Source organism: Amaranthus tricolor, chromosome 9, assembly GCF_026212465.1.
Source record: "Amaranthus tricolor cultivar Red isolate AtriRed21 chromosome 9, ASM2621246v1, whole genome shotgun sequence".
NCBI lineage: Eukaryota > Viridiplantae > Streptophyta > Magnoliopsida > Caryophyllales > Amaranthaceae > Amaranthus > Amaranthus tricolor.
This window is the reverse complement of record NC_080055.1, coordinates 17,750,726-17,822,814: the sequence shown is the minus strand read 5'-3', so window position 1 is coordinate 17,822,814 and position 72,089 is coordinate 17,750,726. Positions and strand designations below refer to the sequence as shown.

General features: G+C 33.8%; 3 protein-coding genes across 3 annotated transcripts; 1 reads left to right on the top strand and 2 right to left on the bottom strand.

The window, feature by feature from the left end:
• Window positions 1-2,721: 2,721 nt before the first annotated feature.
• Window positions 2,722-4,077, top strand: LOC130823324 (zinc finger BED domain-containing protein RICESLEEPER 2-like). Its single transcript, XM_057687942.1, has 4 exons — window positions 2,722-3,322; window positions 3,451-3,798; window positions 3,872-3,951; window positions 4,045-4,077. The coding sequence occupies exons 1-4, from the start codon at window positions 2,722-2,724 to the stop codon at window positions 4,075-4,077; spliced, it is 1,062 nt and encodes a 353-aa protein (XP_057543925.1).
• Window positions 4,078-29,060: 24,983 nt separating this feature from the next.
• LOC130824568 (FRIGIDA-like protein 4a) lies at window positions 29,061-35,891 on the bottom strand. The gene is made up of 3 exons (XM_057689625.1): window positions 34,874-35,891; window positions 30,395-30,570; window positions 29,061-30,042 (listed from the first exon to the last, which is right to left on the bottom strand). The coding sequence occupies exons 1-3, from the start codon at window positions 35,745-35,747 to the stop codon at window positions 29,410-29,412; spliced, it is 1,683 nt and encodes a 560-aa protein (XP_057545608.1). The 5' UTR covers window positions 35,748-35,891; the 3' UTR covers window positions 29,061-29,409.
• Window positions 35,892-68,361: 32,470 nt separating this feature from the next.
• Window positions 68,362-71,078, bottom strand: LOC130823323 (uncharacterized). Its single transcript, XM_057687941.1, has 5 exons — window positions 71,025-71,078; window positions 69,739-69,847; window positions 68,624-69,145; window positions 68,442-68,572; window positions 68,362-68,382 (listed from the first exon to the last, which is right to left on the bottom strand). The coding sequence occupies exons 1-5, from the start codon at window positions 71,076-71,078 to the stop codon at window positions 68,362-68,364; spliced, it is 837 nt and encodes a 278-aa protein (XP_057543924.1).
• Between the last annotated feature and the right edge of the window lie 1,011 nt (window positions 71,079-72,089).

Here is a 72,089-nt window from a genome sequence, read left to right as displayed (position 1 = left end):
TTATGTCAAAATTTGTCGCTTTATGTGTAAAATATGTCTTTAAAACGTGTTTCTCAACTTAATCTGTTACTTTATTTATAAAGTAACTTAAGAAATAAATTACTTTATGTCAAAATATATTACTTAGTATGTAAAATCTATTACTTTGTGGTGCAAATGTCAGCACATATCTTATACATATTTAGGCTATGTGGGACTTGAACCCACACCATGTACAATATTATACATTGCTCTACCATTTAAGCTAATAGCCTTAAAATCAAAATAGAACTTTACTAAACAAAAACCAGCAAATTGAACATTAACCACTATAATATGCTTATACTCTGATTATGTTACTTTTAAGTGTATATCTCTAAATGTGTTACTTTTAAATGTATAATTTGGTACTTTATGGCTAAAATATGTTATTTTGTGTAGATTTTTGTGTTATTTAGTTAATCAGTTCAAAAAAATAAAAAAAAGTGGTACTTTATGTCTAAAATTTGTTACTATATGTATAAAAAGTGTTACTCAGCTAACACATTTTGTTACTCAGCTCAGCTAATCAGTTCAACAAAAGAAATGAGTTACTTCATGTCAAAATCTGTTACTTTGTGCCTATAAGCAGTTACTTTATATATAAAAAATGTTACTCAGCTAATCAGTTCAAAAATGAGTTTTTTATGTCAAAATATGTCTCTTTATGTGTAAAATAGACCTTTATAAACAAAAGTAACACATTTAAGTCTAAAAGTAACCCTAATTTATGACTGAGCAACTTATTCTGGCTTTACATATAGCAAGACAAATACCAAAACTTTTAAGCAAAACATATTACTAAATGTGTTACTAAACATATTTTGAGCAGCATAACTTAGTAAACGTTTTAATTAGGGATGACAATGGGTATTGGACCCAACCCGAATCCGTGGATCCGTATCCATTTTCACGGATCTGGGTCCTAAAAATATAGACCCGTTGTATCCGGATCGGATCCGGATCCTTTTAAATTTCACAGGTCCGGATTCGGATCTGAGAAAAATACCCAGACTCGGACCCGCGGATCTGGAGGACCCATTTTATTTTTATTATTTTTTTTTTATATCAAAAATATATTAACATACTACATACCCAAATACCCACTTAGGCAGTAGCACATACCCTGATACCCAGAGTCCCAGTCTCCCAGACTCCCTCCCTCAGTACTGCGGCACGCCCTCACTCAGTCATCACCCTCGACAGTCGACAAAGCTGCCAGCGCCCAGCCCTACTAATCCTCACAGCCACCGGCCAACCGCTTACTCCTCCTCACAGCCACCGGCCCACCGCGACAGATCTTCTCCCATCTCCTCACAGGCGGCTGGAGTGGCGGATTTGAAGGTAATGAACCCTAATTTTGATTTTTTTTTTTCCTACAATACTTTTGATTTATGTTGAGTAGTAGATATATGTCTAATGTTGAGTTTAGTGGTGATTTATGTTGAGTTTAGTGGTAATTTTTGATTTATGTTGAGTAGTTTTTTATTTATTTGATGTTAGTGGTAGATTTATGTTGATTTATTTGAGTTTAGTGGTTGATTTATGTTGAGTTTAGTGGTAATTTTTTATTTATGTTGAGTAGTTTTTTATTTATTTGAGTTTAGTGGTTGATTTATGTTGAGTTCAATGGTAATTTTTGATTTATGTTGAGTTCAATGGTAATTGATGACTAGTAAATTTATCACAGTGTATTGTTGAGTAAATGGATAATCAAAATGATGGACTTGATGGTGCTTCTAGTCAACCTATTGAGCATCATATATTCATGAATCATATGGGAAATTTGAGGGTAATGTTGATGTTGAGAATGAATCTACTGAACAAAGTAGTGCTATAAGTAAGAAATTAACTTCAGAAGCATGGACTTATTTTGACCTTGTACATGTGAATGGTGTACAAATGGCAAAATGTAAGACTTGTAAGAAAATACTTTCCTACAAAGGGAGTAGTGGAACTTCACATCTTAAACATGCTAAAAAAACATGTTCAAGTAGACATTTAAACCTTGCATCTAATCAATCACAATTAAAAGTGAAAAGAGAAATCGATGGATCTACTTACTTAGCAGTTAATGAAAAGCAAACGAAAGTGGTTTTTGATCAAGAAGTATCAAGGAAAGAATTGAAGAAAATGGTGGTAATGCATGAGTATCCTTTATCAATGGTTGACCACATTGGTTTTAGAAACTTTTTGAGGAGTTTAAATGACAACTTTAAGATGATTTCGAGAAATACATTGAAAAATGATGTGATAAAAATGTACAACACCGAGAGGAGATCTCTTAAAGTCTTGCTGGAGCGTAATGAGGGTAGAATTGCACTAACAACTGACATGTGGACCGCCTCTACTCAAAAAAAGGGTATATGGCTGTGACGTCACATTTCATTGATGAAGAATGGGTTTTACATAATAGAACTCTAAGGTAATTTCTTTTCCTTTCATTTAAATTTCATTGCTATTGAATTTTAAATTAGTTATGTGAATTTTATTTAAACTTGAATCCATGTTGGTGTGTGAATTTTGTTTAGGTTTTGTTATGTTCCATACCCACATAACAAAGGGGTTCTTACCAAGATATTATTGGATTGTTTTTCTCAATTCACCTTGGAAAATAAAATCTCTTTTATTGTTGTTGATAATGCTACCACAAATAATGCAATGATGAATGTCTTGATGGATAAATTAGAAAGTAGTTCTTAAATGTTGGGTGGAGATTTTTTGCATATGAGGTGTAGTGCTTACATTCTTAACTTGATTGTGAGAGATGGTTTAGACATCATTGATTCTGCTATTTGCAAAGTTCGAGATTGTGTTGCATTTTGGATGTCTACTCCTAAAAGAATTGAAAAGTTTGAGGAAGCTTGTCGCCTTTTGAATGTGACTAAACCTAAAAGGGTGAGTCTTGATTGTAAAACTAGGTGGAACTTTGCATATGATTTGCTTGACACTTGTTTGCCTTTTAAAGAAGTTTTTAACAAGTTGAAACGTCTACATAGAAGGTTGAATTTTGATGTGCCTAGTGATCATGATTGGCAAATGGCTACTCTTGTTTGTCAAAAGCTGGAAATATTCTATAAGGCAACTAAGGTTTTTTTTGGTAGAAATCATCCAACTTCAAATTTGTATTTTCGTAATGTTTGTGAGATTAAACTTGCATTAACTAAGTGGAGGCAAAATGACAATATTGAGATTATTAGAAAAATGGCTGAGAAAATGGTAGAAAAGTTTGACAAATATTGGGATCATACTAATGAGCTTTTGGCCATTGCGGGCATTTTAGATCCGAGAAATAAGATGGATTGTGTGGTGCATTATTTTAAGAAATTCTATGGAGATGATGCCAATGCTAAAGTGGAAAGAGTAAGAAATACTCTTTATAATCTTTTCGATGAGTATAAAGTCAATGTAATGTGAATGAAAGTTTTCCAGTGGAGACACAATTTGAGGATCTTGGTGATGAGGATGATTTCGCTAAGACTAAAAGACAAAAAATTGATTATGTGCCTAGTAAAAGTGAAATTGATCAATACTTAGAGAGTCGTACTTTGCCGGAGAATAATGAATTTAATATACTTGCATGGTGGAAGATAGACCAAAGCTACCCAACTTTAAGAAAAATTGCCAAAGACATTCTTGCAATTCCTGTCTTATCGGTTGCTTCGGAAAGTGCATTTAGCACGGGTGGAAGAGTAGTTAGCGCTCACCGATCTAGGCTTCATTCTCAAACAGTGGAGGCTTTGATGTGCTTGCAAAATTGGATGGTCGATGATGCCAAAGGTAATTTTATACTAATTTGCACATTTAGTCTATATTTTACTAACTAATGTAATTATATTTTTCGTTATTGAAGTTAATTTTCAAGGAACTTATGCTTGTTCAACTATCAACGAAGATGGTGAGGATGTGGAAATAATGGACAATCTTGATATGGTATTTATTTTGCGTTATAAATTTATAATCTTATATTCTTATATTTAAATTTTTAAAAATTGCATCTATTAATGAGTTTTTTTTGGTTTGTAGGATATTGATGATGTTAGTGTTGAAGAATTTTGACAAATTGAGAACATTGGATGACTAAGAATATGAATAATTGACTTTTCTTAATTATATTAAGTTATTTTGAATGTGTTTGTTGGATTTTGAAGACAATTTTAAGTTGTATAATGTTTTTTTGGGTGATTCATATATATATTATTAACATTAGTCTATAAATATCGCTTTATTGCAATCTCAACACATTTAAAACTACAAAAAAAAAAGCAAAACTGGACCCGTTTTGGACCCGGATCCGGTACTGGATCCGCAGTATCCACGGATTCGGATCTGGGTCTTGCAAAACTAGACCTGCGGATCCGGGTCCGGATCTAGATCCTGTTTTTGAAAATGGATCTGGATCCGGGTCCACCTGGACCCGGTCCAGATCCGACCCGTTGCCATCCCTATCTTTGATAACAAATGTTAGAGGAAGAGTTGTAATTTCAAAGTGAGAGAAAAGTGAATTGGGGAAATGATATGCCTCTTTTTAGGTTTAGGGATTTAAGGGGTCAATTTTAGAATCCTAATCCTTAAATTTCACCACCCTTTTCATTTTATCGCCACCCCTGAGGAAATTACCTATTTGCCCCTGGATAATCAAAATATTACGATTTTTCAATTGAACTTAAAATTTTCTATATATACCACATTCTCACTAAAATTTTTTCTTACCACACTTAAAAACCAACTTACAAAAGCAAATTGTGGGAGAAAAATTAAGTTTAATCCGCAAACAATTAATCGAGGTAATTTTTTTTCGAGTGTAATTAATTTCAATTTACAAACAAAAAAAAATTAAAGTTGAACCGCCCAGATCTGGGCAAAATTTTTTTTTTTTCGTTTGTTTTTGTATAATTATTATAAATTTTAATATTATTATTATTATTATTATTATTATTATTATTGTTATTATTATTTTTATTACTGTTATTTTAATAATTTTATTATTATTATTATTATTATTGTTATTATTGCTGTGATTGTTATTATTTTTATTATTGAATATATTTTTATGTTTTGATTTTTAATTTATTAATGTAAATATGTTTGTTATAATAATTATTATTATATTTATTTTTAATAACTTTTTTATATCGTTTTTATTATTATTGTTATTGTTGTGATTTTTTTTATTTTTGGAATGTAAATTATTAAAATTTTTTTTTTAAAAAAATAAATCGCCTAAATATGGGCGATTGGACCCGGGTTCAATCGCCAAAAATGTGGCGATTGAACCGGGGTCCAATCGCTCAGATCTGGGCGATTCATGTAATTTTTTTTTGTTTTTTGATAATTATTATTGTTATTTTTAATTTTATTATTATTGTTGTTATTATTATTATTATTACTAATATTATTAATAATTTTTTTATTATTTTTGTGATTTTTATTATTTTTATTATTAAATAATTATTTTTCTTATAATTATTAATTTATTATTTTAAATATATTTATTATAATTAATATTATTATTATTAATAAACTTTGTATGTTGTGTTGAAAATTGTTTTTATTATTGGTGTTGTTTGGTTTTTTTAATTTTTTTTCCATTTTTTATTTTTTATTATTTTGTTTTTTATAATAATAATAATAATAATAATAATAATAATAATAATAATAATAATAATAATAATAATAATAATAATAATAATAATTATTATTATTATTATTATTATTATTATTATTATTATTATTATTATTATTATTATTATTATCATTATTACTGTTACTTATTATTTTTATTATTATATTATTATTATAGTGGTTGTTTTTATTATTATTGTTATTATATTATCCTTTAATTTTATTCATAATTATTTTTTTTTGTTAGTAGTGTTATGATTATTGTTATTATTTGTGTTATTATTGTTATGATTATTATTAATGTTATTACTTTTGTTAATGTTGTTATTATTTTTATGATTATTGTCAATTTAGAAAATTAATATTGTTTTTTGTTCATCTGGTTAATGTAACGTAATGTTTGATTATGTTTATTTTTTATTAATATTTAATAAAATTGTCAAAACTTGTAGTAAATGGCTGGTAATCAAGGAAAAGAAAAGGGTTTTTTTAGACAATTATTGAGAGGTAGTAGTTCTAGGCCTACCTTACTCTGAGGGGACCCGCATGAGAGGGGGGTAACGGGTTCTGCTAGGAGCGCTAGGCAGGAAGAGGCTGCCAAACATAGTATTGCCCAAAGGTCGAGTGCGCTAGACCTAGTCCGAACCCCTCTTGATGACCAGTCTAGCAGCATCCAGAGTAGTTGGGGGGTTTCTAGTGATGATGATAATGATGCTGATGATGTTCAATACGAAGCTCCTGATTCTCACCCATTGGACTGGACTGATGGTCGGGGGCCCGACGGGAGATTCGCACGTGGCGGCCCTAGTTCTTCTGCCGCATCTGAGTGCGCAGGACGTAGTTTCGTCGATAATGACCCTCCACGAGAGAGCAGGCCCTCACAGTCCGCTAACACGGACTGGTTAGTCACATCGCCCTAGCCCGGGGGGCCGACAGATACGCGACTGATCCCTAGCTATGGCGGGCACATAGCTAACTTATTTTCGACGGCTCCGAGCGTACGCCTCCGATTCTGGATTGCCGTATTAGGAAGAGGCCGGTGGAGTCCATCATCTGACTGAGGGATATGTCCGATGCGCTAAACGATGTTCTACCTGCCACTTCCCTCGGCCGACTACTGGACATTATGCACCAGCACATCGACTGTGCTTTGATATCGGCGTTCGTGGAGAGGTGGCAGCCGGATACGAACACCTTCCACATACCATGGGGGAAATGACGATTATGTTGCACGACGTGCAACGCATACTGGGCATTTCTATTGAAGGTTCTCTGTCAGCTAAGCCTTTTGAGGCAAAGTGCCACGTCGGTATCACCAATCTGTTCGAGGAGCCTATGTCTGAGCTTCGGCGTAGGGGTGCGTTCACCTGCGGCTGCGTGAACGTTGCTAAACTGATGCGGCTGTGTCATAGGTCGCAGGCCATGGATACCCAGACGACAGCGTACTACATGGCTATCGTCGGCTCTACCTTGCTGGCGGATAAGACCAGAATTGGCATGCGACCTCACTCAATATTAGCCGTGAACGTCGATTAGCAGGAGGTGGCCTGGGGTGCGGTGACCTTGGCCTACTTGTATAGGCAGCTCGGAATGGCATCTAGGGCTGGTTGCAAGACCATTGCGGGATGCCTGACATTTCTCCAGACATGGATCTATAAGTACTTTCCCGCTTTCCGCCCTCATCCTCGCTGAGAAGATGTGCCAAACATGACTAGGGCGGAGATGTGGTCAACGAAGAAACCATGTTGTGAGGTGGACAGGCTGAGGGACTGCCGCAGGGTTCTTGACTCAATGACGGAGAATCAGGTATTGTACTTAAAGTTAATTTTGTTATGCATGTGTTTTTAATTGTACATTATTCTTATTTGTTAACTTGGCCTGCATGCAGGTGGAATAGACTCCGTACAGTTCTGCTCCTAGTGCGTTGTTGAATGAGCACCCACGCACCACCATCATCGAGGGTATCACGTGCTTTGATATCGTCGAGGTGTATTTGTCGGAGCGGACTTTGCGACAGATCGGGTTCGTGCAGGCTATTCCCCCCGCTCCTATGAGGCCAGCCAAGGCTCTCCGACCGGCACACAGCACATACTCCGTGACCTTTGCTTCTTCTGCTGTTTATTTGGAGGCATGGAGTAGGTTCCTCTTTAGTGCCTGCGTTGTTGAGCAGGGCCTTCGCCGGGCATTTGTTCCATCAGAGGCGGAACCTAATTACGTTGACTGGTTCAGAGTGTGCTCGCACCTATACATAGCCCCCGACGAAGGCCCGACTACAGGTCCTGGTCCTCATGATCGCTTGCCAGATACTGAACGACCTTTTTGTTCCTAACCGACCACGTACTCATGATCGCTTGCCATCTCTGTTCAAATTTCCCGATTGTAGAACTTTCAACCAAGGGGTTCCATCTGCCCTGTCTGAATATTTGGCCTTGTTGATTTTTTATTTTCCGCCACACAACTTGTCCACCATGTTCTCAACGTTGTTGGCAATATGTCAGATGCATAACAAATGCCGCACATCTACATTAAACAAAACATTGAACGTAATTAAGACATATTCAATAGATAGAACGATAATACCTAATCAGCAAAACCTTTTTACCTGGGAAGACGTCACGAATAGCTGCAGATAAACCTTCGTCTCGATCGGTTACAATGACGCTGGGAGTCTAAGCACTGCCGAAAATATCTCTCAATCCCTGCAACACCCACGAATACGACACGGACGCCTCATCTCGCATCAAACAAAACGCAACCAAGAAGTTGTGATTGGTTGGCGTCATTCCGATCACTTCACATAGTGGCCACTCTTTTTGTTCGTTTTGTACGTTGTATCTATCAACACAATATACGGCCACGTATGTATCATTTGGATAGAGGTAGGATTTGCAATTAACAGTCTGCTCAATTGCCCTTCGCTATCCAAATATGTCCAGACCACGTAATTAAGTTCTGTGGCCATATGAAGAAAGTGTTGAAGGGGAGTCCTACCCTCCATCTCTTCTCTCCTTATTGATTGCCTAATATTATATATCTGATTCATACTAGCATAAAAACCAGGAAAATTATCTCTAATAGAATTCATAATAAAGGCCGGTTGCATTCCGGTTGCACTAAGTTGTCGTATGTGCTCCCAAATATCTACATTGATCCTATTCGCCCTTATATGACCATCTCTCACTAGTGGAAAAAACCTTGTATGCTGCGGTTTTTTGGCCATTTTTTGCTGCGGTTTTGGCCCCCAGCAATAGTGATAGCAGCAAATGTCCTACTTTAAATGCTGCAGTTAAAAACCGCAGCAAATAAGAGCATTATTTGCTGCGGTTAGAAGCAAAACCGCAGCAAATAAGGAGGGATATTTGCTGCGATCAGAGGCATAACCGCAGCAAATAAGTGGCATTATTTGCTGCGGTTATGCCCCTGACCGCAGCAAATATTTCTATTTTTTTTTCTTTTTCCGTTTTATCCTTATAATAATCCAATAATAATACAATGTAATAACAGTGATTATATATATATATATATATATATATATATATATATATATATATATATATATATACATATATATATATACATATATATATATATATATATATATATACATATATATATATATATATATATATATATATACATATATATATATATATATATATATATATATATATATATATATATACATATATATACATATATATACATATATATACATATATATATATATATATATATATATATATATATATATATATATATATATATATATATATATATATATATATATATATATATATATATATATATATATATATATATATATAATATACATTAAAAAGACCTGGGAAAATTTGATCCGACCCGAAAATGAACCCGGGACCCGACCCGACAAAACCCTAACCCGACCGACCCGTAAGCGACTTAATCCGAAACATGACCGACCCGATAATTACCCGACCGAAAATGACCCGACCGGAAACCGACCCGTTTTGACAGATTTAATATCAATTTTTAGAGTAATTTCAATGTTAGAATTCATTTCAACTAAAATTTTAGTTTTCAAAGTATCTCAACATATTGAGTATATCACTTGAACCCTAAAACTTATCAATAGATCTCAAAAAACACGTATTTAACGTCTTTTTAGCCATCTTAATTATTTTTCTTTAAATACAGGACGTTATAATCATCTTAATTGAATACATGTATCTTGTTAAATCAGTCAAATGAGTTTTTAATTGTTCTACATTTCAGTAAGCAAATCAATATAATTTATACGAACGTTTCGCACGTTTGAATGAGCTTTTCAAAAAACGAATGTCGCTACCCTAAATTATAAAACGTGTATCTTATAAGACGAAATAAGTACTTAGTTGTATATCTTTCCAACATGAAAATTGTGAAGATAATTTTAACGTCATTTTTATCTAACGTTACAATTATAATAAACAAAATAACTTTTATAAAGCGCGTATCTTACAAGTCTTTCAAAATAAGTATTAATTCCCCTATTTTTCTTGCACTTAAATGAACCTGACATACCAACTATTTTTTGAAAATCGTACATGTAAATTCTCTAATGATTTTTTTTAGATATTTTAATGATTTTTTTTATGTTGAATTAGTCGATTGGATATTCTAATGTTTTATGGTAACCCGTTGGGTCAATCCGAACCTACCCGAAACCCAGAGTGATCCGACCTGAAACTGACCTGATCCGAAACTGACCCGACCCGAAAATGACCCGACCGAAATTGATCCGACCCAAAACCCGACCGACCGACCGTTTTCCCAGGTCTAATTAAAAGTATAAAAAATAATCTATAATAATTACAATTTATCAAGGACAAATATTAGCAAGATACGCGGCAATCTTGTCTTTTAATTCGCGCATCTCGCCACTTCTCAAAGGGCGTGTTTCCCTCGGAATGTCATTTAAAACCTATAATATAATATAAAAATAAAAGATTAATATAGAAACATATTTTACCAATAATATATTTAATTAAGAACGTAACAAATACTTACGGCATCTATATTTTCGACTATTATTTTCTATTCTAACCATTTCAACACAATAATATATGCCAAATAGTGTTGTGTGCCAAGTTTCATGCATAACAAACCAAGTTTGACCTACTTTATGCGCGAAATTGACAAAAACGCTTAAAAACCCTTAAAATCGCAACTTAACACGTAATTTCTAGCATATAACTATGATTTTCTATTCTATCCAATTCAACACAATAATATATACCAAATAATGTAGTGTGCCAAGTTTCGTGCATAACAAACCAAGTTTGACCTACTTTACGCGCGAAATTGACACAGCAGCAAACTAGCGACCAGACCACCTTGCACGACACGTGGAGACCAAACCTATGCATCCAGGACCTAGGCTAAAGTGGAAATGGAATCTTGGTACTTAGATCTAGCTATCAAGGTCCTAAACCCATTCTAATAATCCCCGTGGACTCCTAGAAGCTGAGCTTAAGGAGGGCTGCTCAACAGTATGCTAGATCAGAATTCTTTAAGTGTTTGCGGTTGTTTCGTGTTCTTTTCATGATCGTTTTTAGTTTTTGTCTGTGTCATTAATCAAAGCTTACGCACAACATTAATCCTTGCATAACCAAGGCCTTAATCAGCCCCGGTTTCGCATCAAAACTAAGTTTGAGCTACTTTACGCGCGAAATTGACAAAAACGCTTAAAAACCCTTAAAATCGTTTAGTGAGAATTGGGAGTGAGAAATCTTCAAACCCGGGAGTGAGAAATATTCAAACCCCTTTATAATAGTCTCCACGGCCACACTGATGTGGCCACTTGTAACAGGCATTGAATGCACTGTTTGGCCCTCTTTATTTGGCTGGGCCACACCATATGCAACCTCAGTTAAGTCGCCATCACTAGCAACACCTAAATGAGGCAGCAAAAGAGAACAAGGAGTCGCCTCCTAAAAATTGTGTCGTTTAGTATAATAAGCATCATAATAAAATATTAATTACGCATTGCAATTTAAATTAATAAGTGCTTATATATTTAAAAACTTTGTACCTGTAGCACTGGCTCCGGAGTTGGCTCCGGATTTTGAGCAACGAAGTTTATGTTCTCCGGTGTGGGGTTTTCCTCTTCAGGGGTATTAGTAATGAGCTGGGGTGCTACGGGGGTAATGGGTTCGGGTGTTGGCTCGACCAAAGCGTTAGGATCCCCATGTTGACTTTCCTGATCCTCGACAATCAGGTTTGCCAAGTCCACAATGGGTGCTCCCATCCTCTGCAACACGGCGGCCAGCTTGGCGATAACGTCCTTCGTAATCTCCGCTCGGAGGGTTGCTACTTTTTGCCGTTCGGGATTGAGTAGCAACACACTCTTTTCCGAATGCCTTCTGTAACCCCACGCGGACGCCTCCTTTTCCGACTACCCGCCCACTATGGTCTATCCCTAAGACCATATGCAATGCGTCAACATTGCCTCTTGGGGTGAACTCCCTCGTAGCTTCTTTTTCCTTCAAGCCCATCTGTTCAAATAAAAAGTGACATATATAGCAATTAGTATAAGTACATCAAAGCCAAAGAATACAAAACAAATGAAGAATATACTTAATAATTTCAAAACTCACCACAGCATCAGCAACCTTCTTCGTTCCCGGATCATTAATGGTAAATTTACCACTTGCATCTCGGGAATGAAGCTCGCAATACCAATCACGCACCCGATCTCCAGCAAGAGTATTCACGGATGCGGAGGTAGTCGTAGATGAGGGCGTGGATGAACTTTGATTGGGGTATAAACCCGCATCCACCCACTCTTTTCGGACCTCATCGTTGGTTTTCTGGCCTAAGCGATGGTAAAACTTCCTTTTGCTTGCAGAATCAGAAGCTTTACCACGCTTTTCCTAATTAATCAATAGAAATCGAATGTTATGTATTAGTTTAATGACTGAATCAAAAGAAGTAAATTAAAATTGGTAAACTATAATATAATATGAAAGACTTACAACTTCTATGGGAGTTGTTCTTTTGGCAACAAAGGCCTCCCAATCCCTCTTCGATATGTGACCCCATATTTCGTAGGGCATCTTTGAAGGTGCTTGCTCTCCACCTTCGTTTCCCGTTTTGACCTTTTTGGTCGTACGGGCACGGCTCTTCGTAATCCAACCAGTTACTAGCTTGGATTTGAAATCTCTGAATCTTTCAGCAACAGCTGAAAGAAACACATTCTTCTTGTCCTCATCGCTCTCGATGTGGAAAAGATTCTACAAAAAAAATTTATATTTATTACTATCAATCAAATTAATTTTAAAATGAAAATAAATGAGTAAAAATAGTAAAGTTGCTTACCACAGTATCACGCCATAGAGAGTTCTTCAAACCCTCTGGAAACTCGTTCCATGCGTGCAATATGGAAAGCTTGCGGATACATAGACCCACTTGTTTTCCATATTGCCTACGCCATTTTCCGCAGGGTTGACCCAATGCATTGTATTCCAAATGCATGGGTTCTGTGACTTTGAGGTTTTTTGTAGGACTTCGCCCTTTTCTTTTCTTACTGGTAGTGGTGAGAGCATCCATTGTTGAGGCGTCTTCAGTTTCAAAATCATTGTCAATCGGTGGAGCGTCTTCAGCCATACGCTCGTATCTCACAATTTGGTCTTCTTCGCTGTTATAACTACGATGCTCATTATCCGAGGTCTCAATCTCGGGGACAATTTTGTCTCTGAATAGATGCATTGTATATCAGTACCTGAAAAAGTATGAATAGAAATATATTAGAACATAAGCTAAGTAATATTAAGAATATGACTAAAACAATTCTAATACGTTCAACACAATAATATATAACAAATAGTGTTATGTGCAATGTTTCATGCAAAACAAACCAAGTGCAAAAAAACTTTAAAAAGCTTTAAATTCATACCTTGTGAATCACTTAATTCAAATGTATTCCTTCCGTGTGATCTACACGCATATAACCAAAATCTACATCATCTACATCATCTTGATCCACTAATTTTGGATTGATAAAGGGAGGGGAGTCTTCAAAAGCATCATATTCTTCCTCATCCTCAACATCACCTATACCAAGGATACTTCTTTTTCCCGGTACAACAATAGACCATTTTTTATCAGACGGGTCGACAATGTAGAATACTTGCTTGGCTTGTGTAGCTAGTAAGAATGGCTCCTCACTATCACGCAAACGAGCTAAGTTTACAAGAGTGAATCCACACGGGTCGTCATTTTTATTGCATCGTCGATTATTATCTACCCACTTACATTTGAAAAGACCAATATTGAAAGTAGAGTAGTCAAGCTCCCATATTTCATGTACCCGCCCGTAGTATACCAATTTAGCATCAACTGGCGCTTGATCCTTCGCACTCGCGTAAAATGTAGATGACGCCAAAATAGAAACCCCACTATTCAGTAGATACGATGACTTCTTGTCTTGACCCTCAGTCCAAAATGTGAAGGCTTTGACATCGTAACCCTCATATTTGTTGACATCATCACGAGGACTAAAAGCTAACCACTTAACAATTTCGGATACACCCTTGAGTTCTTCGCATATTACTCGATTATGAAACCAATTAATAAACGTCTTGTTATGCAACTGCATCAATGCCCTATCCCCTTTAGAAGGATGTTTTGCGCGCAAGATATCAAAATGCTCACTCAAAAAAGGATGAACTTCCGGAATATGATGCAACACATACAAGTGTGCTTGTAGAAGGCTTTCTCGAGGAGGTGTGACCGATTTGGAGCCAATTGTTCCTTTTCCCTCAAGCCTCCCTTCATGTCTAGAGGTGGGAAGTCCAATAGGCTTTGCCATGGCCAAATACTCGGCTATAAAGTTACTAATCTCATCGCTCACAGTGCCTTGAATCATACTCCCCTCGGGTTCTGCTGGATTCCTCACCTTATTTTGTAAAACACCCATGTGTCTTTCAAAAGGATAACACCACCTTAAAAATACTGGACCCAAAAGCTTGATCTCACGAACGAGATGGACAATAAGATGAACCATTATGTCAAAGAAAGAAGGTAGAAAATACATCTCAAACTTGCATAAAGTTACAATCACGTCGACTTGAAGTGCATCAAGTTTAAATAGATCAAGAACTTTACTACAAATTGTGTTAAAGAACGAACAGAGCTCGGCAGTAGCATATCTCACATGTTTTGGCAGTATTCCACGATTTGCAATTGGTAAGAACACTTGCATCATTACATGGCAATCGTGAGATTTCATGCTTCCCAACTTCAGCTCACCATTTAGGCTCACAAATCTCTTCATGTTGGATGAGTACCCAGACGGAACCTTAATGCCATACAAACACTCACAAAATGTCCGCTTCTCTGCTTTGGACAATGTGTAGCAAAGCTGGAGGCAAATAAACTTTGTCATTACTCATCTTCTTCTTACTACCACCAACTTCATCAGCTCTATTTCTTTTCTTACTCACCTTAACATGTGCCCACAACTCCGGACGAAGACCCTTACATTCAAACCAATCTCGCACGGCCCTAACATCCTTTGTCTTACCCGGAATGTTCATGAGAGTCCCGAGTATGGCATCGCATACATTTTTCTCTATATGCATAACGTCAAGACAATGCCTAACCTGTAGATCTCTCCAATATGGAAGCTTCCAAAAGATTGATTCTTTTTTCCATAATCGGTCTTCACCCCCTTGCACTTGCCCCGTTTTACCAAATACAGTCTCAACTCCCTTAACCTGTTCATAAACCTCATAACCGGTCAACGGTCGACGAGCTACACGGTCATTCCATTCGTACACAGTCCGAGCCTTAAATTACGAACCTCATCCCCAAAAGTCTTATGCAACCTATCAATACTCTTCCACTCCGGAGAATCAGATGGATGTGTGAGCAAGTGACCTTTCTTCACCCTATCTGCATGCCACCTCAAATTTAACGCATCTTTCTTTATAGAAAACAAGCACTTGAATCTAGGTATTATTGGAAGATACCACAATACCTTAGCCGGGGGCCCTTTAGCATCCCGAGCCCCTTTACGCTTGTAGCACGATAACCCACACCTAGGACACTCTTCTAAGTTCTCGTTTTCATTCCCATACAACACACAATCATTCGGACACGCATGAATCTTCTGGTACTCTAAGCCAAAAGGACACATGAGCTTTTTGGCATAATATGTCGACTTTGGAAGTTCATTTCCCTCAGGAAGCATCTCACCTAACGCTTCTAATAACATTGTGAAACTAGCGTCACTCCAATTGAACTTTGACTTAATGTTGAAAATTGTCAACACTGCTGTTAGTTTGGTGAACTTTGTACATCCAGGATACAAAGGCTTTTGAGAAGCCTCTGTTAACAAGTCAAAAACACGAGGACGTTTTCCTAACTCATCCTCGACTCCCTCCATCATCTCATCAACACGATCCACATCCTCATCGACATTCTCTTCATTTGTCTTATACCCATCAACATGATCTACTACATCCTCATTGACATCGGCCACATTATTGACGTCCTCAACAACACTTTTCTCTTTGTAAACTCCCTCCTCACCATGCCAAACCCAAACATAATATTGAGGCCTAAACCCACGTCGAAGTATGTGCTCCCTAAGGATATCAACACTATCTACCTTTAATACATTGCCACAACTGACACATGGGCAATAAAAACCAACTCCCCCCGTCCTAACTTGATGTTCAACCGCAGTACTACAAAATTCTAATACGCCATCAATAAATTCCGACGATTCAATGCTTCCATACATCCAAGAACGATCTTTTTTCATCCTAGTTAGTGCGATTAATTAATTTAAAAAAAAATTAATACACAACTTTTAAACATATATACTTATTTCTAACAAACATATTTAACCCTAAAAAAATATACTTTGAATAATTAACATTATATAACCTTAGAAATATAACATTCAAAATACAAATAATAAAATTAAATCATTTAACATTACAAATATAAGTATTCTAATTCTAATAATTAAAGACAAGTATAACTTAAGAAGACCACCATATTTCATAACTTAAGAAAAGATTTTGGTAATCTTAGTGTGGACTCTAAAGAAAATATTAATTATCACTACACAAGAGTAACAAATGTAGTCAATTTAATAAAAATGAATACAGATGAGATTAAAGAGGATGATGTTGTCAATAAAATCTTAAGCAATAGTAAAGTCGGTGTGAATGAAAACACAATAGACTTATCAAGGTAAAATAGTAAACATAAGAACAAAGATGAGTTTTGAAGATGAAAACACAATAGACTTATCAAGGTAAAATCTAATGCATTTATTCAATGCTTATTGAAATTAAAAAGAGAAATAATACCTTAATTTGTGAGTTTTGAAGATGAACAAGCAAATGCCTTTGGTTTCAAACGGTTTTGAAGAATGAACACAGTAAAACAACAGTAGAACAACAGATGAACAAGCAAACGTTTGTGAACAAGAAGTTTGATTTCTGGGTTTGTGAATGAAAATGAAAATGAACACAGTAGAACAGCAGCCAGGATTTACGTTTTTCAATGGGTTCGTTTGAGAGAACAAAGCAAAGTTATACGTATTTGTGAAGGGTTTTGTGAAAAAAGAAACTGATGGCGGGTTTTCAATTAAAATTCCAACGGTCATTTGCTGCGGTTCAGAGGAAACCGGAGCAATTAAGAAATTTGTGAAGTTTTATTTGCTGCGGTTCAAGCAAAACCGGAGCAATTAAAGCATTTGTGAAGAGTTATTTGCTGCGGTTTTGCTTGAACCGCAGCAATTAATGTGTTTGTGAAGGGTATTTGTTGTGGTCCCATGGTAAACCGCAGCAATTAATGTTTTTTTTTTCTAATTCATTTTCCTTTTTATTGCTGCGAATATACAAAAACCGCAGCAAATGATGAGCAGCAAATACATTTTTTTCCACTAGTGTCTGTACACTAAGAACGGGTGGTTATGTTTTCCTTTTTCACCAGGACACACCCTTACCGTCCAATGTCTTTCTCCTGGTTTACGACTACTTCCTACAATCATAAATTTACACCTGCAACTTCTACTTTTAGAACTAGGTCGGGCAGTATTATCTAGATTATGTACATCACCCCTAATATTACCATAATGGTGACATCTTAAATAGACACTAACTCTAGAACGTCCTTCTTTCTTTTTATAAGAAACACGTGTAAATTGAAAACCAATTGATATTGCTATCGCATCGGCCCAACTATGTAACTCATCTACGGAAATAAATTCCCTATCCGTAACAAAGCTACCAGAGTAGTCTACGTTGTCTTCAAAGTTTTCAAACTCCTGCAAATTTGAAATCAAAATAATATAAATTAATTACATTAGTGACAAAAATTTAAATAATAATTATAACAAAAATTAATAAAAATACTAATACTAAAAAAAAGAATTAATAAAAATAGTAATAATAATAATAATAGTAATAATAATAATAATAATAATAATAATAATAATAATAATAATAATAATAATAATAATAATAATAATAATAAAAATACGAAAATTAAAATTAATAACGACAACAACAACAACAACAACAACAACAACAACAACAACAACAACAACAACAATAATAATAATAATAATAATAATATTAATAATAATAATAATAATAATATTTTACGTAAATAAATAAAAAAAAATTTTTAAAAAAAATAAATAAATCGCACAAAATTGGGCGACTGAGCCATGGTTCTGTCGCACAAAACTAGGCGACTGGACCATGGTTCAGTCGCACAAAACTGGGCGACTGGACCGTGGTTCAGTCGCCCAGTTTTGTGCGACTGAACCATGGTCCAGTCGCCTAGTTTTGTGCGATTGAACCATGGTTCAATCGCCCAGTTTTGTGCGATTTAATTTTTTTTTTTATAAATTTCCAACGATTCAAATCGAAATATTTACGTACCGCATCCGATTCGTAGTCGCTTTCGTTAGCCATATTTAACCGATTACAGGTAACAGCTTGTTTAAGAGTTTTTAAAGAGATATTACCGTGTTTGCATTCGTACTTCATACGCGACTGAGAATTCGATATATATATATATAGACAAATCTTCCGGATTAAAGTGTTAATAGTGTTGTTAAGTGTGATTTACATTTATTAATTACATTTTAAGTCCAGTGGCAATTTTGTGATTTTTAAACTTTAGGGGAAAATACGTAATTTTGAGGGGATGGTGATAAAATAAAAAGGGGTGGCGAATTTTAGTAACACCCTTTAGAATCTAAACTCAACCCTTCATTTGGTCATCTAATGGTCAATATTACATTTTCTGTTAAAAAATACGAGTGTAATAAAAACTCTAGAATTTAGATCTAATGGTTGAGATTATAGTTCTCACAGTTTTCATACAATCTTAGTTCTCACCTTAACTTCTCCATATATATATATATATATATATATATATATATATGACGGCTCTACAATCCACTTAACACAAACCATCATTCGTGCATCCATGGGTCATAGGAGGAGGGAATGATTTTAAAGGGTGAAGTGAAGGTGGTGGGGAATGGGATTGCAGGTGACGGTATTCTTAACGGATGAGAATTGTAAAAGGTGTTCATGGAAGTTGTGGGAGAGGGTGTGCCGGTTTGATAAGGAGGGTAATTTACTAAGTTTCATTTTATGTTCTTTTTTTAAGCAAGTTTTTCTGGTTTTTTAACAAAAATAAAAAGTTAACTAAAGATCAGTACTTAATAGAGGAGAAAACTTTGTTAATACAATATTGATTATTCAATGAGTGGAATTAATATGTTTTTTCCGATGCATATATAAAAATATATTCAAATATTATGAGTATTAATAAATTCTCCTATTAAATTCAATATGAATCTACTATATTTATTAGTGCCGAGTTATTAAATATATTTTCGCCTCAACACCACATCATACGCCACTTTACCTGAGTAGTTAACCCACCGGATTAATAAAGTTTTCTCCCTCCATTTCAGCTTTCTTGAATGAAGTTAAGGAGATTTTAAATCCTCATTATGATGGTTAAATAATGTTTTAAATCTAATATTTTCTATGTTTTCAAATGTTATTTTTAAATAAAGTTTATAAATTTTTAGTGTTAAACTTTGACTATGATTTTTCATCGATTTATTGAAAAAATATATTTATATGAGATCTTAATAAATTTGTCTCAATATATACTTTCTAAAAATCAACTTATTAGAATTTTTAAAAACTCACAATTAAAATTATTTGAATTATAAATTTGCTTTGGGATCTGCGAAAAAAGTGAGTGGGAAAAACATATGAAAACAGAGGAAGTAATATTCTACCATATTAGCGACGAGTCATTTCAGCTTTTTCTCTTTACTTCTCACGACTTTTGAAGGCTTTTACTGCTTGCTCTATTCCATTATACATCTATTTGATATATTTTACTTTATTACGCAATCTAATAGTAGTAAGTTATTTTGATCATTTATTCATTGAGTTATGCATAACCAAAAATCATAAAAGTTTAATATTGAAAAAATACGCGATTAAACAATTCAAATAATATCCCCACTTGACTGAAATTTTTTTATAAATAAGCCGCAATATGTAAAATAAATTCAAATAACTAAGAGTATTGAAAATCCTTGGGTATTAAGCATTTCAAAAAGGAAAAAAATACTCCTTTCTATTCGCCCAAAGTTTTCCATTTGATTTTTCACAATTTTTTAGGTGGTCAAATAGAACCACATGTGAAAAAGGAAGAGTGTAGTGTTTTAAATTTTGATCAGGTTAAAGTGAATTTAATAAGTGTAAAGGTGCGATAAAATAATGTTTTAATAAGGTAAATTGATAAAGTTAACACATTCAAAATAAAAATAAGACATTTAAGGTGACTTGATTCAATAAAGAAATAAGACACTTAGGATAAATATGAGAAAATATATTTAATATTCCAATTAATTAAATGTATAATAAGTATCACTAATTATTTCAAGAGTTTCCCTTCATTGCTCATCATGAATCCTCCTTCAATGCCTTTGGACGTGTAATTTTAGTAACACAAATTTTCCTCGGCTCTTCATATTCGATGACATTCAATTTGTACAATTGAATAACCATACTCTTGATGCTTTTTTTCTACACATTTATTTTTTACACAGATTTAAATGTAAATTTAAAAGTCAAATAATTAAATTATGAGTTTATTTAAAAAATTCTAAAATAAATGATATTTAGAATGTATATATTAAGATTTAAGAGTAAGACTAATACATCAAGATTCCACGTAAATATTTTTTTTATATAGGTCGATGAAAACTCATAGTCAAAGTTTGACACTAAAATTCCTAAATTTTATTTGAAGAAAACATATAAAGGCGGAGGGGATATTATTTGATAGGTAATAGGAATTAAAAATTAACTTGGTAATTTGTAATTACCAACGGGCTTATGGTTATTATTCATAGACCTAATAGGAATTTGCACGTCACTAGAATTTCAATCTTGACATTTTGTGAAATTTTAGGTATTAACCTTGAGGCTTGAGTTATTGGATTTTCCATGTGGTAACTAAAGTTTTTTAAAAATTCACACGGTAATTTTAAGGTTTACCGAATTCATCCTCCATGACCTTTTTACCAAAAAAAACGTTTGGAAATTAGTTTAGTAAGAATGAAGCTTCATGTACGCCTATTTAACCCTTTAATGAAATCCCATTGCATCAATAGCTTATATTTCCCCCCAAATATAAACCTTAACTTTTTCATCTTTCCTCTAAATCACATTTTCCCTAAAATTCAAACTTAGTTTTTTAATTCTCCTTCTACTATCAAATTAAGGTTCCTTCAAACTATCGTTAATACTAGCTTGACAACTACCATATATTCAGTTAACAACCATAAAATAAAATAACCTTGTTGTTTTAGAAATAACAAACACAAAAGACAAACCACTAGTACTAACTTAATGAATCATTATAAGTTTTCCTAACTCTTCAATCTTACTAAGTAGTATTTGAACACCCATTTGCAATCGAGTATGATTTTCATGAATGTTGAGCTCTCCACCAACCCTAATCAACCTCCTTTCTCCAACCCATTTACAAGATTGCCAAATTTGTGTTTGTAGTACATACGACTAGGATTTGCTTCTGAATCTGGAACTCATATCTTTGCAAATCTTTTTGGTGTGCAATTACAATTCCTTACTCTAATCCAAACCACGTCATTATTGCTTCCAAGCGAATTTGAAGATTAAATCCTAATTGAATAGTAGAAGAACTAAAAAAAAACTAGTGTATGAATTTTGGGGGAAAAATATGATTTGGGGGAAGAATGAGAAAGTTAGGGTTTATGTTTTGGGGGAAATATAAACGTCTGATACAATGAGATTTGGTAAAAAGGTTAAATAGACGTACAAGCTTCATTCATAATAAACTAACGTTTCCAAACGTTTTTTTTGGTAAAAAGGTTACAGAGGATGAATTGGGTAAACCTCAAAATTACTATGTAGATTTTTAAAACACTTTGGTTACCACGTGATACCATTGAGTTACCATGAAGAATTTCCCTTAAATTTTTGTTAACAAGCACAAACACATAAAGCTATTTCTTAGGAAACTGTAATACTAAATTTAATGCATTGCAACTAGATTTGTAAAAATGGTTGGAAGGGTAGATTTTGAGTCTATTTTTGATTAGATCTACTTTAGATTGGAATAAATTTCGAATTGGGCTAATATACATATGTTAAGGCATGTTAAGGCTATAAGAAAAAATGTTGACTTAAAATATAAAATTGACTAAAAATAAAACTAGTCCCGACTACAAATAATGACGTAGAACTGAACATAATGACATGTAACTGAAATTAATGACTTGAAACTGAAAATGGATCAAGACAATGAAAATTTGAAAAAAAAAAAGACAAATAAGCAACTTTTTTCCCAAAATAAGCTCCGTGAAAACTTATTTCCCAAAATAAGCGTCCGTACATTCAAACCTAAGTTTGGTATAAGTCGCTGTTAGTAACAGCGAAAAGGGAAAAATAAAAAAATTAAAAGGGCCAAAGTCGCTGTTAGTAACAGCGAAAGAAGAAAAAAAAAAGATAAAAGGCCCAAAGTCGCTGTTACTAACAGCGACTTTGGGCTTTATATTTTTTCCAGTTCCTTCTTCCTCATTTCAGTTCGCGCATTTGCTACATATACGAGATCTCCCTCGTTTTTCCTCCATTAAAATGACATTCAATCCTCAACTAAAGTCATCAAATTCTAAGTTTGTACCAGTATTTTAGTTCTGTAGTCTTCCTACATCGACCTAAGGTATTTTTTTTGTGTTTTTTTTCAATTTTTGAAAAATTAGGGTTTATTGAATTTTAATCAATTTTCACATTAATGTAGGTTCATAAACTTGCAATTTACTAATTCTTGTTGATCTACAGCTTATTGAGGTATGTTTTTATTATAAATTTTTTAATTTGGTGTTGATTTTAAAATGTATGTCATGTATAGTGGTCATTTACACTTAAACTCTACGAATATGTCGAATGTAGTTGTTATTTACCTTGATCTTCAGAATTAAAAGTTTGTTCGAGAATTTGTTGTTGAATTTAAAATGTATACTGGTCATATATTTATGAACATGATGGTGATGTTGATTTTATATGTGTTGTTGTAGAAAGGGTGCCACATCATCACACTATCAATCACCTCCCCTACCCGAGCATCATGCGACTGCATCTTACTATCGTAGGAGGCGTCGTAAACCGTCACAATTAGACAGGGTACAGGAGGAGGATTAGCATTACAATAGTGTTTGTATATATTGAAGATTAGTGACATTTTGTATATATTGAACACTTGTATATATTCAGTATTTGTAACATATCGACTTTTGTGTATAATTTGTAATATATGTGTACATGTATATATTTTAATCGTATTATCAAACGTTTATTATGAATGAAATGATGTTAAGTACTCAGACTTTTCGGCGATGAATCATTCCGCCAAGAATGCAGTATGAATTTAATCAAAAACAAACAGACAATCATATTCAAATAGGGATGTTGCTATCGGACATTCAACACAATTTTAATCATGTTCAACAAATCCATATCAAATTACATACTTCATTCGTTAACTTAAACTACCGTCGCTAACTAAGAAGGCTTCTTAAACTTTCTCATAAGCCTTTCAGTCTCTTTTTTCCTATGCGCCATATCATCCATTTGTCTCTTTAGATTAAATACCTCATCTTTAAGCTCTTTTCTTTTTTTCCTTTTCAAGCCGTATTATTACGTCTCTCTGCCATTTTGTACCCTCCGGAGCAATCCATCTAAAGTATGTGCATCCTAATCCGTCAACCAAGTAGAAAGGGCAAGCAACAAACTCACGCCCTGGATCGAAGTCGCTCCAATTTGTATTAATCTCAACTTTATAACCACAATCACAAAGCTTTTCAATACAATACTCCTTTGATATCTACATAACACATATAATATAGTAACATAAGTGAACTTTCGAAAATAATATTAACATTTATAAATTGAAAGTAAAACTAACATAATACCTTATGTTACCTTTAAAAATTGATTGAAAAGAAGAAAAAAGATGTAGAATGGATATATTGAAGTATGGGAAATGATGGAGCTATTTATAGAGCATCATTACAACGACTATTTTCAAATTCCTAACGACTATTTTTCTAATTAACAATAGCTAGGGATGCAGGCGGGGCGGGTCTAATAGCAGACCCGCCCCATCCCCGCCCCATCGGGGCGGGGATGGGTACCGGTTTGATGGGTCATGGGGCGGGTACGGGTATAAAATTCATACCCACCGCGGGGATGGGGATGGGGATGGGTTTTAGGTGATACCCGCCCCATCCCCGCCCCGCCCCGCCCATCCCCGCTCCGCCCCGCCTCACGAAATGTACAAATTTTAAGAATTGGAATACCCTAAATTATTTTTCAAATTTCTGAATTTTTTAAACCTTGAATTATTTTCAAATTTTTTTAAAAACTTTGGGTTGGGCCCTTGAAAACTTTTAAAAATTATTTTCACTGCTTCAAAAATCAAAAACCCTAAATTATTTCAATCAACACCTTGAATGCTGGCCGTCATTTCTCATTTGCTTCACTCATTCACTGCTTCATTTGCTTCACTGATGGTCTTTTCTCCAATCGTCATCTTCTCCAGTCACTACTGGTCTGTTCAATCTTGCTGCATATCGTCATCTTCTTCAATCGTCTCGGTCTTTTCTCCAGTCAATCATCACTTCTTCAATCTTGAAACCATCAATAGGTAAGTTTCTGATTTTCTTGATTTTCTCCAGTCAATCGTCTCGGTCTAGGTCTGTATTTGTTTACCATGCGTCCATGCCAGATGATTTTCATATTTTCTCTTGAACTAAAGTTAATTTCGCAATCTTTACTCAAATGAAAAAATAAGGAAGAAGAACAAGAAGAAATCAAAACCCTAATTTTTCACTTAAAACAACCACAATCAAACCCAAAATGACAAAAAAAAAAACTATGAAATCAACAAGGTGTAAATTCTCGTATTCTCTATGTACATGTTCCTGTGGCTCGCCGGTTTAGGCATTGGGGATGAGTCCAGCGGTCAACAAAGGGCTTCTATCTACAAGTGAAGAGGCAAGCTGAAGAGGCAGTGGGTAGGGGAAATGAAGGTCTGGAGCAGGATGAGTGAAATGAGTAAAGAGAAATAGGCAGAGGTGAATGAATGTGCTGTAGCATATGTAGTAGACTTCCTTAATATTTGTGAAAATTAAAATTGAAAGACGATAAAGGAAGATTAAAAGGCATTTTAAAGGAAGCTTTGGAGATGCTTGTTAACCTGGGAAACGCCCTAGTTTTAGTAACCAAAGAAGCAAGTAGCAGCAGAGGGGATTTTTTTCCGCTTTGTAGAATGTTCTATTTTTTTTGCTTTCTTTTTTTTTAAGGCTCTAAGGTTGTAGAAGCAAGTAGTAACCAAAGAAGCAAGATGCTTGTAGAATGTTGTAGAAGCATGTAGCGGTCAACTGGAATTAAGGCTCTAACTTTCTTTTTTTTTTTTTTTACAATATTTGAGATTATGGGCCTTTCAAAGGCCCTTTGCTCTTGGGTTTTTTGTACACCTTTATATCTTGGTGAGTTTATTTAATCTAATTTCAATGTTGCAAATAACTGGAATTTCAAGATGCTTGGTGAGTATTCCAGTGTTGCAAATATTTTATAGTATTAGTAAGAGGATAGTAAGGATATTACTTTTGGTTTGTGGAATGTTAAGATTTAATGTGTAAATACCTAAATATCTACTAGAAATTCTTTTGTCTTCATAAAATTTTTATTTTCTACTATTACATCATGAATATTCAATTAGTCATAGTATTATTAATTTTCCCTTTCCTGCGATGTATAACTCATACCATTACATATAAGAAGACAAGCTTCTCTTCAATTAGTCAATCTGAATCATATAAGTTTCATATCTCATAATGCTTATATTCTTGGTAATGACAAATATGGCTTTTCATACTCATTAATCATTCTTACTTGTTAGATAAATATGGCTTCAAACCCATCAACTACTGCAAGTTGTACTCCTATTAGCGTCGATGAGTATGAAAGTCCAGCACATGTTGTTTCCGATCCTAACGTGTTACCTATAACAAGTAAGCACACTTCGGCGGTTTGGAATGATTTCAAGAGAAAGAGAGTTGGTGGGTAGAGAAGGCTGAGTGCAATCATTGTAATAAGCTACTTTCCGCCGGTGCAAAGGCGGGAACTTCTCATTTGAAGGACCACATTCAAAGTTGTCGAAAGCGAATATGTCAAGATCTTCGGCAAACAAGATTATTCGGTACACAACATAATGTGAATGATAATAGTGATTCTTTGACTTTGGCTCCTTATGAATTCCGTCAAGAAGAGGGAAGAAAGAACTTGGCCGAGATGATTATATTGCATGAGTACCCCATTAGCATGGTTGAACACTATGGCTTCAGGAAGTACTCTAAGACTTTACAACCTGGTTTTAAAATACCGTGTCGTACCACTACTAGGAAGGATATAATGAAGAGATATGAGGATGAGAAGGACAATATTCTAGCTTTGTTGAGGAAAGTCAAAAGTCAAATTTCATTAACTACGGACATGTGGACTGCAAGTAATCAAAGGAAAGGCTATATGGCAGTCACTTCACATTTCATTGATAATGCGTGGAAGTTGCAAAGTCGAATCATAAGGTATTACTATCAACTAATAATTGTACTTGTGCTAACATATTTTACTTACCTATTTACTTCTGATGCAATTAATTTTTTTGACTAGGTTTCTTTATGTCCCTGCCCCACATAATGCCGAGGTTCTTGCAGATGCATTAAAACAATGCATTCAATCATGGAACTTGGATTTGAGATTGGCATCTATCACAGTAGATAATTGTACGACTAATGATGCTATGATGAACATCATAAAGGACTCTTTCCCATATGGTTCTCTACTTTTGGATGGTGATTTCTTACATATGCGTTGCTGTGCACATATACTTAATCTAATTGTTCAAGATGGATTAAATGTTGTAGTGTATGATGGAGTTAATCGAATAAGGGAAAGTGTTGTGTTCTGAACTGGTTCTGATAAGAGAGTGCAAAAGTTTGAAGGTGTAGCTAATCAATTAGCCTCCGGTTACAAAAGGAAATTAACCCTTGATTGTAAAATTCGTTGGAATTCAACATATGAAATGCTTTGTGTTGCTATTAATTATAAGGAAGTGTTTGCTGTTTTAAGTGGTCGAGAAAAACTATACAACAACCCACCAACTCCTAAAGATTGGGAAAAAGTTGGGAAAATATGTGAGTTATTGGAAGTGTTTGCTAAACTTACCCTTGATTTCTCTGCCTCAAAAACTCCTACGGCTAATATTTACTTTTCTAAAATTTGCAAACTTAAAATTACTCTATCTACTTGGCTTTCATCTCCATATGATTATGTTGTGAAGATGGCGGAAGTAATGTTAGAGAAATATAAGAAATATTGGGATAGTATGAATGGTTTGATGGGAGTTGCAACTATACTTGATCCTAGGTATAAAATGGCTCTTATTCGATTTTATTTTGCAAAGTTATTTGATAAATATGAGTATGATAGAGAGGTTAGTAGAATTAGCAATCTATTAAGGAGATTAGTTGATGAATATGAGTCTAGGAGTGAGAATAATCAAAGTAAGAGGCAACTACCTTCCAATTTAGCAAGTGGTGGGAGTTCTTGTGATGATGTTGATATGGAAGAGTTTGCACAATTTCTAGAGCGAGACAAAAATCAAAGTTATGAAAAATCTGATTTGGACAAGTATTTGGAAAATGCTAACATACCACTTGAAGATAATTTTGATATTTTAAATTGGTGGAAAACAAATGGAAGCACATATCCCGTTCTTCAACAAGTAGCACGGGATATTTTGAGTATTCCTATTTCTACGGTTCCATCCGAATCAGCTTTTAGCACAAGTGGTAGAGTTCTTGATCCTTATCGTAGTCGACTACTACCTCAAGCCGTTGAAGCTTTAATGTGTTCTCAAAATTGGATTTGGGCTGCCCTCAAAAGTAAGCATTAATCCTATCAATATTGTGTAATTTTTATGCATTGATAAATTTTGGTTATAAAAATATTTGTGTTTGCAGATTGTGGAGAATTCAAAGACAAGGATTTTGCTAAAATTGTTGGAGAGTTGGAAGAAGAATGCGAAATGAAATTTGATAGTGATGAAATTATTCTGGATTGATTTACTTTAGATGATTTTGAGTTGATGTTGAAACTTGAAATACTTTTGTTTTACTCTTTTAGACATGTATATTTGTTTGAGACTTTGATTATGTGTTTGTTTGAGACTTCGGATATATGTTTGTTTGAATTGAGACTTTGGATGTGTTTTTCTTTGAGACTTTGGAGTTCGGATATGTTTTATGGGTTTTAAGACCCAAATAATTGAAAATAAATATGTGACACAGATGGGTATTAAGTGGGGATTTGACGGGTGGTGGGGCGGATAAAATGGGTATTAGACGGGGATGGATACCCAGATGGGGATGGGGATGGGGATGGTATTAGGTACAAACCCATCGGGGCGGGTACGGGGAAAAAAATTATACCCGCCGCGGGGATGGGGATGGGGATGGGGATTGATTTACCAGATGGGGATGGGGATGGTAAAGCCAATACCCGCCCCGCCCCGCCCCGTTTGCATCCCTAACAACAGCTACTTTAGTTCATAAAAAAAAATTAAGGGCTTAAGTCGCTGTTAGTAAAAGCGACTTAAGCCCTTAATTTTTTTTTTTTTCTCTTTCGCTGTTAGTAACAGCGATTTTACCCGAGGTTAGGCTTGGATGTACGGACGCTTATTTTGAGAAATAAGTTTTCACGAAGCTTATTTTTGTAATTAAGTTGTTAAAAAATCTTATTTTATTCAAATTCTCTCAAGACAATCAGATTCAAATTTCACATCAATGGGCTACAATGATTTGTGTTTGAAACTCTATGGATCTGAATCCTGTGCACAAATATAATGTTAATCAACAATTTTTACAAGCTATTAAGAAAAAAAAAAAGTTTAATCTAAATGAAGGCCTTTCTATTTTATGGTATTTTCACTTTTCAATACAAAATTTATACCAAAACTTCACAACAGAGAGTATGAACTAATCTCACTGACTTTAGACACGATATGCTCTATTCTATCCTGCTACTAAGTCTACTAACTTCGACTACAGTTGTCTGCTCTTCAAGTTGAAAATTATTGTGCATAAGGAGGCTGGTAAGACGTATTGGTTACACCATAATCATATGCTCCGTATACACTCTGCGAACCATGACTGCCAACCGGAGGCCCAGCAGATGTGGGCACACCGCCACCAGGCATGCCATATGTACTACTGCCATAAGAACCAACAAGTTGAGGTTGAGGCACAGCGCTAGTATTAAGAGCACTACCACCCGGTAGTCCATAATGTTGTTGAGGGATTTGGTGAGCTGTCGGAACATAAGCACCATGCCTCGGCCCAAAAGTGTATGCAGGGACCCCTGGATCATAAGCAGTTTGATTTGGTAAGTTGTATGGACCCATGTACCTTGATACTCGATTAGGTGCTTGTGAAGCTCTCTCTCTCCTGCCACGAGAAGGGTATTTCGACCTTTTCATAGGACGCGGAGGTGGTGCACTATTGTTCCGAGGGCCTTCGTTACCTTGGGCTCGCTTGGTACTAGGCCTAGTGCCATTTATAGCAGCCTTCTTATCAGCCTTTGCTTTCTCTATCTCAAAAAGTCTCTTCTTCAAGCTTTCAATAGAAAATTCTGCCTCCAGGTTATGGTCTACCACACATGTGATGATAGACCTGATGTAAGTTGCCTCATATTTGTTGGCCTCCTCCTGAGAAGTCAAGCATATCAACGGTCAGAAACACAGTTGCTAATACAATACTTACTAGATATGCTTGGTTGAACGAAAATACTTTCGGAAATAATAGCTTTACCATTTTTATTTTCCTCTTTGATATCTCATTTTCCATCATTTATCTTCTTTTATTCCTTTTCAACTCTCCTTTATTTCTTTCTCATTTTTCGAAGAAACCAAATCATAGAAATATGAAGTCTGAAAACAGGTTTTATATAAACCATTATTTTCGTGAAGAAAAAATTTAAGTCCAGAAAAACGTACTGCAGATTTTATACACCAGAAACAAAGAAATGAAAAAAAACCAAAGGCTTCCAGGCCAACTTACTATTGCATCCGCATTATGGTTGCCTTTCTCCAGTATTTCTGTGGTATTCTTTTGGGAGTTGCTCAAAAAAGTGTTGAGCAGAGAGACAGGCTGGAACCTTCCCGTCAAGCCAGACTCTAAAGCAAAATCAACTGCTTCAAGCAGTTTTCCACTCTGTATCAATCGGTCAATTAAATCTGCAGGAAAAAAATCCCTGAGCATTTGTGTAAGATGAAAATTACATAGCAAGACGCCAACTAGATATGAGGAGGGAGTATTAATAATCTTGAACAGTTGAACATGTACAAACGTAAATATGACATCAGTATTCAACTATTAAGGCCAGCACTATTCATACTCAAAAATGAAAATATAATCAATTAGACTGTTTTACTACGAGAATTGAAATAAATTTGGGAAATTATCAATGGTACCCCTGAGTTTTTGCACTTTATCAATGGTACACCTGAGTTTTTTTTATTATTAATGGTACCCTCGTACTATTGAACGTTTTACAACCATAACCTTTTAAAACTTCTTCCGTCCAAAATTGTCCAAAACTGTTAACTTTTTTTTCTATTTTTTTATTTTTCAATTCGAAACATAAAAGAAAGTTAACGGTTTTGAACGCTTTTGGACGGAGAGAGTTAAAAAGGTTATGGTTGTAAAACGCTCAATAATACAAGGGTAGCATTGATAATTAAAAAAACTTAAGGGTACCATGGATAAAATGCCAAAATTCAGGGATACCATTGATAATTTCCTAATAAATTTTAGGTTTTAGCTTTTAATACATCATAGCATGCAGAAAAATAAATTAAAACATAGATCATTAGATTATAGAAAATAAGATGGCTGATAATCAGTGGCGGTGAGTGCTCTCCAACCTACCTACAAAAGAAAATCTACGAAGGAAACGACAAAATAGGGATAACTACATTTGAAATATCTTCTTGGTTCTTCCCGTACAACATATCTCTATCCCTCTCCTCCAATCTCATAATTAAGACCTTATAAGTTTGTTTGGCAAGTGGTTGTTGGCTTTTTTAGTTTACTTGTTTAAACAGTGTTGGCCGTTTTTGTTGGCTTTTGAGCTAGTTGAATAAACCAACTATTTCAGGATATACTTGGTAAAATTAAGTATTGGCTACAAGCCAATAGCTATTGTTTGGCTTAAAGCCAACTTTTCAGCTAGCTAAAAAACCATTTCTCAAACACATTTCATAGCTTTTTGACCAACCAACAAGCCCAACCAAAAAGCCATTTACCAAACAAGGCCATATCTAATTTCGCCAAATCAACATTATTAAAAATCCTGAATGAGCGTAAAGAGATATTCAGCTTCTCAACAGACCAAGGATGTATGATTCTTGCCTTGTAGTTATAAATTTATAAGGTTGAGGATAAATAGATATTTGGCTTCTCAACAAACCAAGAATGTATGGTTCTTGCCTTGTAGTTTATAAACTTATAAGAAAATAGATGTTAATATTGATGTCTGATGAAAAAAAACTGAAGGAATGACAGTTCCACGAGCATTGATTATATACTTTAAGTAGTAATATGGCTAACGAACATTACTTCTCTGTGATGTCATATTGGTCATCACAAGAAATTTTGATAGCAATAAGCCCACATTTTTCTAATCTTTTCAACACCTGCATTGCCCACCTTTCAATTAATCGAGAATAATAAAGCTCAAAATTAGTCCTTGATATCCTGTAATCTGAAATAAATTACTTTTCCTTTTTATAAAAAATAGTACCTGCCCCTATATTTGTATACCTTCCTCATTAGCTTTGTCCCTTGTTGCCACCAACATCCCACTACACCCCGACAAACCTAGACCACTCCTTCAATTTTTTCTTCATTTCCAATAAGCTCTTGTCATCTTTACTCCCCCTACACATCCCTTTATACTTCAAAATTTGAATGTCTATCCCCAAGCCAATTAAATGTGTAGCAATTACCCAAATTTTCCTCCGTGCCCACAGTCCCGCACCATATTGTATCCTTAGGTGTAGGGCTGCACACAGGCTGGTTTTTTTTGGTCTGACACAAAAATAAGACCAAACTAAAAATTATGATTTGAAAATTTTCCAGACCATACCAAACCCTAACTAGACCATTCTAAAACGTTTTCTAGCTTTTAGTTTTACAAATTGAAAAAATTTCATTAAAATAGTGTACTTCTTTAGAGAAAAACAATGTTTCTAAATGAACCAAGCACCTGTTCCCTCTTCCTATCCCTTTTACTTTATGATTTTTTCCACATAATATCAAACCCTTTTTATTCTCCATTTTGACAATTCAAATGTAATGTCTTCCTACATTAAGTTAAGAGACTAGTTAGTAAACTACCATTCTACCATTAAACTGTCAAAACTTTGTACTCCATAATCTCATTAATCAAAAGCAAGTACCCGAGGATCAATATCAAATATTTCAAAATACTAAATACCCAATCTATAGCTGCAGACATTAATGATTCCAATATCACAGAGTGATTGTAATACATTAGCTACTGTTACTTTATGTATTCATTTATGAAAAAAGTTAAATATTTCTAAACATACAAAAATAAGAGGGAGGAGACAAGTTCAGCAAAGTAAAAACTTAACTAATAACAGTAGAAATTACTCCTAGCAAAAAGAAAATACAACAATAAAACATAATGCTAAAATTCACGATTTACGGTTTGGTCTGATGTAAAACGCAAAAAAGGACCAAATCCGAAAACCTTACTAACCAAGTAATTTAGACCATCCAAACAAAACAACTAAGTACAGGTTTTGTCTGGTTTGGTTTACGGTTTAGACTTATCTTTGGGCTGCAATACTTCAGCATTCTCTTTAACAAGTCAATGGTTATTGCCATAATGAAGCAGTCGTATGGAGCACTAAAATCCAATTTAAGGGGAATCAAAAAGTTTTTGATAGAAATGGGTTCGAATCTCAATGGAAACTTCCGTTTACATTGAAGAGGTGGGAGAGAGCGAGGAAGTTGGGCCATAGCTTGAAAATCCTTTTAAAGAGTTATTACAATTTACAAATCATCCAGTGCTAGCAGAATCATTATGCATATTGATTAACAAGAGGGGAGACATGGATAAACTTTTAGCAACTAGAACAAACTATGTCATGACTTTTGTTCTTTTCGTTAGATGTTCACCAAGAAGCCAGATCAAAGGAAAAGAAAGTTAAATAGTAACAAAAAATTAGATGGTGGAAATTAACAGATGATATCGATACATATTTATTGAGAAAATTACTAAAGAAGCTTATTGGGCGTTGGATAGAATGTAGAGGCTACTTATGAAAAATTATATTACGTACGTATCTATGAAGACTTATAGGAATAAGGGGCCTATTGTGTTAAGAATATTTATATGACATGGTGGAATGCATTCTAATCAATTGAAGACCTATGAGCTGTAATCCAAAATAAAAACTAAATTCCACCTTCACAAACCATCAAATCATTTATTCACTTCACAAACTCACTGTGCAAACAAAAAAAACTTCACAAGCTTCTACAAACCAATGCTATAATTTCACAAGCTTCTGCAAACCAATGCTATAATTTCCAATACTTTACACAATTAGCATCTCACAGCTTCAAACCTTCCCTCCAAACGCAAACCTATTTAGAGAATGCAAACATTCCTTGACCAACATAAATTAAAGGTAGAATCCGAATTCACAACAAAATCCTCCTATGTGGCATCAATCTAGTCTAGCATTGTGGATAATGTAAGCTAGAGCAAGGATGCAGCCTTCTTGCATTCAATCACCTACTCCACATTGGTGGAAGCTACTTCAGTGTTATTGAGCCAACAAAATATTGTGGTTGTATACTTGTATGATGCCTAATCCTCATACTAATGAAACTCACCAAAAGAACAGAATACAAACTCTTCTATAATGCAATATGTTATTACATATTTCTAGCAAGCCATTGCATTATCTTTGATCAACGTCACAATATGGGCGAAACAGAAAACTCACAATACCATATTTGTGGCTAAGCTAGGGAAAATTCGCTACATTTAAAAGCTAGCTAATTTTTGGCAGAAGCCAAAGTAGCACTGGAGTCTACCCAAGAACAGAATACAACTCTTTTATAAGAAGGGACTTGGATAACATTTCAGGAAGGCGATGCGAGGGAGGGGGGAAAGACTAGTTTTTTCCTTCCAAATCTAAAAGTTTCTCCCCTCCAACTTCTTTCCCTTGACTCCACTTTTGATATTCAAATGAGGGAAATGGAATCTCTCTGTTCCATTCCACTTCCTTTCCCTCCCTTTCCTTCCGTTCAAACATACCATAACAGATTGGGTGAAATTGTGTATACTAGACAGTTATGTTATTCCATTTGTACATACTCATTGAGCAAACCATAATACTTCAGCAGCAACAAATACAAAATACTACAAAACAAAGAACAAATAACCAAAAATTCATAATTCATATCCAAAAAAATTTCTGAAGTAAAAAAACTAACCAGGAATCTTGTCCTTTAAAATCGGAATGGCAAACTTAGCCATATCTTTCCTACCAGAAAACTCGATAAACATCTTCATATAGAACTCCTCTTCAAATATTTCCCTCAACCCAAACCCAATTATAACCAGCAAAAACATAGCTACTTCAGCAGTTCCCATTTTACCTTCACTTTCCTCCCTATCCCCCGCTTCCTCAGCTTTCTTTCTCCACTCCCTCATCACCTTCTCGGCTTCTGCCACCGTCTTTGTCGCAAATACAGCCTCCTTCCCCTTTTTGTCCTTAAATTTTTCCAAAGAAAACAACCCCGAAACCACCACCCCGCACGCCCACAACTTATCCGCAAGTCTTTTTTCACTCATCGATTTCGCTTCCATAAAATCTTTCAGTGCTCCTATTACCATCATCTCCGGGTCCACACACTCCTTGATCGCTTCCTCCATTTCAGACCTCAAAGAAAGCTTATCTTTCCTCTTCCCTAGCACGTACTGCATCAAACCACTACAATCCATTCTCCTACACAAGGATTTCAAAACATTAATAACTGGTAATTCTAAACCGAGAGGTTTCCGGAGTTCGGCAATGGAAGCATTTTTTTTGGATTCAATTTCAGAGGAGAGGGATGAAAAGCGATTAGGAATTGAATTTTCGCGGTTTTGGAGATCTTCAAGGGATTTCTGGTAATTTAAATGCATAGATCGGAATTTGGAATCTAGGCTTAGGGTTTTTGAATTAAGGGATTCTTCAACAGAAATGTAATAAGAAGATAGGGTGTTGTATAAGTCGGTGCATTTTGTGAGGAGGCATTTTTGTTCTTCGAGATTTTCGAACAGGTCTGTGACTTTTTTGTTGGTGATTACTTCCATCATCGGCATTGACGAGCTAAGGAAGTGAAGATCAGAGAGAAATGTTAAGGAGAGGACGATGGTTTGTAGGATAAACAAGTCAAAAACGATTCAAACTTGCTCACAAATGAAGAGGTTAAAAGTAGATTTTTAGGGTGAATTGCAAGAGATGGGATGATGAAACGAAAATAAAAAATAAAATAAAATAAAAAAATAAAAATAAAATATCCATCCGGTAATAATGTGGTAGTTTTTTGTTTTCCAAGTGGTAATTAACATTTTTTAAAAATCCATACAGCTGAGATTTGCTAAAATTTTCCACTATGATTTTTTTGCACTAAAAACATTAGCAAACGTTAATGTCGAAATTTAAATGTTGGTGCACCCTACTTATTCGACTAATCATTACAAATTTCATCAACTTTCAACATTTTCTCTCAAATCATAAACTCTAACTCTACCTTCTTTTATTCAAATTACATTTTCCCCCAAGTTCAAACTCCCCTTTTTTTTCAAGTCTTCATCTAGTATAAAATTAAGATTCCATTGAACTATAAAATTAAGAAATTTTCGTATGTTCATGATTTCAAAACAGCAGGTTCATCGAATGCAACTTCTTCATTTCCACCAAAGTTCAAGAAATTACTAACCTTTCTTGATCTAGAGCTTGATTTTGTGATCCTTGTAAATTAAAATTATTGGATTTAAAGTCAATTTTGGGGATTTAGGGTTAGGATTTTAAGGAAATTGGGGAAATTATTAGGATGAGAGAGAGATAGATAGTTTATTTGGGGAAATAAGATTTGATCTAATTCCTGCAATATAGTGGAACACTTAACCTTTGCTAACGTTCTTTGTGCAAAAAGGTTATAGTGGAATAATAACCTCATGGTTACCGCGTGAATTTATAAAGAGTTTTGATTATCACATGAAAAATCCAAAATCTCAAGGTTATCAGGTGCAATTTCCCCAAAAAATATTATGAATACAAATTTTCTTTTTGTTAAATTCCTAATAATAATACTAATATTTGAACCATCATTTTAGAAGGGTGTTTTTCTAAATTATGGCTAACTTGTTAAAAACCATACTACATGAGGCTATATGACAAAAGAAAGTAAATTAATGAAAAATAAGAGTTGGTATTATTTAAAGGAAACAACCTTCTAAGTTTGTATTATTGACAGTTAATTAAAAATTGATATTATTGTATAGAAATAAACGAAATATTGTATCATTCATATTGATTTTTCTAAAAAATTATATAAATAAATTATAGTCAAAAATAAAAACAGAAAATATAAAGAAATGTGGGGTAAATTTTGTAGCACAACAGGAGCACTTCTATAATTTTATCTAAATTTTATCTAATCTAAGTAATAATTCATTCGCTCTGAAATACTCATTATATTATATATTGTTGTACTATCTATCTTTCAAGCTTATTTTATATATTGTAGCTAATGTGTAAGATGTAAATATAATCAAGTGGAATCTTGTTTGAATCATTTAATCCCATACTTTTATTACATCAAAATTTTATAATTTTTAGTTAAGAATAGTCATACAATCTAATAAGAAGACTGTAAAATTCCACATAATATTCTCATAATAATTTGCTATATGAAATAATTCTTACTAAAGTTAACCAACTTATTCCGTAATATATAAGTAGTAAATCAAAATAAGATTTGTTCTTTTAATTTTGTTGGAATATTATATTTTTGAATTTAGAAGCTACATAATATTTTCAATTAAAGTTTCTTAGAATATATATTTACTTTTTTATATTGAAGTATTTCCTAATTAATAAAGTTTCTTCATTAAAGTTTTAATTTCTAAAATATATCATTAAGAACATAAGATATACTTCCTCTATTTCACTATACTTGCTATATTTAACTTTTTACGTAATTTGATATGCTATTTTGATAACCTATATATTGAACTATATACATCTAAAACTTATAAAAAGTTAATATTATAAAAGTATGAGATTAGACGATTCAAACAATATCCCACTTAACTATGATTTTTCTTACACATTAGCCACAATATATAAAATAAGCTTGAACGATGAATAGTGTCAAAAATCGTTATGTAGCGAGTATTTCAGAAAGGAGGGAGTATACATAATAATCAAAAATTATTTTGAGAATAACAATAAATTATTATGATATCGTTTTTGGAAAATTATCCAAATTTGCTTAAAAAGTACGAAAATTTTAATTATTACTTATATTAACAACTTAATTTTTTTTCCTTAAAACACTATAAATTCTGAAATCATCTATCTATTTTATAAGAAATATTACAATTTTATACTGATAACAGGTAATTGCATCTTTATTTAAAATTTATATTATGGATACTTTTATACTAACAACTTCGTGCATTGCACGAGTTTATATACTAATTTAAGATAAATGATTAAAATTACGCATTGGATTATGTAAAATGTAATATGTATCAAGTACTCCCTCCGTTATTTTTTGTTCTTCTCGTTTACTTTTTTCACAGTTTTCAAACTAAATTTTGAGCTTATATATCACTAAATACGCATCATAAAAAATTATAAAAAATATATAATAAAAAAATATAAATTAAGATGAATCTAAAAGTGATCTCACATGGATATATTATATTATTTATATATGTCTTAAAAATCTTAATCAAATTTCTCTCTCTAAAGTAGAACATTCTAAATGAGAAGAACATTAGAAAATAGAGCAAGTATAATAGAACGGAGAAAGTACTAGACTAACAATAGGTAGGAATGATAATAAACTTAAAACTTAATTCAATTTAATTAGAGCAATTAATATTTTCTCAAGATAAGTTCATGAGTTCGATTGTTGGTGCCCTATCCTTTAACCCTCTCATTATCTCAGCTTACCCTATATCACTTACCAAAGGTTTTGAGTTTGATTCTCACTTGTCCCTCTTTTTCACTTAGTCTACTCTTTAATAAAATAAAAAGTAGGAAAAATTACAATTAATAATACAAAAACTTTCGCTAATTTTCTTAAAATAATGTCAACTTTTGATTAACCATGGTGTTTTCCTAGAATAATTTGAACTTTTGTTTAACTAAAACTTTACCTTTGTTTTTTCTGGTCAAATAATGTATTATAATAAAAATTTGGTATTATTCTAGGCAAACACCACCCTTAATCGGTATTATTTATTGTTAATCAAAAAGTTGTATTATTGTAAGGATTCGGAAAATCAGTATAAGCTCTAATTATTTACGATAATTTATCCTATTTTTTAAAATTATTAAATTCAACAAAATTTATAACTAATTTCAGTTTATCAAATGATGATTGTTTGAAAATTAAGCTCTTGAGAGCAACCTTTTCAACAAGTTTATCAATAATCGAACAAGATTCCCCCATGATATTTTTCTATAGTATTTTATTTATTATATTTGGCTGAGCCTGTGCGGGCTCGCACTTCCAACAATCACAGTTCTGCTTAAATGTTTGGTTAACAAGAGTTTGTATTATTTAAGGGAAAGAACCTTCTAAGTTTGTATTATTTACGGTTAATTAAAAATTGGTATTATTGTAGAGAAATTAACGAAATATTGTATCATTCACATTGATTTTTCTAAAAAAATTATATAAATAAATTATGGTCAAAAATAAAAATAGAGTAATTCAATGTAATAAAATATAAAAAATGTGGGGCAAATTTTGTAGCACAACAGGAGCACATAATTTATTAATTTTATCTAATCTAAGTAATAATTCATTCGCTCTGAAATACTCATTATGTTATATATTGTTGTACTATTTATCTTTTATGCTTATTTTATATATTGTGGCTAATATATAAGATGTAAATATAATCAAGTGGAATGTTGTTTAAATCATTTAATTCCATACTTTCATTAAATCAAAATTTTATAATTTTTAGTTAAAAATAATCATACAATGAAGTGTCTTTTTACGATGTAAATATAATAAAGTGGAATCTAATATACTTCTTTTTATGTTTTCATGTTGTTATTTATATCCATTTTTAGTCTTGATTACTGTTATTTAGAAATTTGCAATTTTTAAGACTTGTGAATGATTTTTTGTTGATTAGTGTCTTTTTGGGTTTTTTGAATCATGTCTATTTTGAATTTGTGTATGTTAAATTTGGGTCTACGTGGTTTTAAATTTAATTGATTGATATGTGCGTTCCTTTATTCAAAAAATTAGGGCCTTTGGATTTGGATTTTTGGTGTAATTAGAAGATCTTAAAGTTTTAGGGCTTCTTCAGATTTTGGTAATGAGAGCTAATGGTGATCCTTGTTTATCCACTTTCTTCCTGATGAAGAACAGTTAAGATGGTAAAAGTTATAATCCAAACTTGGCCTATACACCATACATAATTTAAATGCACAACATAACTTTGTTTGTAGAAATTAAAAATCAAGATCTGTGTTCTTTATAAACTGATTACACAGTAATTATAGTCAATTCTAAGGTATAGGTTGAAGTTCCGGAATTACACAAGTGTAAAATTGGTGAGTAAAATTAGCTCCATCTACTAATTAATGCAATTTATAAAATTTTCAACTCATTACTATTTACTTCTACAAGAACTTGTCTAAATCTTTATTGATCATCAAATATGGTTGATGCTGCTCACTGCTCAAAATCCGTAAGTTTTTCTTTCAACTTTAGTTTGGGTTTTTCTGTAAGTTTTCAGTTTGGGTTTTGTATGAATTCAATAATGTAGTGTTTGGAAATAAGTATTTTATTTCAAATTATGAATTTTAATTATGAAATCATAAATAAAGAATTTGAAAATGATAACGTTTGGGTAGTCATTTTCAAATCCTCAATTTTAACTACTTCGAATATAATGATGGAATTTGATTCAAATTTAAATTTGAAAATTTTTAATTTGCCAAAGAATAGATTTGAGCCAATTTCAAAATTTTAAATGAAATCATTGTTCCCAAACATAGCATAAAGGATTTGTTCTAAGGTTTTCGGATGAATTCGATATAGGGTTTGTCAGGGTTTGAAGAATTTCTTCAAATTATTTTGGTTTTTCTGATTTAGTTTTTAATGTTGTTTTCCTGTTCAATTTGGGAATAAATTGAAGCATGCAGCAACAAGCTCCTTCAATGATGCCTATTATGCCCTCTTTTCCTCCTGCTAATAATACCAGCCAGCAGATTCAAAAGGTTTTTTCTTTTCTTTTTTGGGGTTAATTTCAGGGAATTTAATTAGTACTTAATACTTATATTCTCGTTTTTGATTATGATCTGCTATGTATGATATATGGCGTAGTTTATTTTTTTATGTTCATTGATTTTTGATTTCTTAAATTTATTTTACTTTTTTTTGGATAGTTTGAGCAACATAAGTGTATTAGAAGATGTTTATGAAAGTTGATAGGAGTTCGAATACTCTTTAGAGGGGGTGAATAGAAAATATGCCCGTTTAAAATTTTTGTTTGGAGATTAGCCCAAGAGCTTGGGTGATATTTTAAAACTGTTTTCTAGAACAATTTTAGGTCGATCAATAAAACTATAATGTATGTGCAGAAATAAACTTAAACAATAACACACGATATGTTAATGAGGTTCGGCTCTAAACAACTTACTTTCCGCTTATGGGTTTTCTTCCAACCCGTAGGATTCAACGTCTTTTATTAATAAACTTTAATACAACTAGGAGATCTCTCTATCTTCTCTCACCACGTTCTTCCCCTTGAAGAACGTCTTACAAGTCTCTTAATAAAAGTAAATCCCAATCTCACAATAGAGATTACAAATTGAACACTTTAAAAAGTATTCTAAAGTTAGGCGTATTAATCTATGAACATTCTAACTTTTTTTAACACTTAATCCTATTACAAATTGTAAGAGAGCTAGATGAACTAAGGATTACAACTCTTTTTCAACACTTAGAGAATACTAGATTTTATTTCAACAAGAGAGAAAATTGTAAGAAGAGGTGCATCTTAATTCTTGAACGAAACCTTGTATTTATATATGTCACGCCTCAACATATCCTTGAAGAGAAAGAAAGCTTCATCCGCCAATTTCGTTGATCTGGATAATCTGTGCAAGTCTTCAAGATCTTGAAATTTAACTCAAACTGACGTTGCACTGACAACTAATATAATTTCGTCATTGTGTGCTGTAATTTGTTTTTATTAATCATTGCTGTATTGCCATGTTAGAACTCATACAAGATATTAAAAACTCAGTAAAAACAGATAATTCAACGTGTAAATAATTATTCAAAATTAATTCCTATTTTTAGCATTAGTTTAAATTGTCATTTTTTATTTTTAGTGTCAATTTAAATTATCATCTTATTTATAGGAAAGCCTTTAATTAGCATAGCTTAACACTTATTTAATTTCAAATATAAATCGTGTATTATTAATTACAAAATGTGTGAAGCTTGTACTTTAACATTTAATCATCTAAATATCTTAAACACACATTTTAAATTCAAACTCAAATTTAATAACATAATACATCCAAATGTTTAAAATAAAACGTGTAATGATAGATTCAAATATTCAAACATACTTTATTTTTAATTCAAACTTAATTTCAATATATTTTGACCAATTAAAATATTTCAAAGATAATTTTAATTAACCTTAACCTATTAAAATATTTCAAAGATAATTACAAAAGTAACCTTATCTTAAACATAATTATCTTAAAACCATTTAAGCTTATTTCAAAACTTATAAATTCAACCTTAAGATAAACTTAAGTCATTTAAACATATTTCAAAATTTTCGGACCTAAAATATATATGTATCAATATGATTTTGAACCGACTTAAACAACTAAAATAACTACTTAATTTATTTGTTTAATTAATATGTGTTTTGAATTATCATCATTTAAAAAGTTGAGTATTCAGTTTAGATACTACAAATATTGGTATTACTAATTGCTGTTTGGCTTAACGTTTGTGTATAATGCAGACTTGGTGGTGAACGAGAATACACTTAGTGAGGTTTGGGTTTAAGAAAGTGGATGGGAAGGGTTGGGAGTTGGACGTGTATTTTTTTTTTTTTTTTTATTTTAATTTGGTAGCATTTGAGGTGGGAAGGGAAGGGAGATGGAGGTGTGATCTCCTCTTTTGGTTAGCATTTGAGGAGGGAAGGGAAGGGACACAGAGGATCTCAAGTACAATTTTTTTTTTACTGATTACTTATCTTTAATTACATTTTTCTAGGTTTTGATTTTGGGTGTTAGAAATTATTGTGTGTTAATTTTTTTTATTAATTTAATTGCTTTTTTCTTGGTTGTTTTTTAGTTTTTATTTTTAGTGTTTGAAAATTATCGCGGGCTGAAATTTTTTTTTTTTAATTTACTTGCAATTTTCTGGGCGTTAATTTAATTTTTGTGGGTTTCTTAGCAGATGTTGAACAATCAACGTTTCTTTATTCGGTGAAGACATTTGATTCTACTCTTGCTGTTTACGAAGGCTTTTGTCATTTGAAGCAGGTAATGATATATTTTTGTTGCTTTTTTGTTTTGATTGAATTTTCTTAAATTGTGGTGACATGGCGCAGAAGTTATTCAACAGTGAAATTTGTTAATTTTTGTATTTTATAAAAGTAGAGAGTGAGGGAAATAGGTGGCCGATTTGGGTTGTAAGAGATGAACTCGTAGAATTGGATTTTTTCCCTGAAGAATTTGCTAATTGGGAGATAAAATTCTAAGATGAATTATTCAAATTCACTTAAAAAAATACTTAAAAACTATTTCAACTTTTTTCTTGAAGAGACTACCTCTGCTGTGCCAAACTTTGTTTTTCCCCTCTCAGACATGATGCCAGCTGAAGGGTTTGGTACTCAAGTTTTATAAATGCCAAAACTGTGGTACAAAATGCAGTCCCCTATATTGGTGTTTGTAATAGTGGGATTGGCATTGTTTAAGGTGAATTACATTGTTCTTGAGCGTCTTTTGTAAATCAACTGACCAATAATCGCATCATTTTTGTCTTAAATAGGAGTTGTTGCAGAGTGTGTTCTACTGTGAGCAGGGGATTGGTGATTGGACTTCTCAGGCTCTAATTCCTTGCACAAGCTAGAGCAGATACATATGGTTCATCGATGTTTAGCCTTCCAATTGCATCTCTAACCTCTTGGGAGCACCTAAACATAGTGTCACTGCTTTGAACCGGGCAGCAGAAGCTATCAACATCGATGTTCTCAGAGCTATTCAAAGGTTTCAGATTATTTTCCTGAAACCAATTTGCTATCAGTGCCTTGACTGTGTAATTAGGTACAACATTGGTGTGAGAATGTTGCTGTGTATGCACAATTCTTTTAAATCAGTAATTACAAATTAATTTGCTCCTTGTTTGGGTGCTTGGAACTGTCAACTATTGTAACTTATTATCTTGATTTTCAATGAACAATTATGTATAACAGTATTTTAAACTAATATGTTTGAAGATTATTTTTTGCGATTGTTTAATGTATTGCTGTTTTCAACGTAACTCGAATCACGTAAACTAATTTCATCAAACTCAATAGCGTAATGTGGCTCCACAACTAGTATTATAAAGATTGTACTTAAACACATTATAGAAGTGCATTGTAGTAGCTAGGTTATTGTTGGAATATGAAGAGATGATCAAAAGCAACAAGAGGGGGGGTGAATTGTTGTGTATTGAGTTGTACTACGTTTTTGCTCTAACTTAGCGGAATTTTAGCAAACAAAATAAAACTTAAACTTAAGAAGCAAGAAATAAAAAGGAGACAAAGATTTTACGTGGAAACCTTCTTGGCCTAATAAGAAGGAAAAACCACGACCCCCCGGGATTTCAAAATTCTCACTATGTTTAGGCAATCAATTACAATTACACAAAACAATGTTTGCTTCACTTGAAGCTTCTCTACTCTAGGCCTAATTCTCTTTCTCTACTTTCTCCTTCTCTTTCTCTACTTTCTCCTTCTCTTTCTCTTCTCACGTTTCTCTTCTCTATTCCCTTAGACTTCCCACAAGTCTAATTACAACAAATCACTCATTAACCCTTACAAGGCCATTTCTCAAGAGGATTACAATTAAAATAATTACTTAAAAAAAATATAATAAATTAATTGGCATTAAAAAACTGAAAATATTTTTCTTAAGATGATCTCCCTTTTATGGACACTCTTGGATTCTCTTGGATTAATTTTGGTTCGAGCAAAGTCCCTTCTATTTATAGTGGGAACAACCAGCAGTTTCCTCAGACATACCTCCCACTACCCCCATGTTCTCAAAACAAAAGGTGGTGGAATTATGAAAGTGTCCGGCTGTTATTTGCTCAAAGAAAAATCAGTTTCCTTATGCTAAAAATAGCATAGGAGTTAAAAACATAAGATCCTAAAAAATAGGAGATCTAAATCTAATTAAGAAAAAGTCTTTAAGCTATTTTTAGATAACCTAAAAATAGATTTGCCAATTAACTTACTAATTAATTTAAGCAGTTTAAATTAATTCTAAACCATTACATCAACTTAAAACAGAAAATAATTAATTCGCAATTTTCCAGTCGATGCTATTCTCCAGACCTGCTACGTAGGAACAACGTACTGTCTCCAGCTTCAACTTCAGTTAAAATGTTCATTTTAGGAACAGTAGACTGTACGTCTACTTTGAACATTATAACACTTATCTAACATCTTGGACATATTAAGACATGTACATCTTCCACGAACCAAGTCATAGGCTTCATCAACGATTCAAACTAAATCGGATATATACCTACAAAACAATCTCTAAAAATATGTTTGTTTATCTAAAAGTGAAGTCATCATCAAAACCTTAAGAGGCCAACAAATTCCCCCTTTTTGATGAGGACAAACTTTATAAACAAACTTAAGTAAAATAGAGCAAAACAAAATTCTTAGAGCATACTAGAGATTAAAACAACTCTAAATAACTTAGCAAATCAACTCGTTACAATATAATTTACCAAGCATTCACAATAAAACAATTTACTCCATAATATCAAATATGTTTTAAAAATTTTCAAAATTAATTAATCTAAAACTTAAATGAAATAAACTAAAATTAATTAAACTGACATAATTAAACTAACATAATAAAACTTAACACAAATTATTAAGTATTTTCAACCAAAAACAACTTGAAAACAAATTTACAAAAATAAGTAAATATTCATCAACTTGAAAACACAGATAATCATTAAGCTAGCATAAACTCAGCACATTATCATCAATAATTAAGAAACAATATAAATCAACCAAGATATGTTACTGTGTATTCACTGCTCTTCTTAAGTTTGTGCATAATCTTCCCCCTTTTGTCATCAATCAAAAAGAATTGGGAGGGATCAAACCTCAGCACAAACCATATAGATTTGTCAGTGATGAAAGCAAGAAAAAATAATAAAAGGATGCAGCATAAAAAGTAATCAAATCTGCATATTGTTAGTGTTCACAGACCAGAAATCAAAACAAAGAAAATAGTAGCAGTTGTTCAACAATACAACTTTGTACCTCAGATGGTACAAAGACTAAAAAGTGAAGTTGTTTGATTAATATTACAGCCAACAAATCATAAAAACATATGGGAAGAGGGATCAGGGAGCAGTCTCTTCTTCATCAACGAACTCAGTCTGTACTTCTACTGTGTCCAACTTGGCACCAAGACGGCTCTCCATATGGTTAAGCTGATCAACAATTGAAGCAAGGGAGACACGAGTTTCGTCTTGAAATGCAAGGAAGTGAGACTGGAGGTCATTTAGCTTAGAGAGGACAGAGTCTAAAGAAGCTGCAGGAACAGAATCATAGTTAGTACAACCTACATCAGGTGAAGTGTGTGACTGAAAAGGTGGTGGTGTAGACTGTATTGGTGATGGAGGTGGTGATGGATTGTGATGTGGTGATGATGTGGTTGGCTTGGGAGAGGGAGGTTCACTTGATATAGGTTCAGGCATGGTGTCAAATGTAGCATCATCAACCATTGTAGCCTTGCGTTTTGAAGCGAACCTCCTACTCTTCCTCTTAATGAATTTAGCCTTTTTCCTCAAAGCTATCACAATCTCTTCATCACTTGTATCATCACAGAGATTGTTATGAGCCTCTTCTCCTAAGGCTCCCTCCTGTTCTGCTTCCCCCTTACTAGCTTCTCCTTCCTGTTCCCCTTTTTCTTCTGTTTCAATTTGGTCAGTGGGAACAGGCTCTTGCTCCTTTTCCTCTTTTTCTTCCTGATCTCTCTCCCTCAATTTTTCTTCTTCTTTTTCAATCTCTTCCTCATCAGATTCTACTTCAACAACCTCCTCTGATTCATATATTAACATCCCTTCATCATTTAACTTGAGGTGCAAATTTTGCAAACATTTCGCACCTATTTTCATGTTGGGTCCCATTGGGAACTCCAACCCTTCCAATGGAACACCAAACTTTCTGAAAATCCAAGTCAACAGCCCCCCATAACCAACAAAATTTTTCTTCTCAATACAATCAGACAAATGCGATATCATCAATGACGGAAAATTTATCTTTATGTGATTATCCATGCAATAAATTAAGGTTGCATCACGTAAACTTACTTCACTCCTTTTAGAGTTTCGAGGCAAAATAAATCTACGTGCAACATTATATAGTAATTTATGCAATGGAGAAAGAATATTATGACTGATCTTCCCTTTCTTTTGTTCAACCCCCAAAAATTTAAAAATTGTCTTTTCATTAATTCCAGAAAAAACTATTTTTGTACCAACGCAATATGTATCAAAACCAACATTAGGAACACTAAACCATTTCGCCAACAATGCACTATTAAACTCTAATTTCATGTTCCTAACCATACTAGAACACATTCCACATTCATTGGAGAAGTTTGAAATAAACTCTCGCATAATGTTTGGGAAAATGGGATTACAACTATACTCAGTCATCAAAACCTCCCATTCTTGAAATTTTAAAATAGTATGAAGTTGAGGAAAGTGTGTAGAGTCATACCAGTACTTATCTACCCCAAATCCGACAGACATTTCCTTTGCAATCTCTTCAGCACTGTTAGGATCAACTTGCTTCAAACGCTTGACCGCTTTGGAGGATGATTCACTTTTTGGTGAGAATATTTTGCGTTTTGTTCCAACATTTTCAGTGGTTTCTTGGGATGGTGATGGTGCAGCGTTCAGTAATGGGGGTGGATGAACAATTTTTAAGGGTTTTGGCTGGATGTTTTGGTGAGATTTAGAGGCTTTCTTTCCTGATTTAGACGTTTTCTTGCTTGATTTTGGAGTTTTCATGTTTGAATTTTGAAGGGTTGAAAGAAGAAGGGGGACGGTTTCTTGAGACGGTTTTTGAAGAAGACGTGTGAAGTGTGAAGTACGGGAAAGGTTAATAAAGTGGTGAAGTGACGGTTACCTCAAGTCCAATCCCTTTAATGTTCTAATCATAGCGTTTGATATGGAAAGATTTTGAAGAGATGGGATTGAAAACCGTTTCCTATTGTTTTTAATTTAAGTTGGCCGTACAAAAAAAAATGTGAAATATGAATAAATTATGAAATATGAATATTAAAATAAAATATGAAAACAAAATAGAAAAATGATGAATTATGATAAAAAAAATAAAGAAAATAACGAACATATTGCTGTGATCTGATCAAACTAACAACATGCAAACAAGAGAATGTTCATAGTACAAACTTTATTACGTGTTTACCTGATCCATGCAATAATTGATTTTCAATCAAAATTTTGAGGTTGATTCCTGACCCTCTTTTTTCATGATGCTTCATTGGAAATTTTATGCAACCAACTTTAGTGGAGCTTTATCATACCAAGTTCCAATCTCATCTTTTCATATTGTTCTCTTGGAAGTGGTTTGGTCAGAATGTCTGCAACTTGTTCATTAGTATTAACATGCTTTAATATAATATTTTTGTTTTCTACATTATCCTTAAGAAAATGATGTCTAATATGTATGTGTTTAGCTCGTGAGTGATGCACTGGATCTTTAGATATACATATGGCACTGGTATTATCACAATAAATAGGAACACATCCAAATTTAATACCAAAATCTCTTAGTTGCTGTTTTATCCAAAGCATTTGGGAACAGCAAGCTGCTGCTGCCACGTATTCAGCTTCGGCTGTGGATAATGCAACCGTGTTTTGTTTCTTGGAACTCCATGAAACTAAACAAGAGCCAAGAAATTGTACCATACCTGACGTGCTTTTTCTATTAACTAGATCACCTGCATAATCTGCATCACTAAAACCTTTTAAATCATAAACATCACTTTTAGGATAAGATAGGGACAAGTCGTCTGTTCCCTTCAAATATCTCAAAATCCGTTTTACTGCAGTGAGATGTGATTCTTTGGGGTTGGACTGAAATCTAGCACATAAACCAACACTAAATGAAATATCGGGTCTACTTGCAGTTAGATATAATAAGGAACCTATCATGCCTCGATACATTGTTTGATCTACGTTAGTTCCTTTTAGGTCTTCATCTAATCTAACATTTGTAGCCATAGGTGTATGGTTGGTTTTAGCGTTGTTTAGCCCATACTTCTTAAGAAGTTCTTTTATGTATTTTTGTTGATGAATAAAAATACCATTTTCAGTTTGTTTAATTTGTAAACCAAGGAAGAAATTTAGTTCTCCCATCATGCTCATTTCAAATTCTGTGCCCATTAGGTTAGCAAATTCCTTACATAATAGATCATTAGTAGCACCAAAAATAATATCATCAACATAAATTTGAACAACCAAAATATGAGAACCTTTATTCTTAAAGAACAAGGTTTTGTCGATTTTTCCTCTAACAAAGTTATTTTGTATCAAAAACTTTGACAGTCTTTCATACCATTGCCTAGGAGCTTTCTTTAAGCCATATATAGCTTTATCAAGCTTATAGACATGATCAGGACAAGAGGTATTCTCAAAACCTGGAGGTTGTTCAACAAACACTTCTTCATCAAGAAATCCATTTAAGAAAGCACATTTCACATCCATTTGATATAGTTTAAAATTCATAAATGCAGCAAAAGAAATTAAAATTCTAATAGCCTCTAACCTTGCTATCGGAGCAAATGTCTCAGTATAATCAATACCTTCTTGTTGATTGTACCCTTTGACCACGAGTCTTGCTTTGTTTCTTACAATTATTCCATGCTCATCTAGCTTATTCCGAAATACCCATTTCAAACCAATTACCTTCTTGCCTTTTGGTTTGGGTTCTAAGTGCCACACTTTATTTCTTTCAAATTCATTTAATTTATCTTGCATGGCTACTATCCATTCGGAATTCTTTAGAGCTTCTTCATGATTTTTGGGTTCAAGTGATGATAGGAACGCAAAGTGTGCACAAAAGTTTCTCAGTTGAGATCTGGTTTGTGTTCCCTTATTCATATCACTTATAATCAGATCAAGAGGATGATAACTTTGGTATTTCCAAGGTTTAGGCACAAATTCTCTGGAGGGAACAGTAGCATGTTCTGATTCAGCATCTTGATTTGCATTTTGTTCAGCTACTGGATCATCTTGGTCATCTGCGGGAACAGCTGGATTGGGAACAGTCTGCTGGTCCTGTTGTGCTGGCAGTTCCTGGATTTGGTCAGTTTCCCCTGCCTCTTCTTGTATTGACTGTTCACCTACTGTTCCTGGATCTTGCATTTTAACTCCTTCATCATCTTCTTCTAAATTTGCAAGACCTATTTTAATATTATTTGTTTCCTGTTCACTTGTTGAAAAGTTAGTTTCATCAAAAATTATGTGAATAGATTCCTCTACACACATTGTTCTCTTATTATAAACTCTGTAAGCTTTGCTATGTGATGAATAACCGAGGAATACTGCTTCATCACTTCTTTCATCAAACTTACCTATATTTCGTTTACCATTCACATGAACAAAACATTTGCATCCAAACACACGAAAATAGGAAATATTTGGTTTAACACCTTTGAGTAATTCATAGGGTGTCTTAGAGGTGATTGGTCTTATTAACACACGATTCAAAATATAGCATGCAGTATTGACGGCCTCGGCCCAGAAATTCCTAGGTAGACCACTAGCAATCTACATGGTCCTAGCCATTTCTTCTAAGGTTCTATTCTTCCTTTCCACCACTCCATTTTTTCCACCACTCCATTTTGTTGTGGTGTTCTAGGAGCGGAAAAATTATGATTTATACCATGTTCATTACAATAATTCATGAAGTTTGAGTTTTCAAATTCTTTGCCATGATCCGATCTAATGTGAACAATTAAATTATTGGTAGATTTTTGTATTTTATTTGCAAAAGATATAAACTCATCGAAAGCTTCATCTTTGCTTGCTAAATATAAGGTCCAAGTAAATCTACTAAAATCATCAACTATGACAAACTCATAGAAACAAATTTTTTCATGTTTAAGTTAACATATGCACCCCTATTGTCGGACCTGAGTATTTGTGGTTGAGTTTGAAATTAGGTGAGAATCATGTGATGAAATTTGTCAAACACATCTAAGACATCATACTTGTATTTCAAACAATAAACCCAACTCATTTGAGTACAATCATCCACAAACAAGATATAATATGAGACACCATGTGCATTACATGTGGGAGCAGGACCCCAAACATCATAATGTATTAAAACAAAAGGTTTAATAGTACGAGAAAAACTAAGGGCATATGAGTGTTTATCGATTTTGGCTAAGATACAAGATTCACAATTCAAAGATGTATTGCAACAAGATAAGAAGAAAAAAAACGTTTTAAGTACCCTAAGGATAACTTAGACGTCGGTGCCACATCCATAATTGATGATGTAACACCCTTGAATTTCCGACCCTCTATACGGAACGAAAATCATTTAAATGCAAAGTATGAGCTTGGGTTTGAAGAAAGAACGAGAATGATAAACCATTTAAAACATACAAGCCACAAAAACAATGCGGTGGAAACTGCAGGAATGCAAATAGATGATCGAATGCAACAAGAGAGGAGGGGGGGGGGGGGGGGGGGGGTGAATTGTTGTGTATTAAGTTTAAGATTTTTGCCTCTAATTTTGCGGAATTATAATAAAATAAAACTTAAACTTAAAATGAAAAAGATAAAAGGAGACAAAGATTTTACGTGGAAACCTTCTTGGCCTAATAAGAAGGAAAAACCACGACCCCCGGGATTTCAAAATTCTCACTATGTTTTAGGCAATCAATTACAATCACATAAAACAATTTGCTTCACTTGAAGCTTCTCTATTCTAGGCCTACTTCTCTTTATCTTTTCTTTCTCCTTCTCTTTCTCTTCTCACGCTTCTATTGAAGCTTCTCTATTCCCCTAGACTTCCCTTAAGTCTAGTTACAACAAAACACACAAATACCCTTACAAGGCCAAATTCTCAAGAGGATAAAAATTAAATAATTGCTTTAAGAAAAATATAATAAATTAATTGGCATTGGAAAACTGAAAATATTTTTCTTAATTGATCTCCCTTAATGGACACTCTTAGATTCCTCACGGTTTGAGCAAAGTTCCTCCTATTTATAGTGGGAACAGCCAGCAGTTACCTTAGACACACCTACCACTATCCTCCACGTTCTCAAAAGAAAAAGATAGTGGTCTTGCCAAAAAATAAACGTCCTGCTGTCATTTGCTCAACGAGGAAAACGGTTTCCTCAAGCTAAAAATAGCATGAGAATTAAAACACAAGATCCTAAATAATAGGAGATCTCAATCTTAAAAAGAATAAGTCTTAGGCTATTTTTAGATAACCTAAAAATAGTTTTGCCAACCAATTTATTAATTAATTAAGCAACTAATTTAATTCTTAACCGTTACATCAACTTAAAAACAAAAAATAATTAATTCGCAATTTTTCAGCCGATGTTTTTCTTCAGACCTGCGACGTGGGAACAGTGTACTGTCTCCATCTACAACTTCAGTCAGATTGTCAACTTTGGGAACAGTAGACCGTCTGTCTACCTTTAACGTCCTAAGCACTTATCTAACTTCTTGGATATTGTAAGACACGTACAACTTCCACGAACCAAGTCATAGGCTTCATCAACGATTTCAACAAAATCGGATATTCATCTACAAAATAATCTCTAAAACATGTTTGTTTATTAAAAGTGAAGTCATCATCAAAACCTAAGAGGCCAGCAGAAACAACCCGGCGCCCATGGCAAAGTATGAGCTTAGACCTGATCAAACACCGGGCCGGGCTGAGTGGAAAAAAACGGCCCATTGATGCGGGCCGGGCCGAAGTGCGGGCCTAAAAGTTCCTGCCCAAACTCGTAATATGCGGGCTTGCGGGCTTTTTTTGTGGGCTTGCGGGCTTTTTTGCGGTATATTTTATACATAATTAAAAACACAAATTACAAATAATTGAAATAAACAAATGCAATTGTTATATTATACATAATTTAAAACACAAATTACAAATAATTGAAATAAACAAATACAATTGTTACATATTATACATAATGTAAAACAAATTCAAAATGCAAATCATGAACAAGCTCCTTTCCAGGCCGGGCCGGCCCGCGGGCGAAATGCCAATCCCAAACCCTTCCTAAAAAAAATTCAGGCCTCTTATTTTCTGCCCAAACCCGCCCATCGAGCCATATTTTGGTACCCAAACGCTCAATTTTTCAGGCCGGGTCGGGCAGGCCGGCGGGCCGGGTCGCCCATGATCAGGTCTAATGAGCTCATACCCCCTCCAGCTAACCCTCTCGAGTCCTACCTTTGGGAAAACTAACGCACTAGGGTACCAATCTAGTGAAGAGGCCACCATATTGGGGTTTGCAAGACCCCGTATGGTAATACCTCGGTCAAAGGGCAATATTGGCCACCTGGCGCCCAATGACAAAAGTATGCTCATAACTCCATTACGGTGATCCCCTCGGATCTCACCTAAGGAACTACTAAATCAACCGGACATAATCTAGTTGAGTCACGCCAACTCATCATAATCAAGGCTCAATAACTAGGGAATAACTTCCATACCACACACAACCATAGTGCATTCTTTACTATTTAGAAATTTGTTCTCGTAGTCTCCTAATGCTTTCATTCTACTTGCTTATGCCACTATTATGACTATTCGATAGCATAATTTACTTTCTGACGCTCTATATAATTCTAATACGATGCATATAATCATGAAATGTTGATAATACCTTGAAACGATGAATATCATAATTAATTACTGCGTGTATGTACCTGTAAGCGTCACTGCACGATAAAAAAGTCACAAAAATCACCCAATTAAAGTTCTACCTTTCTCCTATGAATTGGGCACCTATATAATTAGGAATAGAACTAATAAGTTCCTTTAATTACTTTGTTATACCAACTAAATACCAGAGTAACCACTATCACCCATTCAACATGAGTTTTCGATTACTCTAGCATGCACACAACTCATTCAATACAAGTCAAACTCAACACAACATAAGTCTCTTCATCAATTTAAAAGCAAAAGTATATGTGAATCGTTCCTTTTCATCAACTAAATTTGAGTATATCGGTTTGCGTTACCTATAAAAACTAATTACAACTAAGCCTTACAATTTTAATATAACACTAATATAATGATAATGCAAATCTTGATTATCGAATCGCGATATCATTTGTTACATTCTCCAAAGCTATAAAGAACTATAATCAAAACAACATGACAAGAAACTTTAGCAGCCATCGACGATAAGTTGACATTATGCTCTTGGCTTTACTAAAATTATGCATTTATAACTATTACTCCCAACTAACAACCAAAGCCATTTCTATAGTCAACTATAATCAAAATCATTACCAACTAAATATATCATAATCATAATTAACACAACTAAGCCTTAAAAAAACTTATGAAATTATCCCATCAATCATCGCACCACCAACATATAACATAAGAGCACACATCATTAAAATTTCATCCCTAAATTAAACCCAAATCAATTTATTGTTTAAAGATAACATCTTTAATTATTACCCACAATAAGATTCAATAAAATTAATACATAATCAACCCAAAACTCATAAAGTTGGTAGATTCTAATTAAAAAAATAAGAAATTAATCATTTAGGGAAGTTATGGCTTACCAAGGTGAAGTAACAGGAAAGGTGAAAAGGGAAGGAGTTGGTATGGTGGTGTGGTGACACAGGCGCAGCCCAAAGGAGCCAGTGGTGGTGCTGGGCGCCTACTGCCGCCGCAAAAAGAACCACAACGTGGCTGCTGCTGCTTGGAAGACTAATGGCTGCTGTAGGGGGGAAAGAGGCGTATCTGTTGGTGAAGGGGAGAGGAACGTGGCCTGGTGCTGCTGTTGGTGGCCACGGTGCGATTCACAGCCAACAGGTGGACTGGGCTGCTGGTGGTTGGTTGTGGGAGAAGGTGGAGCAGTTGGTTTGGTTTGAGAAGGCGCACTAGACCTGATCAAACATCGGGCAAGAAGGAAAAAAGTCCATTGATGCGGGCCGAGTCGGGCCGGGCCGAAGTGCGGGCCTAAAAGTTCCTGCTCAAACCCGTAATATGCGGGCTTGCGGGCCTATGTTATATATTATTAATACATAATTAAAAACACAAATTAAAAATAGTTGAAATAAACAAATACAATTGTTACATATAATACATAATTTAAAACACAAATTACAAATAATTGAAATAAGCAAATACAATTGTTACATATTTTGGTACCCAAACCTCACTTTTTTCGGGCTGGGTCGAGCCGGCGGGCCAAACGTCAATCCCAAACTCGTCCCAAAAAAAGTCGGGCCACTTATTTTCTGCCCAAACCCGCCCATCGGGCCATATTTTGGTACCCAAACCCTCACTTTTTCGGGCCAAATCGGGCCGCGCCGCCCATGATCAGGTCTAAGGCGCACAAAACGTGAAGGAGAAGGAGAGTAAGGTGTACTGATTTGGTTTTGTTTGAAAATGAGGGAGTGTCTCATTCTAAAACCCTAACTCATCTTTTTATTCTATTTATTTACTTATTTATTTATTTATTTATTTACTTGTTTATTTATTTTTGATAACCTCCTTGTAAAGCCCAACTAGGAGACCCAACTTTGATGTGCTCACAAAACAAATAAAATGATAATTTTAATTCGAACCTCCATATTTTTATAATCGCAACTCTATTTTTTTATATAACCATGTTGACATTTAAATTCGTGTATGAAAGTAATATACTAAAATTAACTAAAAATAATTTAATGTAATTATAAAATCTGTAAAAGTTATTATAATATTAATTAATTACGTCATTAAGATCTCGGGGTGTTACAGATAATTAGGAGATCCATGAGCAAGCGAAGTATGACCTTTTTGAACTGCCTCGTCCACATAGTATACGCCTTTTTTCTCACTACCACGTCCAATGATTGTCCCGGTCTGAGCATCTTGTACAATACAGCCATTAGAAGTCATTAAAACAGTACAATAAAGTTCTTTAGTTAATTGACTAACAGATAATAATTTATAAGATAGACTAAGGACGAGAAGATAATTTTGTTAATTGAATAGACAGGAAAATATCAACATTCCCGGCTTGAGCTACACTAACACGCTCCTTTTTAGCCATTTGAATGTGAGTCCGACTAGTAGGAACAATAGAGATAAGGTCTAAAGATTCATAAGTCATTTGTGTCTGTCCCCCAGCAATCAAAAATTCAAGAGAGTTAGTGTGGTTTGCAAAGGAGGCCCAATCCTTCTCCATTGGGTTTTGGAAATAAAAGAGAATTATGGGCTTGAGAGGGACTTTTGTTTGCTGGACCAAATCCATTAGGTGGCGACATGAGATTTATTGAGTGAACGGTTTTATGCTTTGTTGTGGCTTCCATATAAAAACATGAAACAATGTTGATTTTTCCCTTTACTCTAATTATTCTCTCTCCACTCCTTTATTGTTTATGGTAATGATTTGTTCTCTGCTTTGAGGTTGGGTCAGTTCATCAGACTTGGTAGCCCCGTCATTCAGTGGTTCTTTTGTAAATGATATAGTTGCAACGGTCCGAGTTGCCGGTAGCTTGGTGGCGGCCGTCCAGTGCCATATGTCACTATGAGAGTGATCGATTTTTTACGGAATAAAAAGGAATTAATTTGCCAGAAAGTTAGTGCGTGTCCCTTCGATGATCTGGATCTGGTTTTGGATTTCCGAGTTTTATTTGCAGGAAAAAAGAATCTAGCAGTGGAAACTCCTTTGTTGGCGTCTAACCATTGTGGTGGGAACAAAGAAGTCGGTGACATCAAGTGGATTCCAATGTCCATTGTAGGTAAGTTCGTGTTCGAGTATATGGTGAACACCGATATGGTGGACCAGTTATAGATCGCCGGAAACACCATCGACTCTGATATCATGAAGAAATAAATAATGTGGAAATTAAGTATTTGGCCAGTGAATAGTGATTTTGTATTAATGATATATGATAATTACATCAGCTTATGTACACACCCTAGTGAAGTAAATATGGAAAAAAAATCAAAATAAAGGAAAAATTACCATGAATAATACAATCTTTCGTTAATTTCCCTACAATAATACCAACTTTTGATTAACTATGAATAACATCAACTAAGGGGTGTTTTTTTCCTAGAATAATACCAACTTTATTTTACAATGTTTTGTCGTATAATCTTCTATAATTTGATTTTTAACATGTTAAGGATATTCTAGGAAAACACCTCTCTAACTTGGTATTATTCATGCTAATCAAAATTTGGTATTATTATAAGGAAATAAAAAAAGATTGTATTATTACTAGTAATTTTTCCTAACATAAAATAACAAGTTTCCTAAAATATATTTAGAAAATATTCTTATCTTCTACACATAGGACTACATATATCTTAATAAACATTATGTTTGAATAACATTTTTGAAAGGAAATGAAAAGCAAGAGCGGGGAGATTAATGTGCTTTTCTATTAAATCTTTTCAAAGTTTATAGAATTTTTTTTGTTTAAAGTAGGAAATTGTTCCTCTTTCTAATTTCCTCTATTTCCCTATTGCTAATCAAATAAAATAAATACAATCCCTCTAATATCCCTCCTACCTTTCCCTTTATCTCCCCATATCACATAGTGAAAAAGAAATTCATAGAACATAGACTAATTAGTCCCAGAGATGTAAAATGTTAAATATTGGTATAGCACAATTAGCATATCATTCATGACTAACTATGAAGACTAGTTTTTCTAATGCAACCCAGAGATATAAGATGTTGAATATTAGTGATGACTAATAATGAAGACTTATCAGTCCCAGAGATGTAAGATGCTAAATATTGCTATAGTCAAAGAAAATAATTATTCCTTAAATTAAACCTTATCTAGCTCCAATAAAGATAAAAAATATTAAGCTAAGTCTAGAATTATCATGCTTCAATTTAAGGAATATTTATTTGAAAGACCATGTATGCACTTTTCACACACATTGTTGTAATTTAGTAAATTATCATGCTTTATCTATAAATAATCAAGAAATTGCATATCAACACCAAAAATATATATGATGAACCAAATTCTGAAGAAAGAAAAAATCATTTATGGCTAAAAGCTATGAACACAGATAAATGTTGTATGAACAAAAAATCACACTTGGAAAATTGTTGCCCTTTGTAAAGGAAAAAAGGTAATAGGGTGTAAATGGATGTACAAAATAAACTCAATGCTGTTTGTTCATTAGAGAGGCTCATAGCTTGATTAGTAGCCAAATGGTACAATAAAAAAAATACGATATAGATCATGAAGAGACATTTTCACCGTTTGTAAAGATTACAACTATTAGATGCATGCTTGCTATAGAAGCTTCAAAAAAATGGACAATACACCAATTTGTTATTAATAATGCATTTCTACATGAAAAAAGGTTGTTAGAATCGTGATTCTAACTTGAATCGGAAATGACTCTTAGAATCGAATCGTAGAATCAGACGATTCTATATTTTTGCACAAATAAGAAGTTTTAATGCCAATATGTATAATTTAGTCATTTTTATTGTAAAATAACACTTAAAATTCAAAGTACTAGTTCAAAGTTACAACAAAAGGTAAATATTACAAAGTTTTTTTAATATAAATGACTCATATAGTCATATGTCATCATATCCAAAGTTTTCATCATTACTCCCTACATCAGTTCCTCCTGTGGCAGTTGTCTCAGGGTAGACATCATCACAATCATCCAAATCATCTTCATCAAGTTCAAATGAACCACTAAGTGTCGTAGCTACATCATCATCACTTAAACATTGCACTTGAACCTCATCTTTGTGGAATAAATAAAATAGAATTTAAGCATTTGAAATGTAATAAAAGAAGAGGAGGAAAAAAAATACTTTCAATGTCATGAAGTTCTCCATCACTGTTTTCCACTAGTGGAAAAAACCTCATTTGCTGCTGTTTTTTACCATAATTTGCTGCAGTTTTGGCCCCAAGCAATAGTGATAGCAGCAAATGGCCTATTTTAAATGCTGTGGTTTAAAACCAAAACAAAAAAAGGCATTATTTGTTGTGGTCAACACTGAACCGCAGTAAATAGACAAGAGTATTTGCTGCGGTCAACAAGAAAACCGCAGCAAATAAGTAAGACTATTTGCTGAGGTTTTCTTGTTGACAGCAGCAAATAGTTGGTATTTTTTTTTCTTTTTCGTTTAATACTAATAATAATCCAATAATAATGTACAATGTAATAACAATGATTAATCCAATAATCCAATGATAATGACAAATAATCACATATAATCTCTTTGTAATAATAAACTCTCGATCGTATATTAATATAATATTATGTACGTACATATATATAGAATATACATTAAAGTCCTAAAAAATCTATACTAATTACAATTTATCAAGGACAAAAATTAGCAAGATACGCGGCAATCTTATCTTTTAATTCGCGTATCTCTCCATTTCTCAGAGGGCGTGTTTCCCTCGGAATGTCGTATAAAACCTATAATATAATATAAAATTAAAAGATTAATAAACAATAGATTTTACCAAATAATAGTAATAATTAATATAGTAAATATATATATTATAATATAATTTAAGAACGTAACCTGTTTTACCAAAAGATTGATTCTTTTTTACATAATCGGTCTTTACCCCCTTGCACTTGCCCTGTTTTACCAAATACAGTCTCAACTCCCTTAACCTGTTCATAAACCTCATAACCGGTCAACGGTCGACAAGCTACACGGTCCTCAACCTCCCGTTGAACATCTTCTTCTTCTTACGATATTGGTGATCACGTGGGAGGAACTTTCAATGGTGCATGAATACGTGTTTGCTCTTAGGAATCCACGTGGATTCCATGTCATCGATACATATTGGGCATCCTTTCTTCCCTTTGTTCTTATACCCGATAAGTTGCCATATGCCGAAAAATCATTAACGGTGCATAAAAGCATTGCACGCAAGGTGAACTCCTCATTAGCATACGCATCAAACACTGAAACGCCTTTATCCCACATCTTTCTCAAATCCTCAACGAGAGGTGCAAGATATACATCTATGTCATTGCCAGGTTGTTTAGGACCCGAGATAAGAAGCGAAAGCATAATGTACTTACGCTTCATACACAATCAAGGTGGCAAATTATAGATCACTAAAAGTACTGGCCAAGTACTATGTTGAGAACTAAGAATGCCGAACATTCCGTCCGTACACAGTCCGAGCCTTAAATTACGAACCTCATCCCCAAAAGTCTTATGCAACCTATCAATACTCTTCCACTCCGGAGAATCAGATGGATGTGTGAGCAAGTGACCTTTCTTCACCCTATCTGCATGTCACCTCAAATTTAACGCATCTTTCTCTATAGAAAACAAGCGCTTGAATCTAGGTATTATTGGAAAATACCACAATACCTTAGCCGGGGGTCCTTTAGCATCCCGAGCCCCTTTAAGCTTGTAGCGCGATAACCCACACCTAGGACACTCTTCTAAGTTCTCGTTTTCATTCTGATACAACACACAATCATTCGGACACGCATGAATCTTATGGTACTCTAAGCCAAAAGGACACATGAGCTTTTTGACATAATATGTCAACTTTGGAAGTTCATTTCCCTCAGGAAGCATCTCACCTAACGCTTCTAATAACATTGTGAAACTAACGTCACTCCAATTGAACTTTGACTTAATGTTGAAAATTATCAACACTACTGTTAGTTTGGTGAACTTTGTACATCCAGGGTACAAAGGCTTTTGAGAAGCCTCTGTCAACAAGTCAAAAACACGAGGACGTTTTCCTAACTCATCCTCGACTCCCTCCATCATCTCATAAACACGATCCACATCCTCATCGACATTCTCTTCATCTGTCTCATACCCATCAACATGATCTTCTACATCCTCATTGACATCGATCACATTATTGACGTCCTCAACAACACTTTTCTCTTTGTAAACTCCCTTCTCACCATGCCAAACCCAAACATGATATTGAGGCCTAAACCCACGTCGAAATATGTGCTCTCTAAGGATATCAACACTATCTACCTTTGATACATTGCCACAAGTGACACATGGACACTAAAAACCAACTCCCCCCGTCCTAACTTGATGTTCAACCGCAATACTACAAAATTCTAATACGCCATCAATAAATTCCGACCATTCAATGCTTCCATACATCCAAGAACGATCTTTTGTCATCCTAATTAGTGTGATTAATTAATTCAAAACAAAATTAATACACAACTTTTAAACATATATACTTATTTATAACAAACATATTTAACCCTAAAAATATATACTTATTTATACCAAATCTATTTAACCCTAAATATACATACTTCATATTCTAATTATATACTTCATACTTCAATATTAAGCACTACATTGTAAATAAAATCATATTCTAGTTCTAATAGTCAAAGACATAACTATAACAAGAAACCACATTTTTAACAAATTACACAAATATTTAACAAACTAATAACATAAACTTGAATAATGTAAAATTCACAAGTAAATTGATATCTTTAGCACTAAATTACTAAATTACATGTTAAACAATAAAGATATGAACTTGCAAATTAGTAAAATAAATATAATTACCTTGATTTCGTGGGTTATGTTATCTACAACGAAAAACAGAGAAACAAAATTAGTATACAAACAGTTGCCCAAAATTTCGAGTGTTTTCATGAATATCTTGCAAAGCTTAAATGCTTAACAAATTAAAAAGAGAAAAAATACCTTAATGTCGTGGGTTTTGAAGATGAACAAGACCAAATATCATGGGTTTATGAACCAAGAAGATGAAGAACAGGTTTGAAGAAACAGTTACGTACAGTGTTTTCGAGTGTTTTTCAATAGGTTTATGAATCAATTTGCGAAGAAAGCAGCAAATGATGAAGAATTTATGGTTTTTAGAAGAAGATGAAGATGAAGAATGAAACGTTGAATGGCGAAAATGGTGGGTTTGCTTGAGAGAATACAACAGTAGTAAAGTATATTTGTGAAAATAAATGGCGGGTTTTAATTTTGTGAAATGAAAGAGTATATTTGCTACGGGCGTAAAACAAAACCGCAGCAATTGAGTTTTGTGAAATGCGTATTTGCTGCGGGCATATACCTAATCGCTACAATTGAGTATTGTGAAATGAGCTATTTGCTGCGGGCACTAGTATAACCGCAACAATTGATAGTCCAACTAAATATTTGCTGCGGGCGCATGTAAAACCGCAATAATTAATTAACTTTTTTTTCTAAATTTTTTTTGCTATTTAATGCTGCGTCTAAGGAAAACCGCAGCAAATGACAAGCAGCAAATAAGGTTTTTTCCACTAGTGTTCACCTCCTCCCGCTTGTATTGATGATTTCGTAAAACAATAACAATATCTAAAAATGACTTAGTTTTTCTCAACGCCATTCAATTTTACCTTGATTTTATTTTTGGCTTGAGTCATTGCTTCATATATAAATCCTATTGCTGGATTCTCATCTGAATCAACCGTATGGAAGACTTTTACAAGAGGCAATGACGCTTTCAAACATGTCACAACTCTCTGCCAAAATCCTCAAGTATCCAAACAAGTTTTTGAACCCAATTTCCTTCCATTGATGAAGAAACTTACTAGATTTCCACTTATTAGATGCAAACAAAGCCAATAGTGATCCTTTATGCTGATTTAAGCATCTCTACTTCAAGTATTATGTAGCACATCTAGTAATAGTCGGTCTAATCAATTCCCTACCTTTTGTAAACTCTTTCATCCAAGTAAGAAGTAAGGTTTTAAAGTAAATGTATGTTGTAATCTTCCTTGCCTTTGAAATTGTGGAGTTATGAACTTTTAAATGTTTTTCCAAATCCTCTAACATTAAATCAATGCAATGAGTAGCACATAGTGTCCAAACAAGGTTGGCCTTTTCTTTATTTAAGAATGTAGCCCGCATGTCATGATAACTTGTACGTTTGAATCCAATCCCAAACTTTGCAACTTTTTCAAGCAAGATTGGAAATTCAGGATTATTAACCGCTTCAAATGGAATAGCAATAGTGTAAAAGAAACGAGCAATTTGTTGACAAACAACTTCTCCTTCCTCCTTTACATATTTTTGATTAAGTGTTTTTTGGACACCATATTTGCCTTTCCTAACAATAGCATCCATACTTCCCCTAACCCTTTGATTACTATTATATTCATTTGAGATTTCTTGCTTACCGAACTCATTTAATTTTCTCTTTTTTACAATTGATGATTCTACACTGGCTTCTAATAATGCCCTAAACTTATGCTTGACATCATTAGGAACTTGCAACCAAGTTTTAACATTAACTTTAGTACAAAATTACTAGATGGTGTTTAAACCTATACATTCCACTAGAATGCATAACACCACAATTTTTGCACTTCACTTTCGTCGAATTATTATCAACTTCAGTATCATGCTCGCAGCGTAGGTCTGTCCTACTACCAGTTTAAGTTTTCCTCTTATTATTACGAGAGATGGACATAATGTCGACACAAATCTAACTCGTTTACTGTTAATCTACTATCAATATTCAATAAATAATAACACCTTTCAAATATTCAAATACATAATACATGATTCAATATCTCAATCATCAAATTCATAATTAACACCTTTCAAATATTCAATCACAAATTAAATTAAATTCATAACACCTTCATGAGTTCATACTTTATTCAACTACTACTCATATACAAAATATCAATTTATAAATTATAACAATTAACATTTAACAACAAATTAGGAAGTGTTTTAGAACAACAAAATATCAATTTATAACAATTAGCAACAAATATAAATTACCAATTAAAAGGGAAAAAACCAAAAGCAAAAGGGCAAGAAATTAGATCTAAATCGACAAAGAAGAGAGAAGTGAGAAGTTGAGTATCTAACGAATTATGGACAGAGTAAGGCGGCGGCGGCAAAACTTCTGGTGGACGACGAAAAAAGGAATCGACAGAGGTGTTTTAGGTAGAACTGCGGAAGGAAGTGTTGATTGAATAAGAAAACAGGAAGTGTCGAATGGCAGCTAAGGAGTGAAGGAAGATTCATTAAGATTTAGGATTTGACTACAATTGAGTGGGCTAAGATGTTATAGGCGAAAATTGGACCAACAGTTGCATTTCTGGGCTATGCTTTAGAATTGTTTGAATCGCATTGAATCGTACGATTCAAATGATTCAGCCCAATTTTGACGATTCTAAGGACGATTCAAGCTGATTTCGGTTTTGCATACAATTTAAATTGCAGGGGTGTATTTGAATCATAAAATTGTATGATTTTATGTTTCAAATTGCGATTTTACCAACATTTCGGGTACCTAAAAAGCCGGATACCCAGTTAGTCGTGTATTGAAAAATACAGAAAAATGGTGAAAGAAGAAGGAAGAAACCGATAGACAGAAAACAGAAAGCTTTTCTTATTCACGCTTATATCTGATCTCATATGAATGTTTTAATATATATACAATAACTTCAGCTGACCTCTATATATATCAAAAGGACCTATAAATAAATCTAGCTATAACAAACGATTTACAAGATGCAGCCAACTGTCATAGAATCAAAATATAATTTTTTGTTTATTTCTATCACCCCCCCCCCCCCCAAGCTGGGGGTGGAAACATTCCCTGCTTGAAAAGAAGAGTTTTGAAGTGAGTTGGAGGAAGAATCTTTGTGAGCACATCGGCCAATTGATTTTGAGTAGGCAAATAAGTCAACTGAATAAGCCCTTCCATTAGCTTTTCTCTAGTGAAATGACAATCAATTTCAATGTGTTTTGTCCTCTCATGGTATACTGGATTTTTTGCTATTTGCATTGTTGATTGATTGTCACAGTGTAAAGTTACTGGCTTTAAAGAAGTCACATTAAGTTCCTCAAGCAAGTTGACTAACCAAGTGATCTCTGATGTTGCTTGTTGCATAGCTCTGTACTCTGCTTCAGAAGAAGATTTGGAGATGGTTGATTGCTTCTTACTTTTCCAGCTAATAAGAGAGTTTCCCAGAAGAATTAAGTAACCAGTCACAGATCTTCTGGAGAAGGGGCAAGAAGCCCAATCTGAATCAGAGAAGGCCTGCAAAGTTAAAGTATCTTCTCCTTTCAAAAGGATACCTTGACCAGCAGTAGAATTAACATATTGAAGGACATGTAATAAAGCATCAAAGTGAGATTGTTTTGGAGTTTGCATGAACTGACTGAGAAGCTGAGTTGCAAAAGCTAAATCTGGTCTTGTATGAGTCAAAAAACTTAACTTGCCTACTAATGTTCTGTACAGAGTTGGATCTGAAAAATCATTATGATCTTCATTACTGAGCTTGCAATGGAGGGGTAATGGAGTGGAAGCTGGTCTGTGAGAAAAATGTTGTAGCTGCAATAGTTCCTTGGTAAACTTATGTTGTGTGAGAACAATCCCTTCACTTACGTAAGAAACTTCCATTCCAAGAAAGTAATGAAGGATACCAAGATCTTTAATAGTAAACTCATCATCAAGATGCCTTTTAATGCTGTCTATTTCAGTAGAATTGGAACCAGTTAACAAGATATCATCAACGTACACAGCAAGAATTGTAATATTTGAAGCAGACTGCTTTAGAAACAAAGAAGGATCACTCTTGGATTGTTGATAATCCCTAGGGTTTAAGAAGGTAGCAAGTTTCTGAAACCATTGTCTAGAGGCTTGTTTTGAACCATAAAGGGATTTCTTGAGTTTACAAACTTTATTGTGAGGATTGGGTATTCCCAGTGGAACTCTCATATAGACATCCTCTTGTAAATTCCCATATAAAAAAGCATTGTTGACATCAAGCTGATAAATGTTCCATTTCCTTGCTGCTGCTAAAGCTATAATTGTTCTTATTGTAGTCATCTTGACTTCATGACTGAAGGTTTCTAAGTAATCTATCCCATATTTTTGATGATTACCTTGAATGACAAGCCTTGCTTTAAGTCGTTCTAAAGACCCATCTTTATTGAGTTTTGCTTTATAGACCCATTTGGAACCAATTGCCTTTTTACCTGGTGGAAGATCAGTATATTCCCATGTTTCATTCTTATGAAGAGCTGATATTTCTTTATTCATAGCTTCTTTCCATCCAGGATCAAGAATGGCTTCATGATAGTTGTATGGGGCAGTATAAGTTGCCTGTAATGCAAATGTCTGTTGTTGAGAGATGGGTAAGGAAGAAAAAGTGACAATATTGCAAAAATGAGGTAGTTGATATAAATGAGATTGAGGAATAGGTTGGAAAACATAATCCTGCAAATGACTAGGTGGTTTAGATTGTCTAATGGATCTTCGGAGAACAGTGGCATATGTAGGAGGAGAATGAGAAGAAGAAGAATTTTTTTCTGAAATTGAGGAGATAGAAGAGGGTTGAGTAGAAGACGAGGGGTAAGAGAAGAAATTTGTGAAATCAGAAATAGAAACAGGAAGGACGGATTGAGAGGTTTGAGAAGAAATATGATGGAAAGGAAAAACATTCTCATGAAATTGAATGTTTCTAGTAACAAAAACCTTATGGGTTTGTAGATCAAGAATTTTGTAACCTTTTTGAGTGTTATAAAGACCCAAAAAAATAGAAGGGTGAGATCTAGGAGCAAACTTGTTTTTGTCCCTTTTAGAGGTGGCAACAAAACAGAGACTTCTAAAACATTTCAAGGCACCATAATCAGGTAATTTTTTGTGAAGCAATTCATATGGGGTTTTGTAATGTAAAACTGATAAAGGAAGTCTGTTAATAAGAAAAGTAGCATGTAATAAACATTCACCCCAATATTTGAGAGGGATTTTTGATTGAAAATATAAAGCTCTAGCTACTTCTAATAAATGCTTATAATTCCTTTCAACTCTGCCATTTTGTTGGGGAGTACCAACAAGGCTAGTTTGATGAACAATTCCCATATTATTATAAAATTGAACAGCATTGTCATCACAAAATTCCATGCCATTGTCAGATCTTACAATTTTAACTGATGTATTAAACTGTTTCTGAAGCAATTTGATCAAATTTTCCAAGATAGGGAATGCATTAGACTTGGTACTCAAAAGATAAGTCCAATTAGTGGCTCTTGAAAAATCATCAACAATGGTAAGAAAATATCTGTACCCATTGTATGTGGGAGTAGCATATGGACCCCATAAATCTACATGAAGTAATTCAAAAAGTTTACAAGCTCTGCTATTGCTAATTGGAAAAGAATTATATTGTTGTCTAGCTTGAGGACATATGTGACAAATGCAATCAATTGAAGGAAAATTACATGATTGAATTTGAAGATGTCTCATTTGTGGAAAAGGAAAATGTCCGAGTCTGCAGTGCCACAATTGAGTAAGATTGTGTCTGGAGTACAAACTGGTAGATGTCAAGCATTCTGTTGACAGAAGAGAAGTTGAAGGAGGATATTGGTTTGATTTAAGAGAAGTGCCAACATGATATAGACCATTTTGAGCATTACCAAGGACCTGAGCATGCTTCATCAAATGATCCTGTTAAAAAGATTGAAACGAAATAAGCAAGCAATTTGTGGGTGTAAAAAGAACAAAGTTTTGAAGCTGAGTGGTCAATTTAGAAATTGAAATGAGATTAAATTGAAAATTAGGAACATGAAGCACATTATCAAGAATCAAATCATCTGATATTTTGACAGATCCTATGTTCATGACTTTAGCCTGTTGACCATTGGGTTGAGTTATGAAGCATTGTTCATTAACAGGTTTATAGTGTAGAAAATGTGCCAAAAAAGGGCTAATATGATCTGTTGCACCACTATCAAGAGTCCAATGATCATTCTTAGCAGATGACAGAAAACAAAGATTGTTACCTGCTAGAAGAGCTGATTTGGATGAAGAAGAGGTATTAAGATCTTTATTTGGAGCAAATTGTTGTGCCAACATGTTGACAAACTGTTGGTATATTTCAGGTGTGCTATTGTTGTCTGACTTGGTGTTTGAGCTGATATTTTCATCAATTTCTGAAGTTAAATGCTGCCCTTCAGAAAACATTGCAACCCTTCTTGGCTTATTCCTCAATTCAGGATGAAGTTTAAAGCATCTATCTATAGTGTGGCCTTGTATTTTACAATGTTCACAGAAATAATTGCTCCTTCTTTCTTGATTCTTGTGAAATGCAGAACCATTACCAGAACCAGATTGATATGAAACAGACCCAGATCTCCCTTTATTGTAGTTTCCAGAATGATGACCAGTCATGTAGGGAAAAAAAATTCCTATTTCCATTGGAATTAAACTGGTTTCTATTGACAGCAAAAGCATTATTTTCACTCACAGAAACCGAATTATCAGAAAATTCTCTCTGGGTCTCATCTTGAATCAAGATACTGTAAGCAGTATTAACATCTGGTACTGGTTTAATCATAAGAATATTGCCTCTAACAGTTTTATATGCTCCATTCAAACCTATTAAGAATTAGTACAGTCTTTGATTCTCAATCAACTCAACAATTGAACCATTAACATCATAGGTACAAAGACCACAAGAACATTTGGGAATTTTCACAAGACTGTCATATGCGTCCCATAAACTCTTCAATTTGGTAAAGTACTCAGCAATAGACAAATTTCCTTGTTCAAAAGAATTTAATTCTTTATCAATTTGCAGAATTTTAGGTCCATTAGATTGAGAGAACCTATTCTTTAACTCTTTCCATATATCAGCAGCAGAATTATAGTAAAGAACACTGGAACTAATGTTTTCTTCACAAGAATGTAGAAGCCAAGAAATTACCATTTTATTGCATCTTTCCCACTGCTTTGCCATATGTGGATCTGCTGGTTTTTTGCATGAACCATCTACAAATCCCATCTTGTTCTTCGCCACTAAAGAAATCTGGACTAAGCGTTCCCATTGCTCAAAGTTCAAACCATTCAGATGTTTGGTAGAAAGAGAATGGTTAGTATTGTCACCATGACCTAGAAACAATTCATGATTGTAATCAGGAACAAAATTTGGGGAAATTGCTGAATCTATTTCTTTCAAAAGAAGAAAATCAAAAGAAATTGTAAGAATTAGGTACTTTTCTCAGCCAATCATGGCTCTGATACCATGAAAAATACAGAAAAATGGTGAAAGAAGAAGGAAGAAACCGAGAGAGAGAAAACAAAAAGCTTTTCTTATTCACGCTTATATCTGATCTCATATGAATGTTTTAATATATATACAATAACTTCAGCTGACCTCTATATATATCAAAAGGACCTAAAAATAAATCTTGCTATAACAAACAATTTACAAGATGCAGTCAACTGTCATAGAATCAAAATATAATTTTCTGTTTATTTCTATCATGTATCAATTTTAAAGTCCTTGTACTGACCCAATTTATCCAGGTACTTGGACATCGGGTACCCAAATAAATGGGGTCGGATACCAAGTACCCGGTTTAACACTCTTTATTTATAGGAATAAAAGGAAAAACTAAGCACTTGTTGGTGATTTTGATTCTTCTAATATTATTGGTAGCCCATATCTTTAACTGGCTCATTTACTTAATCGATCAATTCCTTTTGTTCCATTATTTCTTCATTTTCTTACTCTCTTAACTCATTCGTAATCATATTCATACCACAATCCTCATCAACAATCTCACTTTCCCCCAAATCTAATAATTCATCCTTTTCAAAGTGAAATTCATTTGACCCATCTACCCATCTGAGGAGACCATCTGAGGAGAGCTAGTGACATGATTAGTGAAATTCAGAATCATATTTATGACTGGTAGCCTAAAAATCATCACTATTTGAGAGAAAAAGCCAGAAAAATATGCGGAGGGTACTGACTATTTTTTTTTCTTTCCAATTTGGGAGAAAAACACAGGAAAAATGAGGGAGAAAGAAGTGTGTGGCCCTTGGAATGAGTTACTGTCTATTTTTTTCTTTCTTATTATTTATTTGTAATTAGGAATCACTTATTACTTGGTCTAAAATAGTCAGGCAGCCACAACAGAATGAACAAAATATTTTTTATAAAAATTTCCTCTAATCTAGCATGTCTGCGGGTACCCAATATACTTTATTTTGTGGCCCATGATCCGACTCGGTTAAGACGAATCAGGTACTCGACGCATAACATATTACTTTTTTAATAAATTGACCCGCCATTTAAGATGTGGGTCAAGGGGTCGAGTATTTTTGAACACCCCTAACTTTAACAACATTGCATGGAACTTTACATGAGGAAGTTTATGTGCATAAGCCTAAAGGAATACTAAATCTTAACTACAAAGTTTGTTTGGTAAAAAAAAAAATCCTTAAACAAGCTTCAAGACAATGACAGTCCAATATACTCGAAGAACTTAAAAAATTAGGATATGTCCAATCATATAATGAGTATTCTCTATTCATAAATAAAAAAAATACTAGAATAATAGTGGTTGTATATGTGAATGATATCCGTATGAATGGAAATGATAGTATTGAAATTCAAGACCTCTATGAACACTTAGGTTGCATAAAAAACTTACTATTAAGAATCCAGCCAAACTACATCACTGTTTAGGGATTCAAGTTAGTTGACTCTTAAAGTGATGATTTTAACTCAACATAAATAGACAAAAACGTATTTAAAATCAAGTAGAGTAACTCATTTAAAAAGGTTGCAATATCTTTACGAATGAACAACGAACTCTCTGCCTTAGTCTTTTGGAAGATCCTACCTTTTACAGAAGTAGTATGGAAAAACTTAATTTCCTAGCAAATACAAGGACAAATCTTTCTTATACAATTTTAAATTTAAGCCAATATATGGAAAATCCAAGAACTTCACATTGGATGGCTTTAATACATGTTTTAAATTATATTAAGGGGGCGTTTGGTTGGGGGTATTAAGGAAAGGGAAAGGGAATGGAAATACCTCATTCCCTTTGATGTTGTTTGGTTCGCATTTAGAATGATTCCGTTTACCCATTTTTAGGTTTAGGTTTACCTAAATGAGGTAATCCTCATTCCCCACCTCCCCCTTCACTTTCCCATTCCATTCCCTTCCCCATTCAGCTGCTACCTTCTCCTTCCTCGCGCCTCCTTTCTCACCAAAATCCTTGCTGCGTCCTTCCTCCTCCTCCTGTTGCTGCTGCTGCTGTTCTTTCGTTCTCACTTGCTCTACTTCTTCTCGTCGTTCTCTTTCCTCCATTAATAGAATCCCTAAGTCTTCCATTAACAGTTGAGTCTTCCTTTTTCTTCTTTCTCCTTTTTAGATTTCTCACTGTATTTTATGCTTATTGATGCTTGAATCTTCCTTTTTAGATTTCTTCTTTCTCCTAAATCCTTTTTCTGCTGCTGTTTTCGTTTTCGTTTTTGTTGCAAGATTTCGTTTTTTCAGCTGCTGTATCTTCGTTTTCGTTTTAGATTTCGTTTCGTTCTCCTAAATCTGAGTATTATTGATGCTTTAGCTGTTGACCCAAATTGATGCTTGAATCTTGTATCGTATTGATTGTTGAAGCAGTATTGGTGCTTGAATCTTGTTGCTGTTGAAACCAAATCTGAGTTCACTGTATTGATGCTTGTTGATTTCCCATTTAACTTGATGCTTGTTGATGCTTATTGATATCCAAATTAAATCTGAGTTCACTGGATTTGTTGTTTTTGCTTCTGGAACTGATATCCAAATTGATGTTGTTTTAGAAACTTGGGATTTTAGAAATTGGGATTATTGATGTTGTTTTAGTATGATAAAAAATTGGGATTTTAGAAACTTGATTATGTATCATTGTTTGTTTGTTTGTGTGGTTTTCAAGAATACATGGAAACAAGGTGCTTGGTACTTCTTTGATGTTCTTATTGATGTTCATTTGTACTTCTTTGATGTTCTTATTGATGTTCATTTGTACAGAAAATGGCTAGCATTGGTACTTCTTTGAAAAGGAAGAGAAATTGGGACTGTATTCGGTTCATAATTACTATGATTAATTGTGTTGTGTTG

Bases quoted from the DNA above. Each gene is read 5' to 3' on its own strand.
- LOC130823324 (XM_057687942.1), top strand. From the start codon at position 2,722: ATGTTGGGTGGAGATTTTTTGCATATGAGGTGTAGTGCTTACATTCTT. The intron at 3,323-3,450 runs GTGTGGTGCATT...AAAGTTTTCCAG, and splicing joins TCCGAGAAATAAGATGGATT to TGGAGACACAATTTGAGGAT. The intron at 3,952-4,044 runs GTATTTATTTTG...TTTGGTTTGTAG, and splicing joins TAATGGACAATCTTGATATG to GATATTGATGATGTTAGTGT.
- LOC130823323 (XM_057687941.1), bottom strand. From the start codon at position 71,078: ATGGGTAAACGGAATCATTCTAAATGCGAACCAAACAACATCAAAGGG. The intron at 69,146-69,738 runs GTATGAATATGA...TTCTTTTGAAAG, and splicing joins GATTGTTGATGAGGATTGTG to AAATAGATTCAGCAATTTCC. The intron at 68,383-68,441 runs GTGAGTGAAAAT...CAATGGAAATAG, and splicing joins TTTCTGATAATTCGGTTTCT to GAATTTTTTTTCCCTACATG.
- LOC130824568 (XM_057689625.1), bottom strand. From the start codon at position 35,747: ATGCCGATGATGGAAGTAATCACCAACAAAAAAGTCACAGACCTGTTC. The intron at 30,571-34,873 runs GTTAGTTTTTTT...TTTTTCCTGCAG, and splicing joins TTTAAAGGACAAGATTCCTG to ATTTAATTGACCGATTGATA. The intron at 30,043-30,394 runs GTAAGTTGGCCT...TTGACTTCTCAG, and splicing joins ACCATAATGCGGATGCAATA to GAGGAGGCCAACAAATATGA.